Genomic DNA, 72089 nt, shown 5'->3' with positions numbered 1-72089 from the left:
GGTCGCCTGTCGGGTCCTGCCGCCGCCATCTTGGGTATGGGAATCAGGAAATGGAGCCTTTCGGCTTCATTTCCCGGTTCCCTACTGCGCATGCGCGAATCGCGCTGCGCAATAAGGACGCTCCCTGCTGCCTCTGGGATCTGTGTGTTTCCCAGCAGGCAGTGGGGCACTTGCGGGAAGGGGCGGGCACTTGCGGAAAGGGGCGTAAGTTACGCCCCTTTCCGCAGAGAGCTATCCCGGAAGTGGGTGCAGTTACCTGGATTACACAATCGGCACCTTTCAGGGGGGAGGGTTCCGATGAGCGGAAGGTCCACTTTAGGGTGGACCTCCGCTTTAAGAACTTTCCTAAGGGGACAATTTTTTTGTAATTTTTCTTGCTTTAAAATCAGCTTTTTTTGCATTTATCCTAAATCCCCAAACAATTATGCATTCTGAAACAATTATATACAGTATCTCACAAAAGTGAGTACACCCCTCACATTTTTGTAAATATTTTATTCTATCTTTTCATGTGACAACACTGAAGAAATGACACTTTGCTACAATGTAAAGTAGTGAGTGTACAGCTTGTATAACAGTGTCAATTTTCCGTCCCCTCAAAATAACTCAACAAACAGACATTAATGTCTAAACCGCTGGCAACAAAAGTTAGTACACCTCTAAGTGAAAATGTCCAAGTTGGGCTCAATTAGCCATTTTTCCTCCCCGAGGTCATGTGACTCGTTAGTGTGAATGGGGAGCAGGTGTGTTAAATTTGGTGTTATCACTCTCACTCCCTCATACTGGTCACTGGAAGTTCAACATGGAATCTCATGGCAAAGAACTCTCTGAGGATCTGAAAAAAATAATTCTCTCTCTATATAAAGATGGCCTAGGCTATACGAAGATAGCCAAGACCCCAAAACTGAGCTGCAGCACAGTGGCCAAGACCATACCATGCTTTAACAGGACAGGTCCCACTCAGAACAGGCCTCGCCATGGTTGACCAAAGAAGTTGAGTGCACATGCTTAGCGTCATATCCAGAGGTTGTCTTTGTGAAATAGACATATGAGTGCTGCCAGTATTGCTGCATAGGTTAAAGGGGTGGGGGGGTCAGCCTGTCAATTCTCAGACCATACGGCACACACTGCATCAAATTGGTCTGCATGGCTGTCGTCTCAAAAGGAAGCCTCTTCTAAAGATGATGCACAAGTAAGCCTGCAAACAGTTTGCTGAAGACAAGCCGACTAAGCAAATGGATTACTAGAACCATGTTCTGTGGTCTGATGAGACCAAGATACTTATTTGGTTCAGATGGTGTCAAGCGTGTGTGGGGGCAACCAGGTGAGGAGTACAAAGACAAGTGTGTGTTGCCTACAGTCAAGCATGGTGGTGGAAGTGTCATGGTCTGGTTTTGCCAACACTGGGAAGCTACAGATCATTGAGGAAACCATGAATGCCAACATGTACTGTGACATACTGAAGGAGAACATGATCCCCTCTCTTTGGAGAATGGGCCACAGGGTAGTATTCCAACATAAGCAACCACTGCCTTGCTTAAGAAGCTGAAGGCAAAGGTGATGGACTGATCAAGAATGTCTCCAGACCTAAACCCTATTGATCATCCGTGGGGCATCTTCAAATGGAAGGTGGAGGTGCGCAAGGTCTCTAACATCCACCAGCTCTGTGATGTCGTCATGGAGGAGTGGAAGAGGACTCCAGTGGAAACCTGTGAAGCTCTGGTGAACTCCATGCCTAAGAGGGTTAAGGCAATGCTGAAAAATGATGGTGACCACACAAAATATTCACACTTTGGGCCCAATTTGGACATTTTCACTTAGGGCTGTACTCACTTTTGTTGCCAGCGGTTTAGACATTAATGGCTGTGTGTTGAGTTATTTTGAGGGGACAGCAAACTTACACTGTTATACAAGCTGTACACTCACTACTTTACATTGTAGCAAAGTGTCATTCCTTCAGTGTTGTGAAAAGATATAATAAAAGATATGAAAAGATAATACAATATTTACTAAAATGTCAGGGGTGTACTAACTTTTGTGAGATACTGTATTCTGAAAGCAGAGGTCATGTATAATAAAATTATGTCAGTGAAGCCTTGGTTCTATCCTGCACGCCGGCATCACAAGTGTAGGCATCCGGCTGTGACAGCTTGCAGCTTCGCCCTGAATGGCCGAGCAATCTTCTGGGACCTGTGACATGACATGGGCGTGGGACAGGAGGAGTTACCTAGGCGATAGGAAGTGGTAGCTGGGTACCTGTCAAAACTAGGTACCCACTCCCAACCCCCCCCCCCCCCAAAAAAAAAGAAATGACGTACCAAATGTGACATGTCAGGGGGTTAGGAGACCTTAAAGCTCATGGTCCCTGCCTGCAAAAGGCATTTGCTTTTGGTCTGGCTGAGCCAGTGTCAGACCCTCAATAACAGTTCTAGCTGGTCCTGGGAGTGATAGTCTGCATGCAAGTGTATGTGCTGGAGGTGAAAGAGAAGAGAGTGTATATAGTTCAGTCCCTATATATTTCTTCAATCAAGTAGGCATCCCATTTGCACCCTATTCCTATCCAAGTTCTAGTCTCTTTAAAAAAACAAAGTACAAGAACTGTTTCCTGACTTAGTGTGTCTGGAAATTCGTGTGCCTGTCTGTTTGGGTGGGAAACCAAAATCACCAGCAGCCCCTACAGAGGTACCGCTATATTTGGGGGCTTGTTCCGGGAAGTCTGCCCACAGGTAACCTGCCAGCTGTGGCCCCTAGCAACCAGATGTTAAACAAAGCCAGGGAACTGTGTTTTGTTCCAGAGACCGTAGAGGGATTGAACCAGGGAAGGACTTATGTGCTCTGCCTGCTTGTAACTGCAATACCCAAGTGCCTTGTCCATAGCAACCAGCGGGAGCTGCCTTCAAATTTCAAGTTATTGCTGCCCTGCTTACCCAATTTGTCCCAACTGTGGCTGGGACAGACACTTGTGCTAAACCTGCAATTCAGTGAACTTTACCATGTGCTGTCACCTGTGACAACCATGGCGGGCAACCGCACCCATGGATTACAAATATGTCCAGCGATCTGCTAAGGCTGGACTAAAAGTGTGCCTGAATATGTCTACTGTTGCCCAGGGTGATCTGGATAAGCCAGTGGCTGCCTGTGGGCGGACTGTTCTAAGTGTGTTTCTTTCAGTGATGCATGGGCCAAAAACTTTATTGTTGCTACCGGCAACTACCGTGAAAGTCAGCGACCATCTGCTCACAGTTGCACTGCAGAGTGGCATGTCCTGACAAGTCCTGCTAGCATCAGCGTGCCTGCAAACTCCAGTACAGCCAATAAGGGGTTACAGCAGTGGACACTGGAAAAGGCCTGCTTATCAGCTTTGCAGACGCCAGCCTGTCTGGAAGTGAGGGGGCAGAGCCTCACCCTAGAGGAGACACAGCATTCCCTGTTAGCAGAGAGAGGCAAAGGAGCAAGATGGTGGAGTGTGGTCATGTGTTCCCAGCGCTGACCTGGTTGCCTGATCTGCAGGAGCAGACACTGGTGGACAATTGTGTTCGGTTGGAGCATTGCGGATGATTCACCCTTGGGATGATTGAAGGGATGGATGGAATGTGCCTGCTGTGTCCAGAATGCCAGATACCGACCACGGTGGTCAGTGCCTGAATCCGATGCGGGCATTGCGGTGGGCCACTCACCCGGCTAGTATCCAACCAGCAGGGGCCACAGAACTACAGCACGGACCCACAGTCAGGACCGTGCCTACTACAGCTGTGGAAGGCTGGAGCGGGCCTTGGATCATCTGCGAAAGGTGCGGTTGAGTCTGAGCCTGGAGACTCCCCTGTGAAAACCAGCGACATGGGGGAAGAGAGATCTGCGGTGGCCTGAAGCCTGGTCGGGGACCTGATAACTTTAAGTACTGCCCAGCAGGAATCAGAAAATGTCCCTGAAATGCCAGCTGCTTCTGTGTCCTCTGATGACCCCACCTGGAAGAAGCCAGTGCAGGGCGAGATGTGCCCTCATGAGCCAGGAGGGGCAGGCGAGGACAGAGCCATAGATTGGGGTTTGCCCAGACTGCAAGCAGAATTTGGGTCCCAGGAGGAGATAGCAGATTGGTCGTCGCACAGTTTGGTGGAGGAATGGGATATAGGAGGATCTCAGGTCCAGGAAGAGGTCCAGTCGGAGGCGTCAAACATGCCAGATCTTGCTATGGAAACTGAAGAAGCTGCAGGAATCTCCATCCGCACCAGAAAACTTTTATAACAGACCCTCCACCACCCAGACCAGAGCAGCGGAGTTCAAGCACTGGGTCAAGAGGTCCCATGACGCTTGTGTCCTGCCAGGAAAAGGAAAGCCAAGAGAACTGTCAGATTCTCACGTACCTGACTGATGAGCCCGGTAGTGCAGAGGAAGGCCTCCCTTACATATCTGACTCGTGGCCCCTGGTAGAGCAGACAGGAGGCACGGGAGCGCAGAGTGGTAAAAGTGCCTGGCGGGTCAGTTGTAGGACGGGCGGACCCGGGCCTCAGATGCTGTAGAGGTAACAACCAACTGGAAGGGAGGTCCAGACAGCCAACAGACTGGAGGCTGGAGAACCCGATATCCTCAAACACACACCCAGATGTTGGATATTCAAATCTCTACACAGTTCAGAGGGTAGTGAGTTTAAGTGGAAGCAGGTAGGCAGTTTAAACACTGGCAGGAGATGCAGGAGCAAGAGCTTAGCCAAACAGGTCAGGTCACAGGCCGGGTCAACAACTGGCAGGCAGCAAGGCATCCTAAGAGCAGGCAGGTTCAAGGTCAGAGGTAAGCTGAGGTCGGGTGCAGGCAAAAAGCAGGGGAAGTCCAAAGGTCAAGCCGGGTTGTTCAGGAGATTAAAACACAGAAGCAAGTAAACAGGAGCAGGGGTCACAGGAGCTACAGATCAGACAGCACTGATCCTGTGTGCATCCACTGTTTAAATAGGTCATTTGGCACCAAGCACCACGCGCCAGGGCTGCGTTTTTTTACCGGGAACTTCCTGACAAGAACTACCCCGGGTTTTCCAGATCCCAGCAGGAGATTCAGCGCAGATTTGCTCTGGAGTGGGGTCTGGACTACCCCTATGTCCCGCCTGACATCATGGACGTCATTGAGAACTCCCGAGGAGAGTGGAAGGATGACCTGGTATGGGAGTATATGCACATTCCCAAGCCTTTGTGGGTGCCAGATTGTGAGGAGACCTGGGCCTGATTTCAGGACATTCGGAGGGAATAGAGGTTGGGGAGAGCAATCTACAAGGACAGAGTGGTGGTCAGCAAGACAACCTGCCAGAAGCCACTCTGTCTCCATCAAAGAAGCTGAGGGCGGTGGGAGGAGACTGCCTGATCTTCATTTCTATGCGTGAGGAACTGGTGGAGTGTGCAGCTCACCAGTGGAAATTGTTACATGGACTGCTGGGTGGATTGCCTGGAGTATTCTGAGGGACCTGACCAATCTCCAACTTGGACTGGCAGGGGGCAGGCCCCCTCAAATACTCAAAGTCAGCCCAGCTTTGGAGGAGTTGTTCAGGTGGAAGCTGGAGATGGAGTGTTAGGCTGTCATGGACTTTTAGGGAGCTCCCCAGTCTGGGGGGGTGACCTTGGGCCTGGGCTCGGGTGTAGATGGGGACCTTCCCAAAACCATAGAGGTGTCCTGGCCAGGAGGCACTGGCAGCAAGGAGGGGATAGCGGGAGAATACTGCCGGGCAATTCTCCAGAAGCAACAGGAACAACCAGGAGGGCTGGTGAGTGACACACTGTCTGGAGGACTGGAAGGCACACCTGAGAGGACTGGGATAGAACAGTCTGGGATGGGTGCAGAGACAGAAGGACTGTGGTGGCATGGGCAGTGGAAAGAGGCAGCTGCAGCCAGGAGGGCTGGCTGGGCCTTAAGAGGTGGTACTGGGAGCAGTAGCCACATGTGGGACAGCTAGCACTAAGGACTAGGAGCCTGTGGTCCCTGCCTGCAAAGAGCGTTTGCTTTGGGTTTGGCTGAGCCAGTGCCAGACCCTCAATAACAGTGCTAGCTGGTCCTGGGAGTGTTAGTCTGCAAGCATTTGTATGTGCTGGAGGTGAAAGAGAAGCGGTTGAATATACCAGTGTATATAGTTCAGTCGCTATATATTTCTTCAATCAAGTGGGCATCCCATATGCACCCTATCCCCATCAAAGTTCTATTTCCCTATAAGACAAAAACAAAGTACAAGGACTGTTTCTTGACTAAGTGTGTCTGGAATTTTGTGTGCCTGGCTGTGCAGGGTGGAAGACGGACCACAAACACCAGCAGCCCCTACGGGGGTACCGCTACATATTCTTTTGAAGATTTTTAATGTTTGGTTACTGCCTCAAAGTCCCAAGGGAAATTGGCAGTGCACTTTATCAGCTTGTGGGATGTGGCAGCTCCATGGTCCTCCAGGGGGTTCTTTTTCAATTTTTTTCCTGAATTATTCTTCCATCGAGTTTCCTCACTACACTGCTGCTTTTAGCTGATTTCTACATGGCAGTTATAAGCCAAACTTTGGCGTGCCATACCTAGACTCAACTGGAATAGGGCATGCCTTGAATATGACATTCAGGCATTGTGACAATTTGGAGACTTGAGCGTACTGGTAAAAGTTAGTCACAGAGCACTTTCTAGGTCCAGTTACCTCACTGTTGCATCACTGGACAGCTTTAACCACTTGCCGACCGCCGCACGACGATGTACGTCGGCAGAATGGCACGGGCAGGCATATGGGCGTATATATAAGTCCCTGCCTTCCCCCCGGTGCCTGCGGCGGTCGGCATTCGTTCGGGAGCGATCCGGGATGAGGGGGCGGCCATTCATTCATGGCCACCCCCTCGCGATTGCGCCCGACGAATAGAAATGCTCCGTGACATCACTTCCTCTCCTCACAGGAGAGGAAGTGATGTTATCTCTCCTCTGTGTCGGTATTTTTCGTTCCGGCACCGAGGAGAGAGGATCGGTGAGTTGCACCAACACACCACACGTACAGTAGAACATGCCAGGCACACTCACACCCCCCCTTTACCCCCCGATCACCCCCCCAATTACCCCTGCCCCCCCCAGTCACAGTGACACCAATTGCATTTTTTTTTTTTTGCATTGGTGTCATTTGTGACTGTAATAACTGTTAGGGCAGTTAGGGTTAGCCCCCTTTAGTTCTAATGTGCCCCCCTAACCCCCCCAATAAAGGTTTAACCCCGTGATCACCCCCCGTCGCCAGTGTCACTAAGGCTGGGTTCACATTGCAGCGGTTTATGAGAACGAATGTGATTCGCACCGCACTGCAGTGCAAATCACATCCGATCTCTGTGCGATTCGAGTTCAGCCATACAGATAGTATGGCTGAATTCGCGCCGCACCCGCCACAAATTCGCACGGGACCCTTTTTTTGGTCCGCAGCAGAATCGGATCGCATGGGTGTTCACACCATGCGATCCGAGTTTGCAGATCGCACTGCGATATGCGAACTGATCTGGGGGTGTCATTAACATTTCACTGACACTCCCAGCAGTTCGCATAGGGCAGTGTGAACTGCCGCCGGGAGGCATGCGATGCGGGAACCCGCCGCGGATTCGTGGCGTTCCTGCATCGCTCCAGTGTGAACCCAGCCTAATAAGCGATCATTTTTCTGATCGCTGTATTAGTGTCACAGGTGACGCTAGTTAGGCAGGTAGGTATTTAGGTTCGCCGCAACTTTTTATAGCGCCAGGGACCCCCATATACTACCGCATAAAGCCCCCTGATTGCCCCCTAGTTAACCCTTTCACCAGTGATCACCATATAACTGTTACAGGTGACGCTGGTTGGTTAGTTTTTTTTTTATAGTTTCAGGGCACCCGCCATTTATTACCTAATAAAGGTTTAACCCCCTGATCACCCGGCGGGTGTCATTTGTGACTGTAATAACTGTTAGGGCAGTTAGGGTTAGCCCCCTTTAGTTCTAAGGTACCCCCCTAACCCCCCCAATAAAGGTTTAACCCCGTGATCACCCCCCGTCGCCAGTGTCACTAAGGCTGGGTTCACATTGCAGCGGTTTGAGAACGGATGTGATTCGCACCGCACTGCAGTGCAAATCACATCCGATCTCTGTGCGATTCGAGTTCAGCCATACAGATAGTATGGCTGAATTCGTGTCGTACCCGCCGCAAACTCGCACGGGACCCTTTTTTTGGTCCGCAGCAGAATCGGATCGCATGGGTGTTCACACCATGCGATCCAAGTTTGCAGATCGCACTGCGATATGCGAACTGATCTGGGGGTGTCATTAACATTTCACTGACACTCCCAGCAGTTCGCATAGGGCAGTGTGAACTGCTGCCGGGAGGCATGCGATGCCGGAACCCGCCGCGGATTTGTGGCGTTCCTGCATCGCTCCAGTGTGAACCCAGCCTAATAAGCGATCGTTTTTCTGATCGCTGTATTAGTGTCACAGGTGACGCTAGTTAGGCAGGTAGGTATTTAGGTTCGCCGCAGCTTTTTATAGCGCCAGGGACCCCCATATACTACCGCATAAAGCCCCCTGATTGCCCCCTAGTTAACCCTTTCACCAGTGATCACCATATAACGGTTACAGGTGACGCTGGTTGGTTAGTTATTTTTTTATAGTTTCAGGGCACCCGCCATTTATTACCTAGTCTCACTAGTGTACCCCTAAATTTAGGGGTGTCTACTTTCCAAAATGGGGTCATTTGGGGGGCGTTTGTGCCATCTTGGCATTTTATGGCCTTCAAAACTGTAACGCCCTTAGAAAGCCTGAAGGCGGTGCTTGGTTTTCGGGGCCCCGTACGCGGCTAGGCTCCCAAAAAGTCCCACATATGTGGTATCCCCGTACTCAGCAGAAGCAGCAGAATTTATTTTGGGGTGTTATTTCACATATGCCCATGGCATGCGTGAGCAATATATCATTTAGTGACAACTTTGTGAAAAAAAAAAAAAGTTTGTAATTTTCCCGCAACTTGTGGCAAAATATTAAATATTCCATTGACTCAACATGCCTCTCAGCAAATAGCTTGGGGTGTCTACTTTCTAAAATGGGGTCATTTGTGGGGGTTTTGTGCCATCTTGGCATTTTATGGCCTTCAAAACTGTAATAGGTAGTGAGGAGTGAAGTCAAATATTTACGCCCTTAGAAAACCTGAAGGCGGTTCTTGGCTTTCGGGGCCCCGTACACGGCTAGGCTCCCAAAAAATCCCACACATGTGGTATCCCCGTACTCAGGAGAAGCAGCAGAATTTATTTTGGGGTGTCATTTCACATATGCCCATGGCATGTGTGAGCAATATATCATTTAGTGACAACTTTGTGTAAAAAAAAAAAAATATATTTTTTTTTTGTCATTATTCAATCGCTTGAGGCAAAAAAATAAAATATTCAATGGGATCAACATGCCACTTATCAATTTCCTTAGGGGGTCTACTTTCCAAAATGGGGTCATTTGGGGGGGTTTTGTACTGCCCTGCCATTTTAGCACCTCAAGAAATGAGATAGGCAGTCGTAAACTAAAAGCTGCGTAAATTCCAGAAAACGTCCCTTAGTTTGTAGATGTGACAACTTTTGCGCAAACCAATAAATATACAATTATTGACTTTTCTTTTACCAAAGACATGTGGCTGAATACATTTTGGCCTAAATGTATGACTAAAATTGAGTTTATTGGATTTTTCTAATAACAAAAAGTAGAAAATATCATTTTTTTTCAAAATTTGCGGTCTTTTTCCATTTATATCGCAAAAAATAAAAATCGCAGAGGCAATCAAATACCATCAAAAGAAAGCTCTATTTGTGGGAAGAAAAGGACGCAAATTTTGTTTGGGTACAACATTGCATGACCGCGCAATTACCAGTTAAAGCAGCGCAGTGCCAAATTGTAAAAAGACCTCTAGTCATTTACCAGCAAAATGGTCCGGTCTGAAAGTGGTTAAAATTGACTGGGTAGAGTGTTGTATGCGATCCTCACTTTCTTTCCCATCAATTAAGTATAGAGGAAGCACCATATTGTTGCTACTCCTGCTTTACAAGCACTATGTAGAACTCCAGTCTATTCCCACTACCTAACAAAATGTGTTTGTGAGTACCTGAGGCCTTGTTCTGCACTTTGGGCCTAGTTGCATCACTGCTACGTGGATGCAACATGTCTCTCCTACTGCCACAGGTGACTCCAGCCCATGTTCTCCTAGTGGTTATGGCAGCATGTACTTAGTATCCTTTGATGCTCCAAACACACTCTCTGTCACCTTTCTCTGCAGAGTCTATCTTTGTTCCTCCTAAACCCTAAGATCAGGCTGGGCCACAGGTCCCTGTGACTATCTTTGATTTGGAGTCCCAACTGTTCATTCCAGAAGTGACTCTAGACAGGCACCACAGTCTCAGGCCGTCACCTCTATGCAGACTGAGGGTACCTAAAAGGTCCTGGGCCTCACCTGAATGTGTATCCCTGCTTCTGAAGTCATTCAGTGACAAAACATGTAGGGCATATCAATGCATGGTGTCATCATGTATTGGAGGGGAAGTACTGTACTCTGTAGAACTCTGTAGAGAATGGGGCTCCATTCCCTATGCAAACCTATGCTTTCATATTCTCAGTGCTGCGTGAAGTGCTGCTGTTGTGAATGTTCTTATGCTTTTTACTTAATGCTACGATTTCACAATTTTATCCGGTGATCGGCATCTGTTTCTGCCTGGGTTTTATTGTACATGGAATGATGTACCCCAGAGTCTGTGACCAGAGATGCTGGAAGGAGCATTGGTTTTAACAGTTCGAACAGCTTATTTAAATAATTGGTCACATCAACCTGGATAGTTTGTATCTACTGTCCGAAGAAAAAGAAAATTGGTCGCACACCATGGAAGGAAGAACTTCTGTAGAATAGTTACTTTATGTTGTGAACAAGCATGAGTTATCTGTGTAAAACCGATCTACCAATGTGCCTGTAACGTTCTGTCTATGTCCTTTGGCACCTTGACAATAAAGTAACTATTCTACAGAAGTTGTTCCTTCCATGGTGTACGATCAATTTTCTTTTTCTTCAATTACTATTGACGGTGGTGAGCCTGGGCCAGCACCCACAAGGAAATCTTTATCCACATTCTGAGCGGTGTTACACTGTTTCTGGACTTTGTATCTACTGTCTGCCTATAAATTACCTGATGCTGCTTTTTCACGAAATTTTAGACTGCAAAATCATGACCCTTTTCACTGAGAACTTTTCAGAGCACTTTGGGATGAATTAATTGAATTAACTTTCCACACTTTATTGAATCTATTTATCATATGGTAGCACTTTTTCACTAAATGTTTGCTCATTTATCAGTAACATTAATATGTTCAAACCGTGTCAGATTGGGTTAGTTCCCTCAAAAATGATCTCTTCCCTGCTGGGATAGATCCCCTTTTTCATGAAGTATGTGGAACAAGTGTCTGGAGCCTTAAACGTCAGTTATGTTAGCTTGTGTCCAAGCTTATGTCTCACATAGGTCTGATGTCTGTGCAGAGAACTCTGGTTGTGCTGCTGAAATGCTAATAACAAATCCAAGGAATGTCTGACTTGCCTGGCCTTTGGGGACATGTTTTTTCGACCCTGCACTTGATACAGTAATTAGTCATGTCACGGGAGGCTGGTGTGTGTGCTCCTGCATTAACTTAGGTCTTCTAGGAAGAGGTCAGCTGAATCCTACATTTTTTCTTTATCTACATCTGCAGAAGGTACCCTCAGACTCTCAGAGCTTCATTCTCACTCAGCCTGTAGGCAGGGGTGGACTGACCATTCGGGCACTTGGGCACTGCCCGAGGGCCCCATGCCACTAAGGGGTCCCATCAGGGTTGCCAGCCTCAATAAAACCAAGGACAGTATGTAAAAATCTGTGTTTTTTTTTAAATCCCAAGATTATAGCTGCCACGCCTCACCAGTACCTTTTCAGTGTGTGTATTCTGTGGGTGTATATTGTGTGTCTGTGTGTGTATACTGTATGTGTGTGTGTGTGTATTGTGTCGCCCCATAATCTATTACCCGGGGGCCCCATAATATTCTCCTATTGCCCGGGGACCCAAAATCTCCTCCTATTGCCTGGGGGCCCCATAATATTCTCCTATTGCCCGGGGGCCCCATGAGTTGTCAGTCCGTCCCTGCCTGTAGGGCTCAAACTCAGCTAGTCCCTCCGCAAACCCTTCTACAAGTTTATAAGTGGGAGCTGATTGCGCATCCTGACAGATCCTTGAGTAGTTTGCCTTTCCGACACTAAGAGGCAGGTAGCCCCCCTTTTAGCCCACAGGCTATATCTGGCCACTGGGGGTCTCTTGCGTTGCGCCTTCATATCCTCCCTGTGCTACTGCACAGTACAAAGCACATTCTCTATTCTCCCAGGGTTCCTCCCACTCCTGAACCCATTCCTCCAGTCCATGTGTGGACCTGGGATCTAGTGATGTGCCCCATTCTGGCCCTCATTCCCTTTCTCAAGAAGATCTCCTGTCCTTAGGACATGAAAATCTCTCATGGTACATAAAACCTCTCAGTGTCTCTCTTCTGCAGAAGAACTCCTTGACCCACAGCATAAACCTGGGCCAGTTTTTGCTGTCTCTGTCCTTGTAAAGGTTCTGGACTCTCTAGATAGCTCAGGCACTTCTGCTACCTGTCAGAGCATTAGCCCTCATTATCAGTCTAGTGCCATTTCCTGGCATCTTCATTGAGGAATCTCAGGTGGCCTCCTGTTAAGAGAGCTTTATTGAGCATTGGAGTCAGCATTTAAAAAAAAAGGAGCTACCATCTGAAAGATCAGGTCCATTTAGGGTTTGCCAGGCTCTAGGGTTATCACCTACTAGTAGTCAAGGCAGCTCAACTTAAGCCCTCACTAAAATGGATCACACCCAGTGTGCCCCTAGATCCCTTAGCATCAGGCAGGGAGCTAACCTTTTCTACTTCATTGCCGGAGCATAGGGGTGTTAAGGGAACTCTCTCACTGGGCAGCCTCCCTCTCGCCTAGGAACTTTAGGCCCATTCAGTTCCCCTCTCTGGGGCCTTTGACTTGAGTTCAGAGCAGATCCAGTTTCCAAGGATAGATCCTTGAAAACTGTATTTCTCTAACTGGTAGCCTCCACTTTGAGAAGAGAGGTTTTGCACACTAATGCCGCGTACACGCGATCGAATTGTCTGGCGTACTTAGTCCGGCAAACAATCCGGCGGATAGTCCGGCTAACTTTCTACCGAACGGACTTGGCGACACACGGACGCCTGGAAAGTCCGGCGATTGCTAGCGCGATGACGTACAGCACGTACGACGGGACTAGAAAAAGGAAGTTCAACAGCCAGTAGCCAATAGCTTCCTTTTCGTACTTGCTTCTGAGCATGCGTCATTCTTAGTCCGCCGGACTAGCATACTCACGAACGTATTGTCCGCTGAAATCCAAGTCCGGCGGAAAGATTGGGCTGCAAAACTACTTTCTAAGTCCGCCGGACTTTACGCTGAAAAAGTCAGCTGAAGCCTACACACAATCGGATTGTCCGGTGAAATGCAGTCTGGCGGACTAAGTCGGCGGACAATTAGATCGTGTGTACGCGGCATTAGGTGTACTTCAGATCTTAAGCAGTGAGCTGAATTTTGGCACTGGAGGGTCCTAAGCCTCCCTGGCTTTTCATCAGGTGGAACACTCTAGCTTTCTGCTGCAGGTATCCCCTGCTAAGTATAGAGGACATTGTGAGATCTGTTTACCTGGGAAAAGATTCTGCTTTTTGTGGTCGACACAGCATCCAGAGAGTTGAAGGTTAAAAAACCTTCAGCCTTTAGAACCACTTTAAAAAAAAAAAAAAAAATGCACTTTTTTTTGCAGCTAACAAAACGTGCATTTATTGATGTAGTAGTAGACCTTGTAGTTTTCCACTCACCAGGACACTGTGAATGAGTGACGTGGCTGGGCGGGCAGAGCCCCGCTTGCCCACTTTTTTTTATTTTTTATTGTGACATCTAGCAGGGGGAGAAGATCCCCTGCTAGCTGTCGAGGAGTTGGGGAGGGGGGTGCAGGAACTGGTCCATTCTTACCATGTTACACCCTAAATATGAAAGGTTACAAAAGGTGAACTTATCCTTTTAAAGTGGTCCTAAAGTAGGGTTACACCGATACTTTTTTTTTTTATAGGAGAGTATGGGTACCGATACATGGGTCGGACCCCCACTTATGCACTTATATGGTGTGGTCGTGAATGATATGCTCTAGGGGCCCGTTTTGCACTTTTTTTTTGTCCATGTAACCAGATTTTGAATGGTTTAAGAGACATACAAGATGACACGGTTCCAAATGTGTACTGATGTTTTTCAGTTCTATTACTGTTATGTACCTTATGACTGTTATTGATTCCCCATGTTTGGCACACTACTTTCTGTTGTACCATACTAATTTGCTTTACTGAAGAGCGAAATAAAAACTATAAATGCAAAAAAAAAAAAAAGAGAGAAAAAAAGAAGAATGGACTCTGAATGGATTCAGACTAGACAGCCAACACAGCTATTATTGGCACAAGGAGATATGCAACATTTTCCCAATGTAATGTGTTATTAGGCTTATAGGAATTTTAAAAAGAATGCAGAAAACAGTGTAAGACATCCAAACAATGGCAATATGAAAACTTATTTTTTTTATTTTTTTGTAAGAAAAAAAAATACGAAAAACTCCCCAAAAGATTGCAATTATGTGTGATATCCCACCAACACACATGGGAACCCCATCACTAACGCGCATACAAAAACACACACAGAGCTGCCTCCAGTTTCCAAGCATTACACTGAGCCTGCAGCTAGGAAGTCTGTCATTCCTAATGGGACAAGCAATGCCGGTGTGAGGTCAGCGAAGAGTTTTCTGGTGCCCTGGCGCCACCCTGTGGAAAGTATAGGTATAGGTTTCTAATAAGCGCAAAAGGTGCTACATGAGAAATGTCTGCCATTAAAAAAAAAAAAAAAAGGCAACACTGTCAGAATAATATACAATGTCCAAACAAGAAATCAAGAAGGGATATACAATACAAGTTCATATAATGTAGCTTGTAGGTTAACCGCTTCAGCCCCGGAAGATTTTCCCTCCTTCCTGACCATAGCACTTTTTGCGATTCGGCACTGCGTCGCTTTAACTGACAATTGCGCGGTCGTGCGATGTTACACCGAAAACAAAATTGACGTCCTTTTTTTCCCCACAAATAGAGCTTTTTTTTGGTGGTAGTTGATCACCTCTGCATTTTTTGTTTTTTTTTGCACTATAAACAAAAAAATAACAATTTTGAAAATAATATATAAATAAATATCCCCAAAAAATATATAAAAAAGCTATTTTTTTCCTCAGTTTAGGTATTCTTCTACATATTATCGGTAAAAAAAAAAATCGCAATAAGCGTATATTGATTGGTTTGCGCAAAAGTTATAGCGTCTATAAAATAGGGGATAGATTCATAGGATTTTTTATTATACATTTTTTGTATTAGTAATGGTGGCAATCTGCGACATTATGGCGGACACATCGGACACTTTTGACACTATTTTGGGACCATTGTCATTTATACAGCAATCAGTGCTATAAAAATGCACTAGTACTGTGTATATGACACTGGCAGGGAAGGGGTTACACACTAGGGGGCGATCAAGCAGTTAAGTGTGTCCTAGGGGGTGATTCTAACTGTGGGGGAGATGGGCTGCCACTGACATGACAGCAATAACTGCTCCCGATGACAGGAAGCAATAGATCTTTGTCTTATCACAAAGCGGAACGAGGAAATGGTATCTCCTCATTCTGCCGCTCCACAACATGATCGCGGGACACCGGCAGACATCGAGCCCACAGGTCCCGTGGGCACGGTCACGGAGCATGCAGCGCGTGCCCACAATGACACTTCTTAAAGGGGACGTATCTGTACGCCCATTTGCGCAACCATGCCATTGTACCGATGAACGTTTAAGCTGACTTGGTCATATCAACTAAGAAATATGTCTCACAATCATTTGAAACAGGCAGAAGAGCCTTTCACAGTTATAAAGCTATTTTTACAGGTTGTCATCAATATAGTGCTTTAGCGTGCCCAACTCAAGCTCAGTTAAAGGGAAAATCCTTCCGAAGGGAACCTCAGCCCCTGGTAACAGTTCGATAGGGTAAATGCCTTGTTTACATAGGCATCTCCCCGTTCTGCGGCTCCATGACACAATCGCCGGAACATTTGCGGGTTTCCTCCGGCACGGTCACGCCGTACGTGGCGGGCGCGTGCCCGCTAGCCCCGCTAATTAAAGGGGATGTACAGGCATGCCCATTTACCTACCGCTGCCATTGTGCCAACGTATATCAGCGTGCAGCGGTCGCCACATGGTTAAAGGGGAAGTAAACCCTGATGGGTTTACACAGGTTCTGAGGCATGGAATAAGGAAAGACAGCACTTTGCTCAGGTACACAGCTAGGTAAGGCCGTGTGAATGAAGCTAAAGAGTAAGAGATAGACCGAAATACTTTGGTTTTCTGGGGGAGGAGAAAAAAAAATGCTGTGATGTTCCTCTAGTACTGCTCACATTACCTGGACTAGGACTAGGGCTAGCGGCCTAAGTCATGTGATCACTGCTAAAGTGGAGGATCAGGGTTCAATTAGGCTATTCCCTCCTACCTCCAGTGGAGATCATGTGATGAAATGCTTTTAGTTATGTGCACTTAGGGTTGCCACCTGTCTGGGATTCACCTGGACAGTCCGGGTTTTGAATAATTTTTCCGGTCTTCAGTCCACCTGAAAACCGTACACATTATTGAACTGTGGCTTATAGCTGGAGAGAAGATTAGGCTTTCTCCTCCCTCCAGCCTGCAGGGGGGCGATAGAGAGCTGACACAGAACTCACCTGAGTCTCAGCACATGGCACGGCTGAGGAATGAAAGCAGACTGCCTGAAGAGAGGAATAAAGAGCTTCTTTGCAGTTTGTGATCTGTAAGTACAGGGAAGTGTGTGGAGGGACACCAGATGGCTCCAGATGTAAGGGGGGCTGCAATGTGTGGAGGGACTCTGATGGGCACACCTGATGTAAGGAGGGGCTCTGGTGGGGGCACCTGATGTAAGGGGGAACTCCATTGGGGACAGCTTATGTGATAGGGAGCACCAGATGTAAGGGGGGACTCTGATGAGGGACACCAGATGTAAGGGGGGACTCTGATGAGGGACACCAGATGTAAGGGGGGACTCTGATGAGGGACACCAGATGTAAGGGGGGACTCTGTGAGGGACACCAGATGTAAGGGGGGACTCTGATGAGGGGCACCAGATGTAAGGAGGGACTCTGATGAGGGGCACCAGATGTAAGGGGGGACTCTGATGAGGGGCACCAGATGTAAGGGGGGACTCTGATGAGGGGCACCAGATGTAAGGGGGGACTCTGATGAGGGGCACCAGATGTAAGGGGGACTCTGATGGGGGAACACCAGATGTAAGGGGAACTCTGAGTATGGCACCTAATATAAGGTGGCACTCTACTGGGCACACCTGAATTAAGGGGGGACTCTGATGGGGATACAGATGTAAGGGCTCTGGTGGGGACACATGATGTAAGGCGGCACTCTACTGGAGACACCTGATGTAAGAGGGACTCTGGCGGGGACACCTGATGTAAGGGGGAACTCCATTGGGGACAGCTTATGTAAGGGGAAATCTGATGGGGAGCACCAGATGTAAGGGAAATTCTGATGGGGGGGCACCAGATGTAAAGGGGATTCTGATGGGGGGCACCAGATGTAAGGGGGATTCTGATGGGGGGCACCAGATGTAAGGGGGATTCTGATGGGGGGCACCAGATGTAAGGGGGATTCTGATGGGGGGTACCAGATGTAAGGGGGACTCTGATGGGCGGCACCAGATGTAAGGGGGACTCTGATGAGGGGCACCTAATATAAGGTGGCACTCTACTGGGCACACCTGATGAAAGGGGGGACTCTGATGAGGAAACAGATGTAAGGCGGCACTCTACTGGAGACACCTGATGTAAGAGGGACTCTGATGGGAGCACCAGATGCAAGCGGGGCGAAGATAAGGGCACCTAATGTAAATGGAACTTTGATGTGTGGAGGGACACTGATGGGGGCACCTGATGTAAGGGGGAACTCTGATGGGGATACAAATGTAAGTTGGGACTGTGATGGGGCACCAGAAAGAAAGGGGCACTCTGGCAGGGACACAGATGTAAGGGGGCATTCTGGCAGGGACACTGGATGTAAGGGGGAACCCTGATAAGGGCAGCTGATGTAAGGTGGTTTTATTTTATTTTACTTGAAATACGGATGTGATTAGCCTACTTTTATGTTATATTAGAGAGCAATATGGACCTCGGCTGGAGGAAAATTTCAACAGCGGGACCTCCGTGAATTTCAACGACCCATGCCTTAGATAGACCTTTTTGCTTTGCAGGAATGTGCACAGAATTGCACAACCACAGACCTGCGGCAAAAGTATAACAAAGTACCATGCGTTTTGGTGCAGCATGATTTTTAAAAAGGTTTTGAAGGTTTTACCTCCCTTGGTACTACATCTTGTTTTTCATTTGCATTGTATACTACAACAAAAATAAAATGTCGCACGGCCCTAAAATGTTCAGGTTTGGCTTAAATAAAAGGTGGCAACCCCATGTGCACTCTATATAAGCATTTGAGTGCAGGCCGTCATCATTGTAGCATGGCAATCATCTGCGGGATCCCAGCAGGGGATTCTAGCAGGGTTACAGTGTAGGGCAATTCACCCACAATACAAATCTGCAAATCTGCAAATTATTAAAATCACCTCTCCATTTTAATCTGCACTCACCCAGGATTTTAGGACCTTTATAAGCAGCAGGGTGACTTAGGGGTTGGCACTTTTGGCTGGCAGCACAGGGGTCCTTGGTTTGAATCCTGTTCAGAACACTATCTGCATGGAGTTTGCATGGTCTCCCTGTGCTTGTGTGGGTTTCCTCCCACACTCAAAAGACATGGCAGTAGGTTAACTGGCCCTATATATGTGTGGTAGTAAGGTTGCCACCTGTCCAGGATTCACCCGGGCAGTCCGGGTTTTGAATCATGTTGTCCGGGTTTCAGTCTGCCTGAAACCTGTACACATTATTCAGACTGGACTGTGGCTCCCCAAGTAATCAATATAGTCACACACAATCTGTTGCAAAGGTGTCCCAGACTGCTAAACTGTTCAGGTTTGGCTTGAAGGAAAGGTGGCAACCCTACTTTAACCACTTGACATCCGCACTATAGCCGAATGACGGGCCACAATGCGGATCTGAATTCCCGGGAGGGCGTCATATGACAGGGCGCACGCAGTGCGTGCTGTAATCACTGAGACTCGGGTGATCGCCAATCACCTCCGGGGCTTGTACCGACTCATCGCTTCCATCGGTGAGTCGGTCACAGGATCCGCCGGCCCCCGGATGATATCTTAGAGATTTCCAGCAGACCAGATGGTCCCCGGAGTCTCTATGATCGTTCGGAGGCCGGGCACGATGTTATGACGTCACGCCTGGCCTCTGCATTCAAAATAACGGCGCCACCTCGGCTGGGAAGCCGTGATGATCGACAATTTTGAAAAAATATATTTTTTTACATTTTCTGCTATAAAAAATATCCAATAAAGAAACTGGAAAAAAAAATTAATTTCTTCACCCGTTCAGGCCAATATGTATTATGCTACATATTTTTGGTAAAAAAATAAAAATATCCCAATAAGTGTATATCCGCTTGCTGACCGCCTCGCGTAGATATACTGCAGCAGAAGGGCTCATACAGGAAGACTAATGTACCTGCACGTGGCCCTTTAAGAGGGGGCCTGTGGGCACTCACGGCCTGTGGGCGCACGCACCCGCAGCAAGCTCCATGAGATCGGGTCGCTGCAGGGATACTCGCGATCGTCTCACGGAGAGGAAGAACGGGGAGATGCTAATGTAAACAAGCATCTCCCTGTTCTGCCGCGTGGCCAGGGCCAGACTGGGAATAAAAAGCAGCTCCGGAAATAATTTCATACCAGCCCCATAGCATCATTGTACCAGCCAAACAGCATAAAGTCATTCTTTTCTTATTCATAAAAGGGAAAACCATACATTTTAAAGCACATTTGAAGAGCGTATTATATATATATAGATAAGAGAGACATGGAAGCACATAAGGCTAGAGATATATATATATAAAACAGCAAATATCAGTTTAAAGTAGTAAAAGTAGAGCAATCATCAAGGGGGACACCTGGCACTCTGGGAATGTGGGGGGCACTCTGGTGACCAGATACCACCTTCTGCAGAAAGAATACACTAAGGTAAGGGGGGGGGACTTTATATCAGTGCCCCCTTACATTATTGTATTCACTCCCCCCCCCCCCCCTTACATCAGAGACCCCCCTCAGACTGGCCTGGCGGCGCTGTCACTAACCTCCTCTCAGGTGCACCTTGCATGGATCAGTCAGTTGGCTCCAGCTTGGTGGCTCTGGTTTTCCTGTAGTCTCCTCTCCACAGTCCACACATGTCTGACTTCTCCCATGACCCCCATCCCGGCGATGCTCCCACTCCTGACTCCTCTCCAGACTCCCTCAGAGACTGCAGATATGATATAAGACAAGAGATGGTCAGAGGTTGCGGACATTATACAAGAGATGGTTAGAGGCTGCGGGCAAGGTACAGGAGATATCAAGATGTCAGAGGCTGTGGGCATGGAACAGGAGATGGTCAGAGACTGCAGACATGATACAAGAGATCAATGCAGCCTCCCCAGTGTCCATCAAATGCAGCGTTACTGTGTCCATCAATGCAACTTCACTGTCCCCTTAATTGCCGCCTTACCATGCCCATCATTGCCGCCTTACTGTGCCCTCATTGAAGCCTTACCGTGCCCTCATTGTTGCCTTACCATTCCCTCATTGTCACCTTACTGTGCCCTCATTGCAACCTTACTGCGCACACATTGTCACCTCACTGTCATTGTGCCCTCATTGTTGCTTTACTATTCCCTCATTGCCGTCTCATTTTCGCCTTACTATGCCCTCATTGCAGCCTTTCTGTGCCCTCATTGCAGTCTTTCTATGCCCTCATTGCTGCCTGTGCCCTTATTGCCTTCTTACTGTGCTCTCATTGCATCCTTACTGTGCCCTCATTGCCGCTTAAATACTCTGCCCTCATTGCATCCTTTCTGTACCCTCATTGCCGCCTTACTGTGCCCTCATTTCCGCCTTACTGTGCCCTCATTGCAGCCTTTCTGTGGCCTCATTGCATCCTTACTGTGCCCTCATTGCATCCTTACTGTGCCCTCATTGCTGCCTTTCTGTGCCCTCATTGCTGCCTTTCTGTGCCCTCATTGCATCCTTACTGTGCCCTCACTGCCGCCTTACTGTGCCCTCATTGTCTCCTTGCTATTCCCTCATTGCTGCCTCATTGTTGCCCTCATTGCATCCTTTCTGTGCCCTCATTGCATCCTTTCTGTGCCCTCATTGCATCCTTTCTGTGCCCTCATTGCTGCTTTACTGTGCCCTTATTACATCATTACTCTGCCCTCATTGCCTCCTTACTCTGCCATCATTACATCCTTTCTGGGCCTTCATTGCTGCCTTACTGTGCCCTCATTGCCGCCTTACTGTGCCCTCATTGCATTCTTACTGTGCCCTCATTGCAGCCTTTCTGTGCCCCATTGTCGCCTTACTATGCCCTCATTGTTGCCTTACTATACCCTCATTGTCACCTTACTGTGCCCTCATTGCAACCTTACTGCGCCCTCATTGTCACCTCATTGTCATTGTGCCCTCATTGTTGCCTTACTATTCCCTCATTGCCGCCTTACTGTGCCCTCATTGCATCCTTACTGTGCCCTCATTGCCAGAGGCGTATCTAGTGAAAATGGCGCCTATGGCAAGCACTGAAACTGCACCCCTGTCAAAACATTTTTCACGTACAGGGCCATGTTTTCACTGCATGATATGCACACAGCTATTCTGTACATCCACGGGCAAGCAGACCAATTCAAATCAATTGGAATGCAGCCCCTGCTCTCACCTTGATATCTGTTTGGGTGCAGGAACATGCCCCCGATCACAGAGAATGTGCATTCCAGGACATGCACCGGCACCCAAATGGATGTCAAATGCCAAAACGGATGTCAAATTGGGAACAATAACCCTCCCTTACTCCGTCCAACAACTCTAGTTCTACTTGAAGTATGAAGGAGACCTGCCCCTGCCCCAGGAAAGGTGCCCTCCATGACAAATACCTGAGCAGGGTATGGAGATCTTAAAGAGCTCAGTGCCAGTCTCCAGGTCCTGAATCTCGAAGCAAGTGAAGTCAACACCTCAGATCTGCACAGATAATCTGATAACAGAAGACAAGTGACAATAATGACACATAGCGCCTAGCACAGGCCGGTGACAGGTCTCCTGACAGTAACTCACTTTCTGTGACAAAACAGGAATGTATTCCTACAGACTGGGGGGTAGACCCTATCACTGCCTACATGACTCTCTATCCCTCTCTGTCCTCCTCAGTTCAGCACCTCCAGGATCCTGCTAGCTTCTTCCTCCTATATAAGCTGATTTGCAGCCGGTCTATGGCTGAGTCAGTCATATCTGTGGGGGGATCTTTCTATGTACACAGGACTTTGCTGCTCACCAATGCACAGAGCAGCCTCAGCAGTGGAGAGGGAGTGATAAGCGGGCACTACAGGGATCCCGGGGATGCCAAGCTGCATATAAGCTGGGCTGTGTTGTCACTGTGATTTGTCTTGTCCTGTTGCTCTGTGTGCTGGGATGCCAGACCCTGGCTTTATTACCCCCCCTGCTCCGATCTCAGCCTCCCTGTACACACAGCTCCTACAACTTTGCACCAGCAGCCAGGACACAACTGCAGACTGACAGTCTCCACTGCCAATCTGTGTGGAGCTCGGCACATGCAGCCACGCCCCCCTCCGGCTGCTCCTTGTCAGAAGCACGCCTCACATCTCTGCACCTGAGGACCAGAGCAAGGCAGAGGATCACTCCGCCAGCCAGTGTTCTGGCAGATAGTGTCCTGCCATCATATAGTGTCCGCGCAGTACGGGGCAGAAGAAGCTTCGGAAAATCTCCGAAGCTGAACGGCGCCTGCGCCGTGAGTGGAGGTGGTAGCCCCACCATCCAAGCGAACATAGGGTTGGGAAAATTAGAGGGCCTCTCACCAGCGAGCTTCGCTCGCCACGCTTCGGGCTGGGCCTCGCTGTGCTTGGCTCTTTTATATTCCTACTCTATGTCCACTTGGATGGTGGGGATAGAACCTGGACTCACGGCGCAGGCGCCGTTCATCCTCGGCTATTTTTGGAATCTGTGTTGCTGTGTACTGCGCATGCGCAGTACACAGCGGACACTATCTGATGGGGGACCATATATGATAGGACACCGGGACTAATTGAGTAGTGGGACGGCTTGATGTACATGTTCCCCCGAAAATGAAGAAAAAGTCCCTTCTGTACGCTCACTTCCTGGGCCCCTATTTTGACCTGATGGGGCCCAGGAAACTGTAATTGCACCCCCCCATATCCAAGTAGGAAAGGGGAGAAGTTTACAAAGCTCTACTTTTAACTTCAGTGAAGAACTCAGGAGCTCCCCCTTCATATGGCACTTGCCATATGTGACATACCCTGGATACGCCACTGCTCATTGCATCTTTACTGTGCCCTCATTGCAGCCTTTCCATGCCCTCATTGTAGCCTGTGCCTTATTGCCTCCTTACTGTGCCCTCATTGCTGCCTTACTCTGCCCTCATTGCATCCTTACTCTGCCCTCATTGCATCCTTACTGTGCCCTCATTGCATCCTTACTGTGCCCTCATTGCATTCTCTCTGTAGCCTCATTGCATCCTTAGTGAGCCCTCATTGCCGCCTTACTGTGCCCTCATTGCATCTTTACTGAGCTCTCATTGCCGCCTTTCTGTGCCCTCATTGCATCCTTACTGTGCCCTCATTGACACCTTACTGCACCCTCATTGCCACCTTACTGTGCCCTCATTGTCACCTTACTGTGCCCTCATTGTCGCCTTACTATTCCCTCATTGCCGGCTCATTGTTGCCTTACTTTGCCCTCATTGCATCCTTTCTCTGCCCTCATTGCCGCTTTACTGTGCCCTCATTGCAGCCTGTGCCCTTATTTCCGCCTTACTGTGTCCTCATTGCATCATTACTCTGCCCTCATTGCCGCCTTACTCTGCCATTATTGCAGCCTTTCTGTTCCCTTATTGCCGCCTTACTCTGCCCTCATTGCATCCTTACTGTGCCCTCATTGCATCCTTACTGTGCCCTCACTGTCGCCTTACTATTCCCTCATTGTCGCCTTACTGTGCCTTCATTGCATCCTTACTGTGCCCTCATTGCATTCTTACTATGCTCTTATTGTCGCCTTAGTGTGCCCTCATTGTCGCCTTAGTGTGCCCTCATTGCATCCTACACAGCTTTCCAATTTAAATCGGTGTTCCTTTTTTTTAAAGTCAGCAACTACAAACACTGTAGCTGCTGACTAATAATAAGGGCACTTACCTGTCCAGCGAGCTTGCGATGTCGGCCCCCTGAGGCCGATCTGTCCATCAGATCGGATGCCGGCGCCACCATCCTAACTAAGGGACACAGGGACCTTGCGGCTTCACTGCCAATTTCCTACTGTGCATGCGCAAGTCGTGTGGCACTTTGTGAATAGCCCTGTCATCTTCTGGGACACACCCAGGACCCAGAAGACAATGGGGCAGCTCGTTCAAGAGGAGGAAGTAACCAAACAGCTCCTCAGAATAGGAAGGTGCAGATTAGGAAGACTGCCTAGCAACATGCATTTATGGTAAGTTAAAAAAAAAATTCTAATTTTTTTATATAGATGTAATTTTTTATTTTAGAGTGGACCTCCGTTTTAAATCCTCACTTCCTGTGCACGAGAGCACGCACGCCGCTCGGGGGGAAGAAAGAAATGCCGGCGTCTCTGAACAGACTCCTGCAACTCCCTGGGGAGAGAAGGAAGAAGCCGCATCACAGTCCTTTCCCTAGGGCAGGGGAACCCCTGTCCATCACAGAAGGAAGGAAAAGCCGCTGCAGCCACTTCCAGCGGGGAACGAGTGCACTGTGAGGAGCCAGGTGACCTGTACAAGCCTTCTGACACAAGCGAGCATGGTAAGTGTACTCTCACACCCTCTAGTGGTGAATTGCAGGCAAGACAACACCAAACTCAAACAGGGAAGAAATCCTATAAGTTAACCAAGTTTCTTAGGATATTTTCACTTAACTTTCCCGCTAGCAGGATTCTGCTGCAAGCAGACAGAGCCATTCTTCACCTATCACAGCAGGCTGTGTTATAATAGAACCTTCAGGAACCGGGACCCCTAAAATGGGTCCCCTCTCCTGGACCCGTATAGCACCCTGCCAGAGAAAAAACTTTTGCCATTGAGTCAAATGCCCAAAGTACTGTGTCATTTGGTCTAGCTCTCAATCAAGAGAAACATTACAGGCAAAACCTCGTTCTTCATCCACGAGGCTCAAGTACCATCCACTTGGGCCCTTAGTCACTTTGAATGGATCTGGTTGCATAGCCTCTTGGACCCACAGGGATCCTCCAGCGGAGCTCTTTTTAAGACTTCTTCTACACCTTAGACACTGGCGCAAAAACTGAGGTACTCCCTGTATGGGAGTGGTTATATAGGGAGGGTGACTTCCTTTTTTGGGTGTGCCAGTGTCCATCACCTGAAGGTGGCCTATAACCCACATAGTAATTACTATGAAGCTTCCGTGTTCTGTGATGTACGATAAAGAAATCACAGTAGGTAAGCACACATTGTGATCCTGCACAGATCAGCTCTCCTTTCCTCACAAGCTGTCTTTATGTGAAGAAAGACTGTGTGTAAATTTGCTGTCCCCTCAAAATTACTCAACACACAGCCATTCATGTCTAAACCACTGGCAACAAAAGTGAGTACACCCCTAAGTGAAAATGTCTAGGTTGGGCCAAATTAGCCATTTTCCCTCCTCTGTGTCTTGTGACTCGTTAGTGTTACAAGGTCTCAAGTGTGAATGGGAAGCAGGTGTGTTAAATTTGATGTTATCATTATTATTTAACAGGACAGGTTCCTCTCAGAACAGGCCTCGCCGTGGTCAACCAAAGAAGTTGAGTGTATGTGCTCTGCGTCAAATCCAGAGGTTGCCTTTGGGAAATAGACATATGAGTGCTGCCAACATTGCTGCAGAGGTTGAAGGGGTGGGGGGGTCAGCCTGTCAGTGCTAAGACCATACTCCACACGCTGCATCAAAGTTGGTCTGCATGGCTGTCATCCCAGAAGGGAGCCTCTTCTAAAGATGAAGCCCGCAAACAGTTTGAAGATAAGCAGACTAAGGACATGGATTACTGGAACCATGTTCTGTGGTCTGATGAGACCAAGACAAACTTATTTGGTTCAGATGGTGTCAAGCGTGTGTGGCAGCAACCAGGTGAGGAGTACAAAGACAAGTGTGTCTTGCCTACAGTCAAGCATGGTGATGGGAATGTCATGGTCTGGGGCTGTATGAATGCCAATATGTACTGTGACATACTGAAGCAGAGCATGATTCCCTCCCTTCAGAGGCTGGGCCACAGAGCAGTATTCCATGATAACGACCCCAAACGCACTTCCAAGACAGCCACTGCCTTGCTAACGAAGCTGAAAGTAAAGGTGATGGACTGGCCAAGCATGTCTCCGGACCTAAACCCTATTGAGCATTTGTGGGGCATCCTCAAATGTAAGGTGGAGGAGCGCAAGGTCTCTAGCATCCACCAGCTCTATGATGTTGTCATGGAGGGGTGGAAGAGGACTCCAGTGGCAACCTGTGAAGCTCTGGTGAACTCCATACCCAAGAGGGTTAAGACAGTGCTGGAAAATAATGGTGGCCACAAAAAATATTGACATTTTAGGCCCAATTTGGACTCACTTTTGTTGCCAGCGGCTTAGACATTAATGGCTGTGTGTTGAGTTATTTTGAGGGGACGGAAAATTTACACTGTTATACAAGCTGTACACTCACTACTTTACATTGTAGCAAAGTGTCATTTCTTCAGTGTTGTCACATGAAAAGTTATAGGACTGCTATCCGCCGCCATCCGGAGCTCGAACGATGGGAACGAGCGCCCATCCTACACGGGGCTGCTGTACAGACCATCAGGCGACTCCCCGCGGGGCTGTTTGGAGACCGGGAAGGCTTTAGAACTGCGGAAGCCGCGAGGCATAGGGACGGCCGGGCGCCATCTTGCGGCCTACGTGCAGGCCGCATCGCGCCACACGCCACCACCGAATACCGGAGCCTCCGCATTGCATCCCCGCGGATCCGTGACCCACCAACTGAAGGGGATTCTGCACAAGCGTAAACCGCAGCCGACAGCCCCCTCTCTACACCCGGGGAGACGGAGTAGGCCGCAGCAGACTCCCACAGGCGCCATCTTGGGGCCTATGAAACGGCCGTTCCGACCGGACCTCCACCGCTGGACACCTTGAGCTGCAGGCATCCCACACCAGCAGACCCTGAACACTCGGTGACCGCTGTTGAGGAGCCCCAGGACACAACCAGGACCCGTTGAAAAGCCAGCCACGACTTGGGCCTTCAGCCTGGGCACACAGTAAGTGATACAGAGCCCATCTCACCCCCCTCACCCTTACAGACAAAGTTGCCCAGCACCCGGTTCCCCCTGTCATCCCTCCCTACAAGCCCTGGGTCATTTGGGAAACAAGAACCACCAGTGGGACAACAAGAACCAGCAGGCCTATTGAAAGAACACCAGCAGCCATATTGCTACACCCTGCTTACTCACCACACTCCTAAACCCACCTGCAATAGACTGACCTGGCTCACCGGGATACAAAAGTACACCTGTAAGGACTGTACATAAGATACACCCCCCTCCATTGCTATCCTGCCACATATTTTCAGATCTGGCAACAGGGGCAGAGGCCTGGTGTATAGCCTATATGCTATTGATGTAAAACAACCCTGGTGACCTGGGGACCTGAGAAGTGAAAACGGATCATCTTGACTATGTCAACACACTCACGGAGAAGTACACATACCCATACCCTGCGCTCTCTGGGGACCCCACAGGGCAAACTATCATCCGCAAACCTGAGCAAATTTAAATACTCGGGTAGCGGTAAACATTCCAAACAGACGCCCCCGCAGGACAACGGTATCATAGAAGACATGGAGGACGATGAGGTCTCTCTACCTGCCTCTGAAGACTCTACTGTTGGGGCCAATAAGACTGACCACCTGCTCACCTATGCGGCCATGACTGACATTGCGGCCGACATTAAAAGCTCCTTCACTGCTGCCATAACGGACATTAAAACCGAAATTCTACGCCTAACGGAACAACTGGCGATAACTGACCGGGCAGGGAAGAGAAGAGACAGAGCCCTGATAAGATTGGATGACATCGCAGCCACACATTCCCAACACCTGATTGACATGAATCGACAAATTGAAGATTTAGACAATCGAGGACGTAGAAATAACATCAGAATCAGAGGAGTACCTGAGACTGTCTCCCAAGAACAAATTAAGCCGACTCTCACAGCCATATTCAATACCCTCATGGAAAGGCCGGAACAATCCCCTATTGATTTTGACAGGGCGCATAGGGCCCTCAGACCTAGGGCACAAGATGGAAACCCCCCGAGGGACATCATTTGCTGTCTACCCAACTACTGCCTGAAGGAAGACATTCTTCAAAAGGCCAGGACCAGAGAGCGGATTGTACATGAAGACGCGGTGATTCAACTCTTCCAAGATCTGTCGCCAATTACACTCAAAAACAGGAGAGCCCTGAAGCCACTCCTGGAAGTACTACGGCACAAAGGAATTAGTTATAGATGGAAGTTCCCGTTCGCGCTTCCCGTTCGCGCTTCAAGCAAACTTCCTGGGGAAACAACACTTACTCAAAGTGCCAGGGGATCTCAACAAATTTTGTGATGAGCTTCAGATCGACACCGTAGAGCTCCCAGAGTGGTATGCCGAGTTCCGCCCACCTCCAGAAGTGAACAATCCGCAATTCTCGCCGGGACCGTCACATACGCAGTCGCCCTACCAACCTGGTAGACACCGCAGGAACCCGGACAGAAACAGTTTCGAACCTCCATACCCCTCCAGAAATGACAGAAGCCCAAGAGGGAGAGACGCAAGGGACTATTGACCTGATGGGGCTGCCCATAAGTTCGGTCCCTACAACCCGTGTTCTGTTGCCACCCATTGAACATTGTGACCACCCGATTGCCTACGAACGATGTGCACAATCTTAATGTGAACACTGCACTCATGTGTAAATTACACGCAGTATACCACTAGTCAGAGTGACCTAAGACCGCACCTGGTCTTCTGCTTCCAATTGAACTGTAAGTACCAAATGCCACGCCAGATGCTGTCTCCCCGGTGCAGCCTGGCAGGGTGTGTACCTGACACGGTCAACCGGATTCCTCTTACAGCTTCCTGTTCTTTAAACAGGCCACTCTGACCCTGCCTTAGTGGAGACTTAAGATGTATACTCGAGACTGCAGCTGCACCGTATTGAGTGTATATCTCGGGCCTACACTCCTGGTCAATTGGTTCAATGGGTTAGTTGGTTTGTTGAAGGGTTAAACTACTTACTGTTTATTGTTACATTCCGGGCTGCAGACTGTTATGATACCATTCTAGGCTGATAGATGTGCATGTCTCAACCACCTTTGACCTGAATTACTCCTGCCTGAGCTTGTTATAATAATTTTTCTCTTAGGTCCATTACCTTAGGCGATTTTATACGTTCTTCATGGTTATGTTCTGTTGATAAAGGTTTTTTCTTTACATTAACGGCTAATTTGGGCAATGTCCATGTGCAATGTCACTACCCCAAGCGATGCCACCTGCAGATAATACTTTTTACCAAATTAGCCTTACGTCTGATCCCAGACACCCTAATCTCACTGGGGGAAACCCCCCCCCAGCCTGAACTCTTTGGTCCTCAGGTCCCATCGGACCTTTCTATAGGGTTAACTACCTCCTAAGATCACACTGCGCTGCTACACAGCGCAACTTATACCACTACCTGCTAATACACCTCCCGCTACCCCGACAGGGGAAGTACCACCGTACTTTGGAGCGAGCCAGACGCTGGTCTGACCCGTTCCATAAAGTGGGCAGATAAATCTGCCCCACCAAACCACCCTACCTGTTCTATTCCCCTCCCCTACCTACCCTTACCCCCTATTTACATTCTCACCCCCTTACTTCTACAATACCCCTACCCGTTTACACCTCACGATAACAGTGGGTCCAGATTATATTGGCTGACTACTGTGTCCCCTCAAAACATATCACGCTAGCAGTCACACCTTCACCATGGCGTACGCTTTCCTGGGAAAAGCTCCTACCATTATCTCCCATAATGTGAACGGTCTAAATGTACCCGAAAAGAGGTCTAAACTATTGAGGGAACTTAAAAAAGCCCGGCCTTCAGTTGTCTTCCTACAAGAAACCCATTTTAAAAGCAGTAATATTCCTAGGCTCACTGATAACACATTTACCACAGTATATCACGCCACCAACTCCCTGGCCAAAACTAAAGGAGTATCCACCCTCTTCCACAAAGACGCTCCCTTTGTGCTGAAGCAACAATTGGCCGATCCCGAGGGGCGTTTCCTATTCCTCAAAGGCTCATGGGAAGGGTCCCCTATAACCTTCGCTAATGTTTACTTCCCTAACACCTCCCACATATCTTTCTGCGATAAAATTGTAGGGGATCTCAAATGGTTTGCTGAAGGATGTATCCTCCTTGGAGGAGATTTTAATGTCCCTCTTGCACCCCTGAAAGACACCTCCACAGGACACACGCAAGTGCCATATAGAACACTCAAAAGAATAAAAGCCCTCCTGCAATCACTAACACTAGTAGATTCTTGGAGATCCATGCACCCCACAGGCAGGGATTATTCCTTTTTCTCCGCACCACACAAAAAATATTCGAGAATAGATATGATATTCATCTCGCAAAGGGACCTTGGTAACCTACTCTCAGCGGAAATAGGCATTATGGCCCTCTCCGACCATGCACCTACAGCAGTCACACTGCAGCTAAAAGCGCCATGCAAGTCTGTATTTAACTGGAGACTGAACTCCAACCTACTCACTGATCCAATTATAAAAGAAGACATACTACACGCCATCAACACCTATTTTGTTCACAACATTGACACTGACACAACCCCTCTGAATAATTGGGAAGCACACAAATCTGTAATTAGAGGCGAACTTATTAAATGGGGTGCCAGGAAAAAGAGGGAAAGGGAAAATGAAATTAACAAACTCTCCCAGCAAATAGCAAATCTTGAATTGCAACACAAACAATCCCAATCACTCAAAGTGGAAAATCAATTAACTCAACACAGGACCGCCCTAAGACTCCTGTTAAACATGAAACTTAAACGCTCCCTGTTTTTTAAGAAAAGTATTTTTTACGAACACGGAGACAAGAGTGGCAAACAACTAGCCAAAGCTCTAAAAGACGCCACGCTGGCGAACCATATCCACGCGTTAAAAGATAGGAAAGGCATTTTGAAACACAACCCGGAAGAAATAGCACGTATATTCCATAACTATTATTCTGAACTGTATAATCTCCCAGCCCAACACAGACCGCCTCACCTTACACATACGAAACGGGACAATATACATGATTTTCTACGGAATAGCGGACTCCCATCACTGACAGTGGAGGATACAAACGCACTTGAGGACCCCATAACTGCCACTGAAATCTCAAACGCGATTGCAGACCTGAAAACAGGGAAGAGCCCCGGTCCTGACGGCTTCACATCACAATATTATAAAACCTACACTGCTGCCCTAATAAAGCCCCTCCGTTCAGCCTTTAATTTCTTGGCAAAAAACAAACATGACTCCCAATCCTTCCTCATGGCACACATAGCTGTGATTCCTAAGCCAAACAAAGAACACACGGACTGCGCAAACTTTCGACCCATCTCACTCCTCAACATAGACCTAAAACTCCTTGCCAAAATACTGGCCAATAGACTAAAACCCCTTTTAGCAAACATGATCGGCCCTGAACAAGTGGGGTTCATGCCGGGGAGGGAGGCCCGTGACAACACCATTAAGGCCCTGAACTTGATACATTTTGCAGGCAAATCTGGAACCAAGGGCATGCTGCTCTCTACCGATGCCGAGAAGGCCTTTGATAGGGTCTCCTGGGAATACATGTTGGCTACATGCTCGCACATTGGCCTTGGAGGAAACATGTTGTCATGGATCTCAGCTCTTTATCGGAACCCCCAGGCCAAAATCAAAATTAACAATATTTTCTCTGAACCCATATCCATTCATAACGGTACACGCCAAGGCTGCCCCCTGTCACCACTCCTCTTTATTCTGACCCTGGAACCCTTAATTAGAACTATTAACCTAAACAAGGACATACAGGGATTTACACTAAAAGATAGAGAATATAAAATTGCTGCTTATGCCGATGATCTCCTATTCTTTCTCACCAACCCTCACATCTCGATACCCAACCTACACAAAGTATTTCAAACCTTTGGTTACATATCCAACTTTAAAATAAACCAGTCTAAATCGGAAGCCCTAAACCTCACCCTACCACAGAACCTCCTTGAAAATTTACAAAGCAATCACCCCTATAAATGGGAACGGGGCGCCCTTAAATATCTGGGTATAAATTTATCCAGTGACATTGAAAAATTATATGATGCAAACTATAAACCCCTACTTGCCACGATCAAAAGAGACCTCCTTAAGTGGAATGCAAAAATGTTTTCCTGGTTTGGGAGGGCCGCCATTTTAAAGATGACGGTACTCCCTAAACTTTTGTATGTATTTAACGCCCTGCCAATTAAAATACCGGAACTCTTCTTTAAAACATTACACCAAATTCAGAGGCGATTTTTGTGGGCCGATAAGAAACCTAGAATCCAATTCAGACATTTAACACTGGCTAAAGGAGATGGGGGTATAGGTTTGCCCGACTTCAAAAAGTACCACCAGGCCACCCATGTCACAAGAGTTATAGACTGGCATTGCCATGGCCTGAATAAGGATTGGGTCCAAATAGAAAACAACTTGGCGGGTCGCGGCATCCTCTACCTCCCATGGTCGTTTCATGCCAGACAGCCCAAACTTATAGATCACCCACTAATTGAAACAACAATTAAGATCTGGCAAACACTGGTAAAGTCACAAAAGATCGCAACATATCCAGGTCCCCTGACGCCACTCGCGAATAACCCCGACTTCATTCCAGGCCTGCACCATAATCTACCACAAAACTTCCTAGTGCATACATGTATATTAGGTACACAAGTTAAGTCATTCGAAACTTTGACCGAGGAGGTGGGGGAGCTGTTTCCTGGAAGTTGGTTCTACATCCAATTGCAGGATTTCCTGGTAAATAACAAATACAAAAAGCAATTCCGCCTTCCATTGACTCAGATCGAGAATATATGTTTACAGAGATCACCGATAATGAACACCACATCTCTCGCATACTCATTGCTAATTCAAGCATCACAAGCTGACAAAAACAAATTCAAAACAAAGTGGGAACGTGATCTCCAGACTAGCATATCTGAGGAGCAATGGAATAAGGCATGCGTGTTGGCACACAAGTGCTCCTTAAGCTCCAAATACCAGGAAATATCCTACAAAATTTTAACTCAATGGTATATTACGCCACAGCGAACCAGGAGATGGTCTCCCTCCACCTCAGACTTGTGCTGGAGATGTAAGACTCACAAAGGTACCTTTCTGCACATATGGTGGGAATGCCCGCTAATACAAGCCTACTGGGATGCGATCAAATCCTGGATAAAACACATAACAGAAACTCGCCTAGAATTGAACGCGGCTATGTGCCTGATCAATCTGGTCCCCACCAATCTAAGCCGCTACAAAAAATCATTGTCCAGACACTTACTCACGGCCGCTAAAACACTGATACCAATACATTGGAAAACAACCAAAACACCGAGCATTGCTGACTGGTTAGACAGAGTGCAATACATCTACAAGATGGAGGAGATTGTGGCTACCAAACATGAAAACAGCACGAACTTTATTAAAACATGGCAGCCATGGCTGATCTTCACACTCTCCCCTGAATTCCACACGCTTAGAGATTAAACTTTTTAGCATATGTTGATCCTTATCACGGTGGGTGCAAAGCTTAAACAGTCATAGAACCTTTCTAATTAATGGAGCTATGAATGATAGTGATGAGATGATCACACCCCACACCCTCCTCTCCTTCCCCCTACCTCCCCCCCTCCCCACACCCTTCATATCGTTCTCAACTGTCCCCAAACTTCATACACTACTTTACGTCTCCAATTGTGTCCTTACCCCAACCTAGCCGCTAACAGAATCTGAACACAGTGGAGATGTACTTATATGTTATGTTTTGTTGTTTACAGTTTGATTGCAATGATATATGTATTCAGACATTGACTGTAAACCTGATCTTATTTTCAATAAAATCTTTGATTGAGAAAAAAAAAAAAAAAGAAAAGTTATAATAAAATATTTACAAAAATGTGAGGGGTGTACTCACTTTTCGGAGATACTGTATATGTGGATTCTGTGCAGCAGGCCCGCACTGTAGCAGTAAAGCTACAGTGTGCGGTCAGGAACTGGTTCAATTTTGTTGTAAAGCCCAATCAAGAGTGTATATGGCAGGGATATGCAATTAGCGGACCTCCATTTGTTTCAGAACTACAAGTCCCATGAGGCATAGCAAGACTCTGACATCCACAAGCATGATACCAAGAGGCAGGGGCATGATGGGACTTGTAGTTTTGCAACAGCTGGAGGTCCGCTAATTGCCTATTCCTGGTATATGGCATCTTTGTGAAGAATATTGGTATATCTGCAGTAACTAAAGAAAGTCTTCAACATTTATTGTTAACTTAAACATGAATAAATTGTAAAATTGTAAAATTAAATGATTAACCGCACTCTAAATAAAGTGCATGTGAATCCAATAACTTCAATTATGGTGACAAGTGAATAGAGTGATATAAAGTTCCAAAAGTATTCAATATAAATATCTTACATAAAGTCTCATGAACACTCCGTGGTATCCAAAAACATTTCTGTGCTCAAAACCCGTATGTGTCTTCTCTTCACCAACATTCATATGTGCATCCTACTCACCAGAGCATGTTGACCCCCCATTACAGGTAGTCAAAGAAAGCAAAGTTAGATGTATCCTCTTGGAGAGGAAGACAGCCCAGGGCAAGTATCGCTGGCGCTGCTCCTGGATTCCTAGATACTTGTACCAGCTTATATAGGAGTAGAAAAGAAGCCTCTCATGGTGCAGTATATGCCAAAAAGATTTAAGAACATTTACATTGGCAGAATGGCACAGACAGGCAAATGGGTGTGTATATACGTCCCTTTAAACTTGCACTTGATGTCCCACGATCATGTCACGGAGCTGCAGAACAGGGGGATGCCTGTGTAAACAAGAAATCTCCCTGTTCTGCCTAGTGACAGGACACTGATCATCTTCTCCCTGTAATCGGAAGCAGCGATCAGTGTGGTACCACAGTAATCCCAGCCACCACACCATTAGAATCACTCCCTGGGACACATTAAACCCCTTCAGCGACCCCCTAGTGGTTAACCCCTTCACTGCCAGTGTCATTTACACAGAAATCAGTGCATTTTTATAGCACTAATTGCTGCATAAATGACAATGGTCCCAAAATAGCATCAAAAGCGTCCGATGTGTCTGCCATAATGTTGCAGTCACAATAAAAATCGCTGACATTACTAGTAAAAAAAAAAAAATTATAAAAATGCCATAAAGCTATCCCTTATTTTGTAGACGCTATAGCTTTTGCGCAAAGCCAATCAATAAATGCTTATTGTGATTTTTTTTTTTAATCAAAAATATGTAGTAGAATACGTATTGGCCTAAACTGAGGAAAAAAAATATTTTTTTTATATATTTTTGGGGAATTTTATTATAGCAAGTTAAAAATATTGCTTTTTTTTTTCAAAATTGTCACTCTATTTTTGTTTATAGCGCAAAAAATAAAAAATGCAGAGGTGATCTAATACCACCAAAAGAAATCTCTATTTGTGGGAAAAAAAGAACGTCAATTTTTTTTGACAGCCATTTCGCACGGCCGCGCAGTTGTCAGTTAAAGCGACGCAGTGCCGAGTCGTAAAAAGTACTCTGGTCATTTGGCAGCCAAATACTCCAGGGCTGAAGTGGTTAAAAAAATATAAAAACACACTACAGATTGTGAAATGTTAAAGTCATAGGTAAACAGGGGACGCTGTACTGCACTCCACCTGCTCTGGTGAGTAGGATGCACGTATGAATGTTTGGAACCCTAAACTGATGGGGACACTAGTAAAGATCTGATCAGATCAGATATCGAACCATTTAGACACTATACTACTAAGGGAGGTGTATGGCGCGTGCGTGGGTGTTAGCACTACTGGCACTAATCTGACGCTGCCTGGGGCAATGCAGACCCCGACTGACAGTAAAAACCTAACTGATATCACACGCCGGGCAATCAGGGGGGTAAAACCTTTATTGTGTAATATATGGAGGGTGCCCTGATGCTATAAAAAAAAAAAAAAACAACTAACCAGAGTCACCCGTAACACTAATACGGTGATCACTGGTGACAGGGGGTGAAAGGGTTAACTAGGGGGCAATCAGGGGTTAAAACCTCAATAGGTAATCTATCGGGGTACCTGACGCTATAACAAATCAACTAACTGGCTAACTAGCATCACCAGTGACACAAATACAAGGATCGATTCGTGACACTGGCGACAGGGGGTGAAAGGGTTAACTGGGGGAGCGATCAAAGGGGTTAAACCTTTATTAGGGGGGTAACCTAGACCTAACGGGGCCAACTACTCTAACTGCCCCAACATTTATTTCAGTCACAAATGACACCAATGCAGTGAACAGTGAAAAATCTGAAAATTGCAATTGGTGACACAGTGACAGAGAGTGAAGGGGTTAACGGTGGGAAGGGGGCAATCAGGGGGTGATATGGGGGTGGCAAGTGTACCTGTGTGTACTGGCGTTAGTGTAGTGTTGTGCAACTCATGGTTAGATGTCCTCTCTCTCCTCTCACTGGAATCGAAAAGACTCCACGAGGAGAGATGACATCACTTCCTCCTGTCTGCGTTTACACTTACACAGGGGAAGGTTTCCATTTGTTGGGACCAATCACCAGGTCAAGGGCATAAATCATTGGTCTGGCCCTGGGGACTGATTGGTCCTCTAACGAATACAATCTCCGCTCGTGCCCCCTGCCCACAGGGAGGGAGGGATGTACAAGTACGCCAATTTGCCCACCCATGCCATTCTGCCGATGTACACGTAAGTGCGGCGGTCCGGAACCGGTTAAACTTATATTGATCTATATAGGGCTTTGAGTTTATGAAGCTGGTTACATAAAGTCAAGGATGTCCGCTTTCAGTTCAGATTGTAAGCTCTTCTGAGCAGGGTCCTCTTAATCCTCTTGTATTTAATTGTATTGTCTCCCTTTTATATTGTAAAGCGCTGCGTAAATTGCTGGCGCTATATAAATCCTGAATAATAATAATAATAATAATAATAAAAGACGGCTACAGCGCGGACTCTATCTGCCGGGAGGGGGTCCCTGGACGTCCTCCTATTTACTTCCCCTCTGTGCGCAGGCGCGGATCGGGGAAGTTCTGTGTTGGCCGTGTCCCTCGGACACAGCCAATCACAGATCGTGCTAAATGGCCAATCACATCGGCCATTTAGCACTCGATCGGCATGTCCTATGAGAGGTGATCTCATATGTAAACATATGAGATCATCTCTCATCGCCGGCTCCCCTCCTCACACAGAGACAGCGTGTGAGGAGGGAGAGCTTCTGTGCTGCAGCTGCAGCGTCAGTGAGAACACACACACACACATGCCCACCTGTCCCCAGTGCCACCTATCAGTGCCATCTGTCCCCTGTACCACCTTTCAGTGCCACCTGTCCTCAGTGCCATGTGTCCCCAGTGCCACATGTCAGTGCCATGTGTCCCCAGTGCCACCTATCAATGCCCCCTGTCCCCAGTGTCACCTATCAGTGTCATCTGTCCCCAGTACCACCTATCCCCAGTGCCACCTGTCCCCAGTGCCACCTGTCAGTGTCACCTGTCATCAGTGCCACGTATCAGTGCCACCTGTCACTGTCACCTGTCAGTGCCACGTATTAGTGCCATCTGTCATCAGTGTCAGGTGTCATCAGTGCCACGTATTAGTGTCATCTGTCATCAGTGCCACGTATTAGTGCCATCTGTCATCAGTGCCATATCAGTGCCACGTGTCATCAGTGCCACGTATTAGTGCCATCTGTTATCAGTGTCACGTGCCATCAGTGCCACGTATCAGTGCCATCTGCCATCAGTGCCACGTCAGTGTCACGTGTCATTGTCCTGGTGCTCCAGGGCCTTCAAAAGTGTAATAGGTAGTCAACAAGTTAGATGTGTAATTTATGCTCCTAGAACACGTGACGGCGCTCCCTGCATGTTGGGTCTTTCTAAGTGGCCAGGCTGTGAAAAAGTTCACACATGTGGTATCCTAATACTCAGGAGGAGTAGCAGAATGTATTTGGGGGAATTATTTGTGGTATACACATGCCATGTGAGAGACATAACCTATTACAATGACAATTTTGTGGGGGGAAAAAAAAATCTTAATGTTGCGGAGAAGTGTGGGAAAAAATTACAACACCAAAAACCTCACTATGCCTCTTACTAAATACCTTGGAATGTCTACTTTCCAAAAAGGGGTCAATTGGGGGGTATTTGTACTTTCCTGGCTTGTTCGGGTCGCAAGATGTCATCAGACATCAGATGTGATCAATTTTTTATGATTTGCAGGACAAATTTTCACAAAGACCAAATAATATCCACTAATTTGGGTTATTTTTACCAAAGATATGTAGCAGTATAAATTGCGGCCAAAATTCATGAAAAAAAATTAATAATTTTCAAAATTTTATCACAGAAACAAAGAAAAATGCGTTTTTTTTTCCAAATTTTCGGTCTTTTTTCATTTATAGAGCAAAAAATAAAAAACCCCAGAGGTGATCAAATACCACCAAAAGAAAGCTCTATTTGTATGAAAAAAAGGACAAAAAATGAATTTGGGTACAGTGTTGTATGACTAAGTAATTGTCATTTAAAATGTGAGAGCACCGAAAGCTGAAAATTGGTCTGGGCAAAAGGGGGGTTTAAGTGCCCAGTAGGCAAGTGAGTAACATTTAATTATTAATTTATTAAATCTAGGCAAATATAAGGATATAAAAAATATATATATTTTTTTATACAAACAAGCACAATATTGCAGCATGTAGCTGTCAGTAATGTTATGTAATGTAATGGGTGCTCATGTTATGTACTGGTCTATTTTTAGACATTTGACAGTTATATGGACTCTGACCAACTGACATCACTTGTCAGTTGGTGAGGGTCAAAGGTCAGATATGGGATCTGACCTTTGACCCTCACCAACTGACAAGTGATGTCAGTTGGTCAGAGTCAGGTCAGATCCTATATAAGGCAGCTCTGCCCTGTACTGGCTGTCAGTTGTTCTTGACTATCGCAGCGGTAAGTTCATTTCTACTTCCCTCCTGGATTCTGGGGGCAGAGCTACACTTGGTATACACATCACCATCTGAGATTACAGAATTTTGCACATTAACATAAGATTTATCAAATCCAGGCAAATATAAGGATATAAAAAAAAAAAAATATATATATATATATATATATATATATATATATATATATTTTTTTTTTTTTTTTTTTTTTTAATTATCTATAGCTATCTCCTAAACAAATAGTAACCATCCCAAAAAAAAAAACTCACTACCAGGCACCCAAACAAGCACAATATTGCAGCATGTAGCTGTCAGTAATGTTATGTAATGGGTGCTCATGTTATGTACTGGTCTGCTTTCAAACATTTGACAGTTATATGGACTCTGACCAACTGACATCACTTGTCAGTTGGTGAGGGTCAAAGGTCAGATCCCATATAAGGCTGCTCTGCTGGGTGTCAGCAAATATAAGGATATAAAATATATATTTTTTTTATACAAACAAGCAGAATATTGCAGCATGTAGTTGTCAGTAATGTTATGTAATGGGTGCTTATGTTATGTACTGGTCTGCTTTCAAACATTTGGCAGTTATTTTCAAAGCTTGGCTAAAAAGTGTTTACACTTACACAGGGGAAGGTTTCCATTTGTTGGGACCAATCACCAGGTCCAGGGCATAAATCATTGGTCTGGCCCTGGGGATTGATCGGTCCTCTAACGAATCCAACCTCCGCTCGCGCCCCCTGCCCACGCGGAGGGAGGGATGTACAGGTACGCCCATTTGCCCACTCATGCCATTCTGCCGGCGTACACATACATGCGACGCTCGGGAACTGGTTAAACTTATATTGATCTATATAGGGCTTTGAGTTCATGAAGCTGGTTACATAAAGACAAGGATGTCCGCTTTCCCTTATTTTCAAACCTTAGTCATAATTGTCATATTTTTAAAAACAGCTGATTTTTTTTTTTTTTATGTGAATTATAAATCCTTTCATTTAGAGTCCTTCAGTATAGACAATATGAGCCAAGACAGTACAGCCAGCCATAAAGCCATCATTTGTACATAGACAAGTCATTGTGTTATAAGGACAAGGACAGAGCTGTGGGTTAGAAATGATTCCCATATCTATCAGATTTTTAAAAAATATTTTATTTTATATTTTCGGTATTTTTATTTTTATATTTTACCACCGTTACATAACATTATATGATGTTTGTCACTGAGCCAGTAAATTGCAGCTAGCCATATAGAATATGTACACAGAGAAGTCATTGCACTACATAGGGTGATGGGTCTTAACAACGACTTAGCTGTGCGTTTATAAATGATTCTGATATCTATCTATTTACCAACCATTCATCATTGCATAGCATAAGCGCCCATTACATAACATTGCATGTTCATTACATAACATACAGTACGTTGAATAAAGTTAAAAAAAAAAAAAAGCCATCCGGCAGAGGGCAGCGGCTTATACAGTATGAGGCAGTGCTGCCCTCTGCTGGATTTCATTTTTTGCTAACCCTCCTGGCGGTAGATTTCCCTCCATAATTCTCTTGGGTTTTCAATATGTTTTATAAAGAATTTGTGTTCCCCCCCCCCCCATGTCTCCCTCCATATTTATCATTCTTTTTCTTTTTCTTTCCTGCAGATACCTGAGCTTTTTTGCGAAGGACTAGCGATAAAGACAACACTTTGCTGTTCCTGGAAGATTAGTAGTTACACCACTTTAGTAACTTCTATTCCAGTAACAAGAGGGACATACTATCCGCCCTCACAGGGACCTTGCTATACAATGCCAGGTCCCTTTACCACTACTGTAAAAGGAGAGACTTGCCATCAGTCCTCCCAGGGACCCTATAACAACACAGGTCCTGACACCACTCCTGTAAACGGACGGGCTTTCCATCAGCCCTCCCAGGGACCCCGCCATAAGACCGCAGGTCCTGACACCACTCCTGAGACTTACCATCAGCATCCCAAGGACCAGTTACCAACACAGGCCGTCATATTGATGGACACTTCACATCCAGTGCCAAGTCAGCGTATCAAGATGAGATCGAGGACCACTCCACGTGGTAAGTGTTAGTGTCTCAGCAGAATAAAAAAAACTGTCAGGCATTGACTGTCTATTCAAAATAAAAATAAAAAAAACTTCAGATACACTCTAATTATTTTACTCTGTGGTCTGAAGCTCTGCATTGTACCATTTCAGAGTGGCACATCTCTATTAGAGTACTAGAAAGTAGACATGTGCAGAGTAAAATATTTCGTTTCGGAATTTCTTTTTCATCCGAAAAATTAATTTATTTAGTTACTCCCGAAATTCGTTTTTATTTATTTCGTTTTTTGTTCAAAAATTGCATTTGTCTGAAAATCCACATGAATTTCGGTCGAATCTGTCTTTGAAGGCTTATGGTGTCTGTCGAATGTATAAAGAAGATTCGACGGAGCTAGTATATAGCATACTTCGTGTGAACTTTAGAACCCTATTAAAGTCTATGGGACTCCAACGTTCAAAATCTAAAGTGCTAATTTTAAAGACTAATTTGCAAGTTACTGTCCTAAAAAGTGTCTGGGGACCCGGGTCCTGCCCCAGGGGACATGGATCAATGCAAAAAAAAGTTTTAAAAACGTCCGTTTTTTCAGGAGCAGTGATTTTAATAATGATTAAAGTGAAACAATAAAAGTGTAATATTCCTTTAAATTTCGTAGGGGGGGGGTGTCTATAATATGCCTGTGAGGGGGCTCATGTTTCTGGTGCTTAGAACTGTCCCTGCACAAAGTGTCATTTATGCAGGAAAAAAAGTCCTTTAAAATCACTCGCAGCTATTATGAATTGTCGGCTCCGTAATACAGAGAACACTCATTGAAAGTCATTGATAAAAAAATAAATAAATAAATAAAAAAGCGTGGGGGTCCCCCAAATTCAATTACCAGGCCCTTCAGGTCTTGTATGGATATTAAGGGGAACCCTGCCTCAAGTTTAAGAAAAAAAATTGACGTGGGGTTCCCCCTAAATATCCATAACCAGACCCTTCAGGTCTGGTATGGATATTAAGGGGAACCCCGCGTCAAATTAAAAAAAAATTGACGTGGGGGGTCCCCCTAAAAATGCATACCAGACCCTTTATCCGAGCACGCAACCTGGCAGGCCGCAGGAAAAGAGGGGGGGGCGAGAGAGCGCCCGCCCCCTCCTGAACCATACCAGGCCACATGCCCTTAACATTGGGAGGATGCTTTGGGGGTCTGTGAACCCTCAAAGCACCTTGTCCCCATGTTGCTGAGGACAAGGGCCTCATCCCCACAACCCTGGCCGTTGGTTGTGGGGGTCTGCGGGCGGGGGGCTTATCAGAATCTGGAAGCCCCCTTTAACAAGGAAACCCCCAGATCCCACCCCCCCCTGTTTGAAATGGTAAGGGGGTACAAAAGTACCCCTACCATTTCACAAAGAAAGTGTAAAAAATTGTTAAATAAGACAAACACACTTTTGAAAAATTCCTTTATTAAAAATAAAAAAAAAGATTCCAGCGGCGGTAATCCAATCTTGCTATCCAGCGACGGACGATCATCTCTCCGGGTTCCAGCGACGCTGATCTCATCCAGCGCAGCGAATCCATCCACCTTCTGTCTCAACTGAGGAGACACTGCAGGGATTCCGGGGGCCTGACGTTTCTTATATACGGAGGGCGGGGCCACCCGTCACCTGACCCCGCCCCCTCTGACGCAAGGTGAAACCCGGGGTTCCCCGTGACGTATGGGTGATCCCGTCCCCCCTCTGATGTAACGGAAACCTGCCTGTGTTACATCAGAGGGGTGCGGGGTCACCCATACGTCACAGGGAACCCCGGGTTTCCCCTTGCGTCAGAGGGGGGCGTTGTCAGGTGATGGGTGGCCCCGCCCTCCGTATATAAGAAACATCAGGCCGCCGGAATCCCTGCAGTGTCTCCTCCGTTGAGACAGAAGAAGGATGGATTTGCTGCGCTGATTCAGATGAGCCATCGCTGGAGAGATGATCGTCCGTCGCTGGATAGCAAGAGTGGATTACCACCGCTGGAATCTTTTTTTTATTTATTTTTTATTTGTAATAAAGGAATTTTTCAAGTGTGTTTGTTTTATTTAACTATTTTTTACACTTTCTTTGTGAAATGGTAGGGGTACTTTTGTACCCCCTTACCATTTCAAACAGGGGGGGGGCGGGATCTGGGTATTCCCTTGTTAAAGGGGGCTTCCAGATTCTGATAAGCCCCCCGCCCGCAGACCCCCACAACCACCGGCCAGGGTTGTGGGGATGAGGCCCTTGTCCTCATCAACATGGGGACAAGGTGCTTTGAGGGGTCACAGACCCCCAAAGCATCCTCCCAATGTTGAGGGCATGTGGCCTGGTACGGTTCAGGAGGGAGGGGGGGCGCTCTCTCGTCCCCCCCTCTTTTCCTGCGGCCTGCCAGGTTGCGTGCTCGGATAAAGGGTCTGGTATGGATTTTTAGGGGGACCCCCACGTCAATTTTTTTTTACATTTGACGCGGGGTTCCCCTTAATATCCATACCAGACCTGAAGGGTCTGGTTATGGATATTTAGCGGGAACCCTACGTCAAATTTTTTCTTAAATTTGAGGCAGGGTTCCCCTTAATATCCATACCAGACCTGAAGGGCCTGGTAATTGAATTTGGGGGACCCCCACGCTTTTTTTAAATTTATTTTATTTATTTTTTATCAATGACTTTCAATGAGTGTTCTCTGTATTACGGAGCCGACAATTCATAATAGCTGCGAGTGATTTTAAAGGACTTTATTTCCTGCATAAATGACACTTTGTGCAGGGACAGTTCTAAGCACCAGAAACATGAGCCCCTTCACAGGCATATTATAGAGACCCCCCCCCCCCTACGAAATTTAAAGGAATATTACACTTTTATTGTTTCACTTTAATCATTATTAAAATCACTGCTCCCGAAAAAACGGCCGTTTTTAAAACTTTTTTTGCATTGATCCATGTCCCCTGGGGCAGGACCCGGGTCCCCAAACACTTTTTAGGACAGTAACTTGCAGAATCTTTTCTCTCTGTCAAATCTTTTTTCTCTGTCGAACATTTTCTCTATATAATCTTGGACTAATAGAGGTAAGGTTAGGCACATTCGACCACAGGTTCTATAGACAGATTGTTATTGTCAGAGTCACGTCAAATCTCCTATTCTATATCGAACTGTTGTAACAAGGAAAATGAAAATAAAGCATTTATTTATGTCGGATCTTTCGTTTTTTCGGATTCTGTGCTTTCGTTATCGTTTGTCAAAACGAAAACGAAAATAGCTGAAATTTGGACTAAAATGCATTCGGACGAAAGCGAATGCACATGTCTACTAGAAAGCCCCATTATTATCAGAGCCGGACCTATTCTCTGAGATCTGTAAGACATTTGTGCACCCGCCATGTCTTGCTCTACATTTCTCATTATATTTTTCTTTTCTGCAGATTATCAATCAAGAGCTAGATTACGTATACTCATGAAGAGGAGAGGTCTAGCTGTACCACAACAGGTGGCAGTCTTTGGGACAACAATAACATTTGAGGTAAGTACAAGCCAATTATAATTTCCATCATAAATACAAGTTTCTTATATAAAAAGTATGTGGGTGGGGGGAACACGTAGAGATCTCACCATCATACATATACAGGAGAACATGTAGAAATCTCACCATCACACATATACAGGAGAACACGTAGAGATCTCACCATCACACATATACAGGAGAACACGTAGAGATCTCACCATCACACATATACAGGAGAACACGTAGAGATCTCACCATCACACATATACAGGAGAACACGTAGAGATCTCACCATCACACATATACAGGAGAACACATAGAGATCTCACCATCACACATATACAGGAGACCATGTACTCCCTCTCTAATGTTATTTTTTTCTTTGTCTATAGGCCACAGAAGTAGAAGCCATGGATTTCATTGATGGCAGGACTTCCTTCTTCAAAACTGTACTTCAATGTATCTCCGCAATGCCTCAATATGCCAGAAAGTCTTTGGAAGTGAGTATAGTCTCTATCTCTAAGGCCGCGTACACACGAGAGGATTGTCCGTCCAACTTAGTCCGCTGAAACGTGTTTCAGCGGACAATCCGCTCGTGTGTGGGCTTCAGCGTACTTTTTCAGCGGACAGTCTGACGGACTAAGTCTTTTGGAATTTCCGTAATTTTGTCCGTCCAAACTTGGTTTCAGCGGACAGTCCGCTTGTGAGTAAGCAAGTTGGACGGACTAAGTATGGCGCATGCTCAGAAAGGATTTACACGGCCGAAGGTTGCATTGCAGTGTATTGGACGTCGTATTTCTAGTCCCGTCGTACGTGCTGTACACGTCATCGCGCAAGCTTTCAGCGGACTGTCTGTTCATCGTATGTGGTCAAGTCCGTTCATTCAAAAGTTGGACGGACTGTCTGTCGGATTGTCTGACGAACTTAGTTGGGCAGACAATCCGCCCGTGTGTATGCGGCCTTATTCTCTAAATTCATAAACTACAAGTATGGTCCATACCATAACACTGCAGTTTATTGTAAAACCTATATGGGAAAAAGTATATCTGCTTATTCTCTACCTTTAGCTTCCGCACTGCGGGGGATGACCTTACCATCTCAGGAGAGTTTTCTCATGCTATTTGGTTACTCAGCACTCCCTAGGATCTCACCAGGGGAACCGTACCTAGGCCCCACATGGAAGTCGGGAGTATGACCCCATACACACTATTAGATTTTTCTGCAGATTTTTGTCTTCAGATTTACCAAAAACCATATAATATGAGGTCAAACCTTAAGAGTTTCAATATGTATGCAATCAGGCAGGCCCTTGCACTACATGGTTTTGATAAATCTGAAAACAAAAATCTGCAGAAAATCGAATAGTGTGTATGGGGTCTAAGGTAAATATAGATAAAGTGATTGAAAAGTCTCCTTTTAAAAAACAAAAAAAAAACAAACATGTTATACTTACCTGCCCTGAGCATTTGGTTTTGCACAGAGTGGCCCGGATCCTTCTCTTCTCGGGTCCCTCTTCTGTGATCCTGGCCGCTCCCTCCTGTTGAGTGCCCCCACAGCAGGTCAGCTTGCTATGGGACACCCAAACCGAGTCACAGCTTCCTGTGTCCATTCAGACACAGACCCCATGACCTGGCCCTGCCCCCTCTCTCCTGATTGGCTGACTGAATTTGACTGACAGCAATGGGAGCCAATCGTGTCATGCTGCTGTCTTAGCCAATGAGGAGGGGAGTCCTGAGCAGCTGAGTAGATATGTGCAGAACGAAAAAATTTGCTTTGCTTTGATTCGTTATTTACATAAATTTGTTTGGTTCAATGAGTTTCATTTGTTTCATTCGTTTTCGGAATTCGTTTTATTTATTTGTTTCTCAAATCCTTTCGAAAAGTTTTTGTTTTCAAAATCGATTTCGAAATTTGCAAAACTATTCGAATTCAAAAACATTTCGATTTCCAAAAATAATAGAATAGAAAACATTTTTTTTTCTATTCTATTCCTTTATTTTCTATTCTATTGTATTCTCTTTGGAAATTGGAAAACAATTCGGATTCAAAAAACAAATTCAAAAAGTTTTCATTATTTTGGATTCGCTTAAATCCATTACTTTTCCAATTCGGAAACTTGGATACGTCCAAATTTCCAAATAACGAAAATTTGGCCGAATTTTATTTCGGAATGAAACGAACCGCACAGGTCTACAGCTGAGACACTCCTGCAACATGGCTGGATAAAGCTGGGGTTCAGGTAAGTATGGGGGGGCTGAGGGGGGCTGCTACACACAGATGTTTTTTTTTTTCATCTTAAAGCATAGAATGCTTTAAGATAAAAAAAAAATGACTTTACAACTCCATAGTGCACAATTGTGGGGGTGGGGAGCAAAATAAAAAAAATGGACCTTGTTTTCTGTTGAAAATAACAACAATTTTAGTGATCACAATACACACACACCTTTTAAGGCCCCTTTCACACATGCTGACCGTACATTAGATCAGTTCAGTCACGTTTTTTATCATCAGTTGTTGTCAGTTTTCATCCTTTTCATTTCAGTTTTTCATCCGTTTTTCATCAGTTTATGTCCTTCTTCATCCATTTTTTGTCAGTTTTTCATCAGTTTTTGTCAGTTTCTATCCGTTTATGTCCGTTTTTCATCCGTTTTCGTCAGTTTTTCATCCGTTTTTCATCCGTTTATGTCAGTTTTTCATCAGTTTTTGTCCGTTTTTCATCCGTTTTTATCCACTTTTTTAGAACTGTATGCAATCATTTTTTCATGAATTATGTGGATTTTCCCATGATTCCTTGTTTTCCCCAGCATGCATTGTGCTTCCCATGCTGCTTTGTGGTTTCAGCTGGCTTTGTGCTTTCTGATTCCTGTAGTGTATGTGCTTATTTAGCAATGGATTTGGACAGATTTTTTGAGCATGTGACATTATTTGTCATGCTATCTTATTTGAGGAGATAGAAACGCATGAGCAGGAACAAATCTGCAATAAGACGCAGGTACTGGACACATCCCATGCTGCTGAAGAGGCCCACTGAAGGGTTTTTTGCTCTGCACTATGCAGATCTGCGACAGTTCCCGCAAATTTTTTTTAATTTTACGCGAATGTCTCTACCAACGTTTGAATTTTTATTAGAAAAGTTGCAACCCCGTTTGGAAAGGATGAACACGGATATGAGACGTTGTGTGCCTCCTGTATATCATTTTTTTTTACTCGGCCAAATAATTTAATATAGGGGAGAAATAATGTATTTACTTACTTTCTTAAAGCGGGATTCCACCCTAAAGTGGAACCTCCGCTGATCGGAACCCTCCCCCCCCTCCGGTGTCACAATTGACACCTTTCAGGGGGGAGGGGGGTGGAGATACCTGTCAAAGACAGGTATTTTCACCCACTTCCGGGCATAGACTCCCACGGGAGTCTACGCCATTTCCTGCCCTGCCGCGCTGTCTGCTGGGACACACACGGGTCCCAGTGACAGCGCGGACCATTCCCATTGCACGGCGCGGCTCGCGCATGCGCAATAGGGAACCGGGAAGTGAAGCCGATTCGCTTTACTTCCTGATTCCCTCACCTCGAATGGCGGCAGCAGCAGCCGAGGCCCGAGCGGTCGATCGGCCTCGGTTGCCGGCATCGCTGGAACCCGGGACAGGTGAGTTTCCATTTATTAAAAGTCAGCAGCTGTAGTATTTATAGCTGCTGGCTTATAATATTTTTTTTTGGGCGGAATCCCTCTTTAAGTTCATAACACTTCTCAAGAAGTCCAGTGAATCAAAAAAGGGGCTTTTTTTTTTTTGTTGATGGTCCTGCTCCTTTCTCTTGCCTCCTCCTTTAGCTCCCGTCTGTAGCGGTCTCTAGATCTCCACCGTGTGATGATTTTATCACCTGTATAGTAACAGTAGACACAATGAACTGATAGAACTCCAACATGACAATTACATATAATATGAGGCCACGTGGCCTCGTGACCATGTGGCCACGTGACATGCCACGTGACATGCCACGTGAAATGCCACGTGACCACGTGGCCACGTGACATACCACATGGCCACGTGACATGTCACATGGCCACATGACCACGTGACATGCCACATGGCCACGTGACATGCCACATGGCCACGTGGCCACGTGACATGCCACATGGCCACATGGCCACGTGACCACGTGACATGCCACATGGCCACGTGACATGCCACATGGCCACATGGCCACGTGACCACGTGACATGCCACATGGCCACGTGACCACGTGACATGCCACATGGCCACGTGACCACGTGACATGCCACATGGCCACGTGACATGCCACATGGCCACGTGACATGCCACATGGCCACGTGACCACGTGACATGCCACATGGCCACGTGACCACGTGACATGCCATGCCATGAAATGCCATGTGTTTAACCATGCCAAGCCACAAACTGCTTACCACGTATCCGACGGTGCTTATTATCTCTCCACTCTCTCCACTAGCAGCATGTGCTTGTACATGTGAATGACCACTACCTGGGTCAGAGGTCACCTGTACATTAATATATATTTTTTGCTCAAAAACGGATGTCCGCGGAACGGATCGTCCGCAAACGACCGTTTTACGTCCGTTCCGTTTTTGGACGGACGAGAAAATAGGATATTCTTCCGTTCGGAAAAACGGAGCTGAACGGAACGGACGTAAAACGGTCGTTTGCGGATAGTCATCCGCAAACGTCCGCAATGCCATTGACTTGCATTGTGCTCCGTTTTCATCCGAAAACGGATGTGGGGAAAAACGGACGAACGGTCCGCACATGTGAAAGGGGCCTAAGATATGTGGAAAATAACAATTTTTTATCTCTTTTTATAGGAACTGAGATGTGAAGATTACATGAGGGCAGCAAGCAGGAGACAATTTGCAGCTGCAAGTTCGTTGCCTGCACCAGTGGTGGCTGCAAGTTTGTTTCCTAAACGAATGGCGGCTGCAGTTCAGATCCCCGCATCAGTGGCGGCTGCACGTCAGATCCCCGCATCAGTGGCGGCTGCACGTCAGATCCCCGCATCAGTGGCGGCTGCACGTCAGATTCCCGCACCAGTGGCGGCTGCACGTCAGATCCCCGCACCAGTGGTGGCTGCACGTCAGATTCCCGCACCAGTGGCAGTTGCCACCAAAAATCGCAGGCTTTTCAGAATTAAAGATGTAAGCATGACTGATCTGTCCTCCCGGGGACCATATGCAGCTGCACGTCAGATCCCCACACCAGTGGCGGCTGCACGTCAGATCCCCGCACCAGTGGCGGCTACACGTCAGATCCCCGCACCAGTGGCGGCTGCACGTCAGATCCCCGCACCAGTGGCGGCTGCACGTCAGATCCCCGCACCAGTGGCGGCTGCACGTCAGATCCCCGCACCAGTGGCGGCTGCACGTCAGATCCCCGCATCAGTGGCGGCTGCACGTCAGATCCCCGCATCAGTGGCGGCTGCACGTCAGATCCCCGCACCAGTGGCGGCTGCACGTCAGATCCCCACACCAGTGGCGGCTGCACGTCAGATCCCCGCACCAGTGGCGGCTGCCAACAACAATCACAAGCTTTTCAGAATTAAAGATGTAAGCATGACTGATCTGTCCTCCCGGGGACCATATGCAGCTGCACGAAAGATCCCCGCACCAGTGGCGGCTGCAGATCAGATCCCCGCACCAGTGGCGGCTGCACGTCAGATCCCCGCACCAGTGGCGGCTGCACGTCAGATCCCCGCACCAGTGGCGGCTGCACATCAGATCCCCGCACCAGTGGCGGCTGCACATCAGATCCCCGCACCAGTGGCGGCTGCACATCAGATCCCCGCACCAGTGGCGGCTGCACATCAGGTCCCCGCACCAGTGGCGGCTGCACATCAGATCCCCGCACCAGTGGCGGCTGCACATCAGATCCCCGCACCAGTGGCGGCTGCACATCAGATCCCCGCACCAGTGGCGGCTGCACGTCAGATCCCCGCACCAGTGGCGGCTGCACGTCAGATCCCCGCACCAGTGGCGGTTGCCACCAAACGTCGCAGGCCTTTCAGACTTGAAAGTATGATTGATCTGTCCTCCCAGGGACCAGATGCAGCTGCAAGTCAGATCCCTGCACCAGATGCGGCTGCCACCAAAAAACGCAGGCTTTTAAGACTTGATACAAGCATGACTAATCTGCCCTCCCAGGGACCAGGTGCAAGTAAGATCCCTGCACCAGTGGTGGCTGCACGTCAGATCCCCGCACCAGTGGCGGCTGCCACCAAACGTTGCAGGCCTTTCAGACTTGCAAGTATGATTGATCTGTCCTCCCAGAGACCAGATGCAGCTGCGGGTCAGATCCCCGCACCAGTGACGGCTGCACGTCAGATCCCCGCACCAGTGACGGCTGCACGTCAGATCCCCGCACCAGTGACGGCTGCACGTCAGATCCCCGCACCAGTGACGGCTGCACGTCAGATCCCCGCACCAGTGACGGCTGCACGTCAGATCCCCGCACCAGTGACGGCTGCACGTCAGATCCCCGCACCAGTGACGGCTGCACGTCAGATCCCCGCACCAGTGACGGCTGCACGTCAGATCCCCGCACCAGTGACGGCTGCACGTCAGATCCCCGCACCAGTGACGGCTGCACGTCAGATCCCCGCAGCAGTGACGGCTGCACGTCAGATCCCCGCACCAGTGACGGCTGCACGTCAGATCCCCACACCAGTGGCAGGTCCCACCAAAGTTTGCAGGCCTTTCAGATTTAGTGATGCAATCATGACTGATCTGTCCTCCCAGGGATTAGGGAAAAAGAGTTGCAGCAACGCCGTCCAGCAATGCAACAATACAACAAAGCGAGCCTCGGAAATGCCTTCTAAAGTGAGTATAGTCCCTTAATTGTTTTGAATAGATGGACTACAACTTTATTCCATACCATAACATAGCTCCCAACTGGCCGTGATTTCGAGGGACTGTCCCTGATTTCAAAAAAAGTCCCTCTGTCCCTCTTGCCTCCTCATTTGTCCCTCATTTTGGTTTGATCTAAATAGTTGTATATAAATGTTCTTTTTATCTTTTTTTTCCCAGTGCTAAACTTTTCATTCATAATTTTTTTACATTTCTGCATTTGCAAATGCCAAAAGCCAATATAAAGGAATAGTAGTGCTAATAAAAAAAAAGCACCCTCTCCAGGGGACCTTGCTGTACCACCGCAGGTCCCAAAACCACTCCAGTAACTGGAGGGACTTCCCGTCAGCCCGCCAAGGGACCCTGCTATACCACCGAAGATTTGGCTGCTCAATGACCAGGCCATTTTTTTATTTCAATACGGCACTATGTCGCTTTAACTGACAATTGCGCGGTCATGCGACGCTGTACCCAAACAAAATTGACATCCTTTTTTTCCCACAAATAGAACTTTCTTTGGGTGGTATTTGATCATCTCTGCAGTTTTTATTTTTTGCGCTATAAACAAAAAAAGAGCAACAAATTTGAAAAAACACAATATTTTATACTTTTTGCTTTTTTTAAAAAAAAAGATAATTTTTTTTCTCAGTTTTAGGCCGATATGTATTCTACATATTTTTGGTAATAAAAATCGCAATAAGCGTATATTGATTGGTTTGCACAAAAGTTATAGCGTCTACAAAATAGGGGATAGATTTATTGCATTTTTATTTCTATTATTTTATTTACTAGTAATGGCGGCGATCTGCGATTTTTATCGAGACTGCAACATTATGGCAGACACATCGGACACTTTTGACACATTTTTGAAACCATTGACAATTATACGGCGATCAGTGCTATAAATATGCACTGATTACTGTGTAAATGTCACTGGCAGGGAAGAGGTTAACTGTATTTCCTGACTGTGTGTGCTAACTGTAGATTGAAGGGACTGACTATAGGAAATGACAGATTGTGGTTCCTAGCTAGTAAGAACTCACGATCTGTCTCTCCTCTCCTCACAGAACAGGGATTTGTGTGTTTACACTCACACGTCCCTGTTCTGCCTCTCGTGCCCGCAATCGCGTGCGCCCCGGCAGTCATTGCGACCGCCGGCCATGAGCATCGACACCCCCCGAGTACAGCGCATCTGCTGTGCTGCTTAAAGGAGCCGACATACAGCTACGGTGGCTCGCGGGATAATGCCGACCTGTTGCAGTATAATGACGGCGGCTGCTCGGCAAGTGCGTAACGTAAAAAAGAAATGTAATTTTAAGATAAGTGGATCAGAACTAATTTTCTCTTCTTTTTTATAGGACGTGAAATGCAAACAAACAAAAGTAAAGAGGAATGTTCACTTCTGTGAAACGGTAACCATCTTCTGGTTACATGGTACTTAAATGGTACACCAGCGCTTCCTCTATTGTCATCACCTAAAGGAAATTTCCACTTCTAAAGAGCTGTGCAGGGAAGCTGCTCCCACAGATCCCACCTATTCTGACAGGCTGTCACAGGAAGAGAGAAATATAGGGGCATGGATGGTGAGAGAAAGAAAGAAGGATGAAAAGAAAGAAAGAAGGAAAGAAAAAGAAAGAAATGAAAGAGAGGGGGGTGGGGGGGAAATAAAGAAGGAAAAATGGAAGGGAAGAAAGAAGGAAAGATGGAAAGGAAGATGGAAGGAAAGAAGGGAAGAAAGAAGGAAAGATGGAAAGGAAGATGGAAGGAAAGATGGAAAGAAAGAAATAGAGGGGGTGGAGTGAGAAGGGAAAAAAAGATGGAAAGAAAGTAAGAAATGAAAGAGAGGGGGGTGGGGGACAAATAAAGATGGAAGGAAAGAAAGAAAGAAGGGAAGAAAGAAGGAAAGATGGAAAGGAAGATGGAAGGAAAGAAAGAAAGAAGGGGAGAAAGATGGAAAGAAAGAAATAGAGGGGGTGGAGTGAGAAGGGAAAAAAAAAGATGGAAAGAAAGTAAGAAATGAAAGAGAGGGGGGTGGTGGGAGAAAGAAAGAATGAAGTGCACAGAACCTCCTTTCCTCCCTCTCTCCGCAGCACATAGAGACTCTACTAATCCTTTACCTGCTATCCAGCTTGACTGCATTGGTACTTCACCTGCTGCCCAGCCACATTCCACTGATCCTTTACCTGCTGACCAGCCTGATACGCCACCAGCTATCCAGTCTGACGCCACTGCTCCTCTACCTACTGTCCACTCTGACTCTACTAACCCTTTACCTGCTATCCAGCTTGGATCCATTGGTATTTCAAGTGTTGCCCAGCTATATGCCACTGATCCTTTATCTGCTGACAAGCCTGATGTTGTTTATATACCACCTGCTGCCCAGCCTGCCTCTGCTAGTTTTGTGTCTGCTGCCCAGTCAGTCTCTGGTACTATGGTCAAGATATCACCAGCTCCAGAGGTCTAAAACAGCTGCATCTCCGTGCTTGTTGCATGCCTGGCATGGGTTACCCATTTGGTCTTAGATTCCCATAGACAACTATGATGAGCTATTTGCTTATGTTGTGCCAACGCTTGGAGGTCCACATTTCTGCTTTTTATTTACAGCTCCAGTAGTAGAGGTGTTCTGGGTGAGGGCAGATTTCCATCTGACTTTTGTCCTGATCCAGTTGTAATGTGTGCCTCTGTGACTCCAAGCTTATTAGGGGACCTATGCTGAGGAACCAATTCCTTGGAAAGACCTGGGTGACTGGTAAAATGAAAAGCAGTATGGGTTAAGGGACTCCAAATAGTCCATATGATCCCAGCATTGGGATATTTTCTGCCTTGTGGAGCTGCAAGATCCAAGTGTTGTGCTTCTTAAAGGATCTGATCTGCAGGGAACTTAGCCAGCTTCCAGACCCAGGTGGCAGGGCACTCAGCCAGCTTCCAGACCCAGGTGGCAGGGCACCTAGCTAGTTGCCAGAACCTGGAGGCAGGGTTTCTAACAGACTGAAGGACTATAAATTTTCAAATGTACCTTTTATCATATTATAGGGCACTTTTAAAGCAGAACAGGTTGCTTTCAACCAAACTATAAACACATCATATGGCTGGTGTCATAGCTGATCACCTATACAACACCATGTGAACTGCAGATCAAACAGAAATTAAGATGGAAGCTTCCTTGCATGTAAAGGATAAGGGGTCAGTGGTTGTAATTGTAACCACCAACAATGGTGCCCCCAAGCATCGATGTCAGTGGACCTGAACCTCGGTAATATTATGCCTATTTGGATGCACTGTGCCCACATGGGTGTGCTAGAGAGCCGCAACCTCGGAGCTGCCTTGCAGCGCAACATCCACACCTCCCGTGGCTCTGGTGAAGACCAGGTGGCTCCTTAGACCCTGTGACTCTGACACACCTCCGTTTGCATGCGGTCACACTGCTCCAACTCAAGGGTCAGTGCCCATCTGCAGCCTCACAAGTGCCATCAATGCAGCCTCATCAGCCCACATCAGTGCAGTCTCACCATTGCCATCAATGCAGCACCCTCACCAATAGCCTTCAACGCAGCACCCTCACCAACAGCCTTCAATGCAACAGCCTCACCATTGCCATCAATGCAACAGCCTCACCATTGCCATCAATGCAACAGCCTCACCATTGCCATCAATGCAACAGCCTCACCATTGCCATCAATGCAACAGCCTCACCATTGCCATCAATGCAACAGCCTCAACATTGCCATCAATGCAGCAGCCTCAACATTGCCATCAATGCAGCAGCCTCAACATTGCCATCAATGCAGCAGCCTCAACATTGCCATCAATGCAGCAGCCTCAACATTGCCATCAATGCAACAGCCTCGCCATTGCCATCAATGCAACAGCCTCGCCATTGCCATCAATGCAACAGCCTCGCCATTGCCATCAATACAACAGCCTCACCGTTGCCATCAATTGAGCAGCCTCACCATTGCCACAATGCAGCAGCCTCACCACTGCCATCAGTGTAGCCTGATCAATGTCCATCTGCAGCCTAGAGGGGACACGGAGTGAGTTGGACGAGTGTCCAATGGCGGCCCAGGAGATGGGACTTATTACAGGGGCCGCCAAGGGGCAGCACAGTGGTGTAGTGGTTAGCACTCTCACCTAGCAGCAATGGGGTCGCTGGTTCAAATCCCGACACCATCTGCCTGGAGTTTGTATGTTCTCCCTGTGCCTGCGTGGGTTTCCTCCGGGTACTCCGGTTTCCTCCCACACTTCAAAGACATGCTGGTAGGTTAATTAGATCCTGTCTATAAATTGACCTAGTGTGTGTTTGTAAGAACATCAGAACCCTACAGGGTAAAAGACCACACTATATCAAGGGGATGTGGTGGAAACGCCCACCCCACTACCTCAAATGTAATTTACTAATTGTTTAATAAAAGGAGTTCAATTCAAAAAGAGGGTGTCCATGTCATTTACTGGGAAGAGGATAATTCATGAATTATAGTAATGATTAGTTATGGTATATTACAAGAACGGGGAATGAAACATCGTCTAAACCTCTGGTTTATGGAGACTGAAATGTAGAGTAACACGTGTAACCTGGTTAACCCTTGAGGTTATGAATAAAGCTCTATGTACTGAGAATCAGTGGAGGTGGTGATAGAGGCCCTGGTAGTGAGGGAACAGGTGGTAGTTCATGTTCCCCACTTAGTGACTGGGTCTCTATCTTGGAGCCCGCTGCACTACAGGGACTGCTAAGGGACTGAGCCTGTGGTCTCGGAATGTAAGGCCTAGATGAACCTAGTATCAGCGGCGGCTCTAGGCTTTGTGAGGCCTTAGGCAAGTCTGAGACATGAGGCCCCATTCACATCCATAATGGGAAAAATAATTCAAGCAGTAAAAATTAACTGTATAAATTACATATATTAAGAGTTTTAAATTCTATGAACTATGAATTCACCCCGAGGGTCTAACAACTCACAAACAGATTTCATTTATTTTTGGAGTAGAAGGTAGACAGCTAGGTGAATACTTATAGCTATATACTAGAAAATTGGAGATACACACTACACAGGTCTCCCCAATACCCGACAGAGGGTATAGTACACCAACACTTTTTTTTTAAATACAATTAAATAATTTTCTCAAGCACATTTTAATTTTATTTTTCATTCTTTCAAACTTTTCACTTTTTTCTCTCACTTTTATACTTACGTATATACCACACAGGGATTCTCAATACCCCACAGAGGGTATAGTACACAAATATTTCTATACTTTCTAATTTTTCAGATCACCTGCATGTTCAACAGCAGGAGATACACATTTCACTTTAAACGTATTAAAGGGAAGCACTACTTTGGTTCCCACACATCATTTAAACCTTATAAGTTTTATTTTTTTAAATTTTTCTTTTGGGGATGTTTTATTTTGATGTAAACAACCACCCCACTGGTTATGATATATAAGGTGATTGGAAGTACTTCGACATTCTGTTAATCTAATACACTAGAAGGTTCGATATACACAGTCACCAGTGTTTACCAATACCTGGCAGAGGTTCCAACACTAGGTTAAAAAACGGAAAATTCCTATCAAAATACTTACCGTAATTTTCCTTTCCTGATGGACTCCATGGCAGCAACGTGTGGGTTAAGTCCCGCCTCCACTACCCTATAGGACACCACTCCCATAAATCTTTGCTCCCTGCCCATGGCCGTGTTCGGTAACTAGCCTACTCCAGCCATTTTGGGAGGGAAATCCTGCTGCCATGGAGTCCATCAGGAAAGGAAAATTACGGTAAGTATTTTGATAGGAATTTTCAGTTTTCCTGACAGACTCCATGGCAGCAACGTGTGGGAAATAACTCGCCAAACACACTCGGGTGGGCAAAAATGCTGAACAAAAATGTATGTAACACTGTCAACCGACAGCACCTTTAAACCAAAATCAATGGAAGATAAACTGGTAGGTTCGACACAATAGTGAGCCATAAATGTATGAATGGATGACCAAGAGGCAGCCTTGCAGATAAACTCAGGAGCCACATGACGTGAAGCTGCCCAAGAAGTAGAGAGACTTCTCGTGGAATGTGCCGTAACCGCCTCAGGAGGAGCCAAGCCCTTCTCTTTAAAAGCCCACTGGATTGCCTGAACCACCCACGTGGAGATGGCTCTGACCAAAGCCCAAAGGCCTTTGTTTTTACAGTGAAAAAGAACAAAAAGATAATCCGATTGCCGGAAAGAAGCTGTTGGTTTTCCTACTGAAAATCGCAGAAACTGCTGAAAATCTTCTGCCACAGGGACATGAAAGTAAGCGTCCTTTAGGTTCATTGAAAACATCCAGACGCCTGACTGTTGTATTGTTGACAAGGTTTCCATCTTGAACCTTTTCCTTTTTGATAAAATTATTCAGATGTGTAAGGTCTATGACTGGCCTCCAAGAACCGTTTTTCTTTTGGACCATAAAAAGAGGAGAATAAATTCCTCTCCCTCATTGATCATCTGGCACGGGAACGGCAGCGCCTTGAGCCAGTAAAGATTTCACATAGGCCAACAGGATCTGCCTTTTTTCTTCTGAGGTCGGAAGGGAGGTGGGAACATACTTTAGTCTTGGGGACCTGCTGAAGGTCCAAGAATGACCTGAAGAGACCGTTCTGACGGTTCAGAAGTCCTGGACTGAGGCTGCCCAGACATGCCGAAAAAGTAGAAGATGAGCCCCCACCTGGCCTATCTGAGCGGGCCCAATCTCAAAAAGATTTGGTTGGTTCCCTCTCTCCTGTCGCACTGCTCTTGGCGGATTTCTTGAAAGGAGGACTGCCTTGACTTCCATGACCTGGAATACTTTCGACCCGGTCTATAGCTACGGGCCTCCCTGGCCTGCTCTTGATATTGCTTTTTAGGAAAAAATCTCCTCTGGCTTTCTAAACGTCTATCCTGAGGGAGAAACCCCGACTTCCCACCAGAGGCCCGGGTTATGGCATTATCCAACTTATTCCCAAAAAGGGAAGAACCCTCGAAAGGGATATGGCACCACACCTGTTTAGATGCTGGATCGGCCAGCCAGGGACGGAGCCCAAGAGCCCGTTTGGCGGTTACAGCTGAAAGCATAACCCGAGACACTAAGCGGATGATGTCAATCGAAGCCTCCCCCAGAAAAAGCCGATACAAGCCGTAACTCCTGGATAGGAGAGTTTTTGCGACTTCATCCGAAATGTCTCTGAGGGTATCATCCACCCTGTCCGTCCAGACTTCCATGGCCTTGGACATTGCCGCTAAAGCCAATGCTGGCTTGCATGCCAAACCAGCAGTGAGGTAAACTCTCTTTAAATCGGAATCAATCCGCCTATCTAAGGCATCCTTAAATGAAACTGTATCTTCCAATGGAAGGGTTACATGTTTTACTAGTCTCATCACCGCTGCATCCACGAGAGGAGCTGAAACCAGATACTTGACCTCATCCTCCTTAAAGGGATATAACCTTAGGACTTTTGAGAGCATACTATTCTTTTTCTCAACTTTTAGTCCATTCATCCGTGATGACCTCACCAAGTTCAGACAGGAATGGAAAGTTAAGACGCTCCCTTTTAAGTTGCTTAAAATACTTCCTTTGTTTGGAAGGATTAGCCAAGTTCACAGCCTCTCTGATAGCCTCTCTGATAGCCTTCACCAAGGGGGAGAGTAAGGCAAAGTCAAACCCCACACAGGTACTATCTTCCTCAGAAGCTCTTGAGCATGCGACTCCCTGACTGGAGACTGAGGTGACTCTGACTGAGGCACAGGAGCCTGACTGGCACCGATCCCCTTGAGGGATTCTTCACCACATTTTCCACAAGGGACCTTAGATGCTGGTCCGTACCCCCTCTCTCACTAGAGGCTTTGGAAAAGCAGAGGTCACACAGGGATTTCCCAGTAGGAACTTGCGATCTGCATCCCCAGCAAGTATTAATAACTGAACGGCTGGATGAGCCTTGGAGGAGCGAGATCGATCCTTGCTACGGCGCCCGGATCTTGAGGGTGAGCCGTGATGTTTAGACTTAGAATATGAATGCCGTTGGTAAGACTTAGAAGAATCGCTTCCTCTATGCGTTGAGCTGCGTTGCTGTTCTGAACTAGATGGGCTAAGACAGAGATAGAAGAGACACACAGATAAGGAAAGATAACAGACTGACTAATACCGGACCCCCCCCCCTACTCCCCCCCCCCAGACAGTACCTATTATGAGAGGGCTGGCCAAATACAGGCGGAGGTGAGTCCATATCTCTAGGGGTTTCCATAAATGCTGCAAAGACATATAAGTAAGGCTGAGAGCACCATACACACACACGCCCACCCCCCTCTTCCCAGAAGGCCACCTACCTCCACAGAAGAAATCCTGGACAAGGGGAAGTCATATAATAGCCTACAAGCAATCCCAAAGTTTGCAGGCTATTTCCTATATTTAAATAGGGCGCCTTAGTGACGCCATCATCGTATCCTGTGCGCCGCTACTGCGCATGCGCGAATAGCGTAATTTTGCCGCTATCGCGCATGCGCGAACCAAGCCTCGTTCCTGTGCCGCACTCGCGCATGCGCAGAACGAACGTATCTAACGAAAAACCAGGAAGTGAGCGGCGGCTGGAACGCAGGCTAATCCAGCCGCCATGCCTATACCCTTATACATGAAAACACAAAAAACGAACGGAAATGAAGGAAAAGCAAGGAACAAACACAAACTGCTGCCATGAAAAAGAGGAACAATCTTACCGCTCCCACACGATCGTCTCCAGGCCGAAGGTAAGAACAAAACATACCGGACTTCTCAGGGCAAAATAGGTCACCTGCTATTTAGCTGGGCTATCCGACCAAATGCGCAGCCTGCCTGCCAGTGGCTAGGTTCCTGGCTTCCTCCAGCGCTTATATCCAATGCCCACTCCATACCCCGCTAGTAGCTAGGGCTTAACGGAGTCATGCGACAATTCCATCCAGTCGCAATTCGGCCAAACCAACAATGGAACCGTGTGGGAGCAATCTTCAGGTAGAAAGACCATAACGTCTGGTCCTACGGAGGAGGACAAAAAAAGAACACGGCTATGGGCAGGGAGCAAAGATTTATGGGAGTGGTGTCCTATAGGGTAGTGGAGGCGGGACTTAACCCACACGTTGCTGCCATGGAGTCTGTCAGGAAAAATCTTTTTCATCAATTTATTTTCTCTTCATTTAATATTTTTTTTTTTCACATACAGCTTTGCATTTACCCCATGAAATAGCTTTTGCATAGTATATTTATTATTTTTTTCATCCTGAGATAATAGGAGCCAGCGTCTACTTGTTTTTCCAATTCCATACAGAGTCATGTGTTGGGACAAGTAGAAACAAACCTTGTCACCAGCTGAAGAAAGGAGAAAGAAGTCACAGTCTTTCTGCAAGGGTGCGAGACAGTAAGAGCACGGTGGTCTCTGGCCTTAAAATATGGTGTCACCCAAATTAACTTCCACATGTGAAATGAGAGAAGATAAAATACTCCCAAGGCGCCCCTAGGGGGTGAGTTTCCTAGGCCCAAGTCCCCACCCTAACAAGTGACACTTGGGTGGACAACAACTCCTTAGATTTTGTGAGTAGGGTCATTGCCTAGGACTTCAGGTGTGCATGTGGTGTGGGAGATAATCCCCAGCCTTGGTGTCAATGACCACAATAATAACCCCCAGCATTTCCATCAGCGACTATAATAATAACCCCCAGCATTGCCATCAGCGACTATAATAATAACCCCCAGCATTGCCGTCAGTGACTATAATAATAACCCCCAGCATTGCCATCAGCGACTATAATAACCCCCAGCATTGCCGTCAGTGACTATAATAATAACCCCCAGCATTGCTGTCAGTGACTATAATAATAAACCCCAGGATTGCCGTCAGTGACTATAATAATAACCCCCAGCATTGCCGTCAGTGACTATAATAATAAACCCCAGCATTGCCGTCAGTAGGGATGAGCCGAACACCCCCCGGTTCGGTTCGCACCAGAACTTTCGAACGGACCCCGCGTTCGAAACGAACGTTAGAACCCCATTGAAGTCTATGGGACTCGAACGTTCGAAATGGAAAGTGCTAATTTTAACGGCTAATATGCAAGATACTATCCTAAAAAGGGTTTGGGGACCTGACTCCTGCCTCAGGGGACATGGGTCAATGCAAAAAAAGGTTTTAAAAACGGCCGTTTTGGCGGGAGCACTGATTTTAATGACGATTAAAGTGAAAAAAAAATGTGAAATATTCCTTTAAATATGGTGCCTGGGGGGTGTCTGTAGTATGCCTGTGAAGTGCCACGTGTTTCCCGTGTTTAGAACAGTCCCTGCACAAAATGACATTAAACGGAAATAACACCATTTAAAACTGCTTGCGGTTTTAATGTTATATCTGGTTCCTGCAATATGGTTGAAAATCATTGAGAAAAATGGCATGGGTAGCCCTCCCTGCCCATTACCAGCCTATTTGGGTCTTGTACGCATATTAAGGGGAACCCCGTACCCATATTAAAAAAAAGAAATGCGTGTGGCCCCCAGGCCCTATATACTCAGAACAGCAGTATACAGGCGGTGCAAACAAGACAGGGACTGTGTAGGTTTGTTGTGTTAAGTTGAATCTGTTTGTAATTTTCAACTGGTACATTTTTAAAGTGTAGCTCCAGTCAAAAAATACTATTTTTAAGCTTTTTGGAAAACATAGGGAAGGGTTATCACCCCTGTATAATTTGTTTTGTCGTCCATCTTTTTTCATCTCACTTGCTGCTGTCTGATGTTTGTAAGTTGGATGTTAGTAAGTAGGGGCCTGCCCTATATGCTCTGCAGAAATGGCGGAACAAGGTGTTGGTTTTGCCACAACATTGTAAGCCCTGAAAGTGACTCTTGGTGGCCGCTGGAGCGCCCTGCTGTGAACGATTATATCAAGAATTGTAATTACATGCCATTGTTGAACAGTGGTAGAAAAATTGACCTTTGGTGGTTGTGGTGCTGGTGACACAACACTATAAGTCCTCACCGTTACTCTCGGTGGGCACAGGAAGGGGCCCTCCTGTGAAATATTATATCAAGAATTGTAATTACATGTCCCTGTTAAACAGGGGCAGAAAAATTGGGCCTTAGGCACTGGTGCCATCACACTGCAACCTCTGCCATATACTCTAGTTTTATTGCAGGAATTAGCCCTGCTGCAAAGCATTGCATCAAAAATTGTACTTAAACGCCCCTGTTAAACAGGGGCAGAAAAATTGGGCCTTAGGCACTGGTGCTGGTGCCATCACACTGCAACCTCTGCCATATAATCTAGTTTTATTGCAGGAATTAGCCCTGCTGCAAAGCATTGCATCAAAAATTGTACTTAAACGCCCCTGTTAAACAGGGGCAGAAAAATTGGGCCTTAGGCACTGGTGCTGGTGCCATCACACTGCAACCTCTGCCATATACTCTAGTTTTATTGCAGGAATTAGCCCTGCTGCAAAGCATTGCATCAAAAATTGTACTTAAACGCCCCTGTTAAACAGGGGCAGAAAAATTGGGCCTTAGGCACTGGTGCTGGTGCCACCACACTCCAACCTCTGCCATATACTCTAGTTTTATTGCAGGAATTAGCCCTGCTGCAAAGCATTGCATCAAAAATTGTAATTAAACGCCCCTGTTAAACAGGGGCAGAAAAATTGGGCTGCTGGCATCACCCAGAACCAAAAATGTTCTTCCAACATATCAGCGGAGGAGGAAGAGGATAGACAATCAACATAACAGGACAGTCACTCAGCATCAGCATAGGCAGTCTTGAAGGGATGTGGTATTTCAAAAAATATTATTCGGTTACATCAGCTTCAGGTGCTTGGTAGCTGTGGGTGATCCAAGACTGATTCATCTTGATGAAGGTCAGTCGATCAACTGATTTGGTGGACAGGCGCACCCTGTGATCGGTAACAAAGCCACCAGCAGCACTGAAGGTGCGTTCCGAAAGAACGCTGGATGCAGGACAGGCCAGTAGCTCAATTGCATACTGTGCAAGCTCTGGCCAGTGATCCATCCTCAAGACCCAGTAAGCCAGAGGATTTTCAGTGGGAAAGGTGTCCAAATCTGACCTTGCCCCTAGGTATTCCTGCACCATGTAAATTAGACGCTGGCGATGGGTGCTGGAACCAATCATACCTTGGGGCTGCGGACTAAAAAATTGTCTGAAAGCATCAGTCAGACAGCCACCTTCTCCACCGCTCCTTCTGACTGATGCCTCAGCAACACGTTGTCCAGGACCAGGAGTTTGTGATCTCCCAGTCTCTGGGAACGCGTTGCACAGAGCTTTCTGCAAGGCCTCCCGGAGATGTCTCATCCTCTGCTCCCTCTGCGATGGCAAGATAAGGTCGGCAACCTTACCCTTGTACCGTGGATCAAGGAGAGTGGCCAGCCAGTAATGGTCCCTCTCCTTGATCCGAAGAATACGAGGATCCTTCCGCAGGCTTTGCAGGATCAGGGAGGCCATGCAGCGTAGGTTAGCTGAGGCATTCGGTCCGGAGTCCTCTGGGTCACTAAGGACAACATGATCCGCAGCTACCTCCTCCCAGCCACGTACAAGTCCACGTGTTTCTTGGGACTGTAAATCATCCCTATAAGACTGCTGCTGCTGATGCTGAGTGCCAGCCTCCACCTCCATGCTGACACAATCATCCTCCTCCTCCTCTTCCTCCTCCTCACCCTCTTCCTGTGTGATGGGTGGCACAGCAGGAACACTGTCTGGATAAAGGGGGCCTTGAGAGGCAAGGAAGTCCTCCTCTTCCTGCCTCTGTTCTGCCTCAAGTGCCCTGTCCATTATTCCACGCAGCGTATGCTCCAAGAGGTGGACAAGAGGTACAGTGTCACTGATGCATGCACTGTCACTGCTCACCATCCTTGTGGCCTCCTCAAACGGTGACAGGACAGTGCATGCATCCCTGATCATGGCCCACTGGCGTGGTGAGAAAAAACCAAGCTCCCCTGACCCTGTCCTGGTGGCCCTCTGCTGCGTGTGCAGCCGCTGCAGCATGGCCAATGTTGAGTTCCATCTGGTGGGCATGTCACATATAAGGCGGTTCTTGGGCAGGTTCAACTCCTTTTGGAGCTCAGCCAGCCGAGCACAGGCATTAAATGATCGGCGGAAATGCACACAGACTTTCCTGGCCTGCTTCAGGACATCATGTAAGCCGGGGTACCTGCCCAAGAACCGCTGCACCACCAGGTTAAGGACGTGAGCTACACAGGGCACATGGGTCAGTTGTCCCTGTCGGAGGGCGGAGAGGAGGTTGGTGCCATTGTCGCAAACCACCATTCCTGGCTTAAGCTGGCGTGGCGTCAACCACCTCTCGGCCTGCCCCTGCAGAGCTGACAAAACATCCGCCCCAGTGTGGCTCCTGTCCCCCAAACAAACCAGCGCAAGCACGGCATGGCATCGTTTTGCCTGCGTACTTGCGTAGCCCCTGGAACGCCTACGGAGCACCGCTGGTTCTGAGGACAGAGCACTGGAAGAGGCCATGGAGGAAGAAGAAGAGGAGGGGGTGGAGGAGAGAGGTGTGTCACAACCAATAGTAGCATTTTGGAGGCGTGGTGGCGGAACAACCTCCAACACTACTGCACCTTGTCCTGCATCCTTCCCAGCAGCCAGAAGAGTGACCCAATGGGCCGTGAAAGACAGGTAACGTCCCTGTCCATGCCTGCTGGACCATGAGTCAGCGGTAATATGCACCTTACCGCTGACCGCCCTGTCCAGCGAGGCAAGGACATTGCCTTCCACATGCCGGTAGAGAGCCGGAATCGCCTTCCGTGAGAAAAAGTGGCGTTTGGGGACCTGCCACTGAGGAACCGCACTTTGTACAAACTCACGGAAGGGGGCCGAGTCTACCAACTGAAAAGGCAGCAGTTGAAGTGCTAGCAATTTAGCCAAGCTACCATTCAACCGCTGGGCATGTGGATGGCTGGGAGTAAACTTCTTCCGCCGGTCCAGCAGCTGGGGCAGGGACATTTGCCTGCTATAATCGGATGTGGATGTACCACTAGCAGAGTTCCCAGAAGCACTTGGCTGTGACACACCTAATTCTACACCTTCATTCCTCTCAGAGCAGGTTTCAGAGAGGACTGAAGGTCTAGTGGGGTTGGAGATGCCAGCTGATGAGGAGCAAGGAGAGGTCCGCTTTGTTCTTTGGTGTGGGTCTTTGAGGTACGCTTGCCAACGAGCTGCATGGCAGGTCAACATATGTCTGGTCAAGCATGTGGTGCCCAAGCGGCTGATGTTTTGGCCACGTGAGATACGCTTGAGACATATGTTGCAAATAGCAGCGGTGCGATCTGATGCACTCGTCTCAAAAAAGGCCCACACCAAAGAACTTTTAGAATAACGCGCAGAGGAAGCGCTCTGCGCAGGCGGAGCTCTGCGGTGTGATTCAGTTGGTGTGCTGCCCCTAAGCTGACCCCCAGAGGGCATCCTGCCTCGTTGGACATGTGCCTCCTCCTCCTCCTCCTCCTCTCTCCTTCCAGGCACCCACGTGGAGTCAGTGCCCTCATCATCCCCTCCCTCTTCATCGCTGTAGAAAACCTGGCAGTATGCTGCAGCTTGTGGAACATGACTGCCAGATTGCTGTCCTTCTTGAGCATCCCCTCTCTCTGCGCTCACGCTGCTGCCTTCCTCTAGCTGAGTGTCATCATCAGAGCCCACCAAACACTGGGCATCCTCCTGGAGCATGTACCCAACACTGTGCTCAAAGAGTTCAGGAGACTCCTCAAGAGGACGTGGTGGGTCTAGGGAAGGAGTCACTGATGATGACATTGAGAGGAGGAAGACGATGTGTTGGCAACTGCTTTGCTACTACCCTGAGACTGGGTGAGAGAGGATGAGGAGGATGAAGAGGGCTTGGTCATCCACTCTACCAAGTCGTTGGCATGTTGCGGTTCAACATGTCCAGCTGCAGAAAAGAAGGACAAGCATGTCCCATGGCCACGTGCTGATGACAATGCACCGCGTCCACGACCAGCACTGTTGTCTCTAGACACAGAGCCTGCTTGCCCTCTTTTATCGGCTCGCGCCTGTCTGCCTCTCCTTGCTGGCCTTCCAGACATGGTAATGGCCTGAAGGGAGTTGGGTAAAACAGTAGTTGGGTAGTTTATATTGTGCTGGAGGCACACAACACCCACTAACTCCTGCAGATGCCTTTTTTATAGAACAGCAGAGATAAAGGGGTATATACAGATGTATACTGTGCTGTGCTGGAAGCACACACAACTTCCAATAACTCCTGCAGATGACAATTGGGCCCAAATAGAGAACAGCTATGTAGGTGGATTATAGCGGTATGTACTGGGTACAGAGCACGCAGACAGCACGCACTATCTCCTGACACTACTGACTGCAAGCTCTATTATTAAAGATGGACCACTAGCTATATAGGTTCGGTGAATATCACGGTGTATACTGCGGTCAGGGCACGCAGACAATAACCAGAAAACAGCAGAGTTAAAGGGGTATATACAGATGTATACTGTGCTGTGCTGTGCTAGAAGCACACACAACTTCCAATAACTCCTGCAGATGGCAATTGGGCTCAAATAGAGAACAGCTATGTAGGTGGATTATAGTGGTATGTACTGGGTACAGAGCACGCAGACAGCACGCACTATCTCCTAACACTACTGACTGCAAGCTCTATTATTAAATCTAGATCACTAGCTATATAGGTGAGGTGAATATAGTGGTGTATACTGCGGTCAGGGCACAGACAGTAACCACTACACAAGAGCAAGATAGGAAATCAGCCAAAAACGATTGGTGTGTAACTGTGTTGAAGGTACACAGAACACCCACTGCTTCAGATGCCAACACACTACACAAGGCCGCCTCAAAGGCGGCCTTATATAGTGTGGGGCGTGCACTACACAGCTTGAGCTATGATTGGCCACAGGCAGGACGCCCGTGGCCAATCATGGCTCTCCTCGCTGCTGGCGCTGCGATTGGCCAAGCATGCGGGGTCACAGTGCATGCTTGGCCAATCATGAGCCAGCAATGCACTGCGCCATCGCAGTGCATTGTGGGCCACACGAATTTTGCCGCGAACGGCCCAAACGTTCGGAATTCGGCGAACGCCCGAACGACCAATGTTCGAGTCGAACGTACGTTCGACTCGAACACGAAGCTCATCCCTAGCCATCAGTGACTATAATAATAACCCCCAGCATTGCCGTCAGTGACTATAATAATAACCCCCAGCATTGCTGTCAGTGACTATAATAATAAACCCCAGAATTGCCGTCAGTGACTATAATAATAACCCCCAGCATTGCCGTCAGTGACTATAACAATAAACCCCAGCATTGCCGTCAGTGACTATAATAATAACCCCCAGCATTGCCGTCAGTGACTATAATAATAACAGCCAGCATTGAGTCAGTGAATGCAATAATTATCCCCTGCATAGGTGTGTGTGACTGCATCAATAGTCCTCAGCGTTGGTATCAGTGACCACAATAACAAAGCCCAGCAATGGTGACAGTGGATGAAATGATAACTTCCAGCATAGAGACCCCTTTCACACTGTGTCGCCTGGGGTGTCAGCGGTAAAGCGGCACTATTTTTAGTGCTGCTCTACCGTCGTTTTAGCGGCGCTAATCGGTCGCTAGCGGGGCGGTTTTAACCCCCCCCCGCTAGCGGCCGAAGAGGGGTTAAATCCGCCCACAAAACGTTGCCAGCATTTTTGCAGCGCTGCCCCATTGATTTCAATGGGGAGCAGCGGTGGAGGAGTTTACTGCTCCTTCACCACTCCAAAGAAGCTGCTGGCAGGACTTTTTCTGATGCCCTGCAAGGGCACCACTCCAGCGTGAAAGCCCTCAGGCTTTTTGCAGGTGCTATTTTTCACGCTATAGCGCCTGCAAAATGCCCTCAGTGTGAAAGGGGTCTAATACCAATATTTGCAAAAATAACCCCCATCATTGGTGTCAGTGGTCGCAATAGAAACCTCCAGCTTTGGTGTCAGTGACCGCAATAATAACCTCCAGCACTGGTGTCAATGACTGCAATAATAACCCCCAGAACAGGTATTCGTGTCTGAAATAAAAACCCCTAGGATTGGTGTCAATGGCCAAAATAACCACCCAGCATTGGTGTCAGTGGTCACAATAAAAACCTCCAGCTTTGGTTTCAGTCACCGCAATAATAACCTCCAGCTTGTTGTCAATGACTGCAATAATAACCTCCAGCACTGGTGTCATTGACTGCAATAATAACCTCCAGCACTGGTGTCATTGACTGCAATAATAACCTCCAGCACTGGTGTCATTGACTGCAATAACAACCCCCAGCATAGGTATTCGTGTCTGCAATAACAACCTCCAGCATTGGTGTCAGTGGCCAAAATAACCCCCAGCATTGGTGTCAGTGACTGCAGTCAGTGACAAATGTGAATAGGCCCTTTAATAGAATAGATAATTGACCAGCTGATCAGAGAACAAATGTAGCCTGCAGTTCACTAAACAGGCGCACAGTTAGAATAAATAATGCAAAACAGAATGGCAACGATCATGCATACACTGTAGAGTAATGCAAAACGGGTTATGAAAGCCACAAACACAGCAAGGTGAGTTCACAATCCGCATCGCACTTATGCAAGTAACAAGCACCGCCGCACTTTGCTATACTTTGCGGAAAGCTGAGATCTTTCTACTACATCCTTCAAGCAGTGGTGTATCCAGGGTATGGCACATATGGCAAGTGCCATGGGCGCCATGTGAAGTGGGCGCTCCTGAGCAGAAACCCGAGCATTACAGTTATTTACTGAATTTAAAACGTAGAGCTTTCTAAACTCTCCCCTGCTCCTACTTGCTTATGGGGGGTGCAATTACATTTTCCTGGGCCCCATCAGGTCAACATAGGGGCCAAGGAGTCGGGCGTAAAGGAGGGACTTTTTCTTATGTAACGCCGGCTCCTGAAGAGCACGCGCTATATGTTTTGAAAGTTAATGTTATACCTAAATTGCAGTTTGGTTTGGGTACAATTGGTCCAAATTTGGACCTCAGCATCAGTCTGACTGGACTATAGGATGTTCAGCCTGGCCACAGGGGGCACTATCTCGTCTGGCAGGCATGGAACCACAGTCTGGTTGGGTGCTTTAAGGTTACCTTCTCTCAGGGCCTGCCCAGTGGGAGTATCACTCTTGCTATGCTTCCTGGTAGAGGGTACTTAAGATGCGGACGTCACGTGGTTCGGGGGTTCCGGTCCAGAAGTATGTTCTGACTCCATGGTCCTGGTCCTCGTGACCAGCCCCCAGGAAGGCTATGGCCTAGGGTGCGGACTTATGGTCTCAGGGCTGGCTAGCCCGAGGCAAGGAAACTAAAGAAGGATTCCGAGGTGGTCTGGTGCCATCTCCGGTAGTTGGAGAGGCCCAGTAACTTCGTAGCTATCCAGGGGAGGACTCTTCAGAAGAAGGCCATGTACAGGTTGGCTTCTTAGCAAGAGCCTGGTGGGGCTGAAGTACCTAAGTGAATCCAATCTCGTGGGTATCGCCAAGCTGGCTGAAAGATCCAGGTATCACACGAGTGTTCTACAAGTTTTAGTTTCCTGTGTGTTCTACAACAACGTCTGTGGCAGAGACTTGTTCCTGAGTAAGCACCTTGTTGGCTGCTCGGCCTTGTGAGAGAGGGACTGTCCAACTTGAGTGATCATCCAGTTGTGAATGGTTATTCTCTGGATTTAGTCAAAGTAAACAAGTCCTTTATTATTGACTTTGACATTAAGAGTATCTGAACTTTCTTCCTAACCCTCTGATCCCATTTGAAGAGACTGTTCATTGAATACGTTTTTGCAAATAAAAATCCCTTTATACGGATCTGTCGTCAGTCTCTAAAGTTACTGGGCCATCTACCACGGGACACCCCTAGACACAAATCGAGAAGAAGGTAACGGTAAGCCCAATCAAACCAGCAGCTCCTTCGGGGGTTAGTGCTACACTTAATTTTCGGGGCGCATGTACATGTCGCCGCCCCGTTATTCAGTTAGTCCCAGCCGGCGAAGTGATTCTCTGCCCTGCTCCCGTCCTTAGGTGCTGAGATGTGAGGCGGCGTGCCAGCTTCTTACAAGGAACAGCCGGAGGAGAGCCGAGATCCATACAGGCAGGGGCGGACTGACCATTCGGTCACCGACCGAGGGGCCCCATGAGCTGCTCAGTCTGCCCTTGGATATGCCCACAGCTTATTATGAAGGATTGGGGAAGTTTATGCACTGTGGAGGTAGTGAGGGATGTCATCCCTGCCTGCAGTTAGTGAGGCTATATGAGAGGACTGGGGTGCTGGCCGATAACAGAGCGATCGTGGAGCAATGAGAATGATAGAAGTAACAGGCGCTCCGGCCACCTCTCCTCCTGGGGTATTTAGCAGAGGGGCGGGGCCACACTGTACATCCATGCCGCGGGGCAAAGTCAGTGAGAGAGCTGGAGGCTGCAGAGTGAGGACAGAGAGGAGTTATGTTGGAGATAGACACCTGACCTACCTTGTGTGCAGCAGCAGGTCAGTGTGTAATCACAGCATGTCTCTGATCACCAGCCAGGCTCACTGTGTGTTCCTTCTTCCCCAGTGCCCATCTACCAGGTGCTATTCCCTGGTACACTGATAGCTGTACACTGAGTGCCCCTCAGTGTACAGATATATCAGTGTTGTATATAAGGAATAGCTCTCAGTATACAGATATCAGTGTTAGGGAAAGCACTCAGTGTATAGATGTCAGTTATATATAGAGAATACCACTTAGTGATATTTCCTTATGTGTTACACTGACACCTATACACTGAGTGCTTTCCCTAACACTGATATCTGTATACTGAGAGCTATTCCTTATATACAACACTGATATATCTGTACACTTCAGCAGAAAGAATGATCAGTGATAAGAATGTTCCTTACATTGGTGGTCAGCAGAAAGAATGCTCCTTACATTGGTGGTCAGCAGAAAGAATGTTCCTTACATTGGTGGTCAGCAGAAAGAATGTTTCTTACATTGGTTATCAGCAGAAAGAATGTTCCTTACATTGGTGGTCAG

General features: G+C 47.2%; 1 protein-coding gene and 1 long non-coding RNA gene across 2 annotated transcripts; both read left to right on the top strand.

The window, feature by feature from the left end:
- The first annotated feature begins 24858 nt into the window (after window positions 1–24858).
- Window positions 24859–45680, top strand: LOC143963742 (uncharacterized). The gene is made up of 4 exons (XR_013271032.1): window positions 24859–25125; window positions 41288–41714; window positions 45110–45207; window positions 45582–45680. It is a non-coding gene; the product is annotated as an uncharacterized LOC143963742 (long non-coding RNA).
- Window positions 45681–50728: 5048 nt separating this feature from the next.
- Window positions 50729–53692, top strand: LOC143963741 (uncharacterized). The gene is made up of 2 exons (XM_077473467.1): window positions 50729–52036; window positions 53422–53692. Exons 1-2 carry the CDS (start codon window positions 50774–50776, stop codon window positions 53503–53505), a joined length of 1347 nt encoding a protein of 448 aa, XP_077329593.1. The 5' UTR covers window positions 50729–50773; the 3' UTR covers window positions 53506–53692.
- Window positions 53693–72089: the final 18397 nt, after the last annotated feature.

This window comes from Lithobates pipiens, unplaced genomic scaffold (assembly GCF_037356315.1).
Source record: "Lithobates pipiens isolate NorthernLeopardFrog02 unplaced genomic scaffold, aLitPip1_a1.2 Scaffold_8, whole genome shotgun sequence".
In the NCBI taxonomy this organism is placed as follows: Eukaryota; Metazoa; Chordata; class Amphibia; order Anura; family Ranidae; genus Lithobates; species Lithobates pipiens.
Note: the sequence above shows the minus strand (reverse complement) of the source record. Positions and strands in the feature narration are given on the sequence as shown.

What these genes read in the sequence shown, in the direction of transcription:
- LOC143963741 (XM_077473467.1), top strand. Translation starts at nt 50,774, where the DNA reads ATGACTGATCTGTCCTCCCGGGGACCATATGCAGCTGCACGAAAGATC. An exon ending in CCTCGGAAATGCCTTCTAAA is followed by an intron (nt 52,037 to 53,421) that starts GTGAGTATAGTC and finishes TCTTTTTTATAG; the next exon opens with GACGTGAAATGCAAACAAAC.